Here is a 72089-nt window from a genome sequence, read left to right on the forward strand (position 1 = left end):
GACAAACAGTACTGGACAGAATTTTCTCATGGCAAAGTCTGCTTTAAATTTTCCCATATTCACATCCTCATCTAATTTTCCCACTAAAATGTTTTTTGCAAAGGCTTATGGAGGGTTACCTTGAAATGGAGCTTGATAAGAGGCTCTTTCACTTGCTCTCTGTTTTTTTCTTCATGGTTGTTTGGGGACTGCAATTCCCAGAGCAATGTCCACAGCTTTCTGAATTGATATTTCTTTATCTGATTTGGTTTCTGATCCTTTAGAAACCACAGGGAGCTTAGATTTTGACCGAATCTTTCTCTTGCTTGTTGTTTGCTGAGATGAGCTTTGAGTCGGGCTCTCTCAGATTTTCAGCATACCACTTTTGGGTATTTTATCTTGTCAAACTTTCAGTATGTATTTTGATTTGACACTCAAAGGTGTAGTTTCTTTGGCTGGGGCAAACTTCTCAGAGCTTTCTTCCTGACTGGTACCAGGTTGCTCGACTCTGGCCATTTCGACGTAGGAGGATTTTAGAAGAGAAATTTGGTGATTTTTGAGAGAGGATGGGTTTAGAGTAAATGAATGAACTTAGGAAGTATTTTTAGAAGTGTTCTTGAGAGAAATTTGAAGGAACAGGTAAGTATTTGATCGTTGCTAGAAAATAGGGCAATGGTTGTTTGAGTTAGGGTTCTGAAAGTGACAAGGGAATTTTAAAAATTTACACTTAAAACACTAAGAATTATCGATTAGGTTATCAATAATGTAGGTGATCAATAAGCTTATCGATAATTTTAAAGAACATAAGAACATGAAGAACAATTATGGAACACGTTATCGAACAAGTAGTTTATCGAATATGTTATGGATAAGTTGTAGTCAGAGCCATACCTGCCTATGTTGATCAATGTGCTTATTGATAAATAAGGTTTTCGATCAGATGATCGATAGATATTGCCTTTGAACCTTATTTTCTTCTTCTTCATGAGTTCTTTAGTGGACTAATCGATAAGATGTTTAATAAGATGGATTTTTGAACACGTTATCTATCATTATCTAAGTGCTACCTTTCCAAATGTTGACGTAATTGATAAAGAACTCCATAAATGCCATTTTTGATCAAATGATCGATAAATGTAGTAAATTTTGAATTGCAATTATCAAAGTGTTCTTCAAATATCTACTCCTCTATTTACCTCTGTTTTTTAGTGTCAGAATAGAGTATCCTGCAAAACAAATTTCTATCTACTTCAATAGTTAAGTTATCTCTCTAATCATCAAAACATTAACTTTAAATACTCAACATAAAGAGATAAAATAGAATTTCTTAAAACTTATTGGGATTTACTATTCCCAATTCTCGTTTGAAGAAATTGAGTTTTGTTGGCTGAGGGGTTTCTGAAGATGTATACAACTTGATATTTGGTGGGAATGAATTTTACTTTCACATCTCTCTTTTGAACATGATCGCGAATGAAGTGATGTTGTACATCAATGTACTTAGTTCGGGCATGATTAATTGGCTTCTTTGAAAAACTGATTGTGCTCGTATTATCATAAAGAATTGGGATTTCTTTTAACTTGATTCCCGAGTTTTGTAATTGCTATTTTAACCATAGTATCTAAGCATAGCAGCTTGCAGTGGTAACATACTCTGATTCGTTAGAGGATATGGCCACAGTGTTTTGCTTCTTGCTTGACCATGAGACCAGACATCTTCTAAGGAATTGACATTGACTACTTGTGCTTTTTCTATCAGTCTTATATCTTTCATGATCAGTATCTGAGTATCCCATTAAGTATTTTGCTCCTTTCTTTGGATACTATATCCCCAAATTTGGTGTTCCGGTAAGATATCTAAGGATTCTCTTAACAGCTTTTTCATGTGATTCCTTGGGGGCTAACTGATATCTGGTACACTTCCCTACACTGAATTGAATATTTGGTCTGCTTGCTATGAGATAGAGCAGTGATCCAATCATTCCTCTATATTTAGTTAAATTCACATCCTTACCCTTCTCAAATCCGCATCTAGAGAAATTATTGAGCCCATTAGAGTGTTTGCACTTTTTTCCTGATCCAAACCATATTTCTTTAAAAGCTCTTTCAGGTACTTTGTTTGTGATATGAATATGCCATTCTTCCTTTGTTTGATTTGTAATCCCGGAAAGAAATTCAATTCTCCTATTATCGACATCTTGAATTCTCCTTGTATTAGCTTAGCAAATTCTTGGCAAAGATCTTCATTAGTAGCACCGAGAATGATATCATCTACATAAATTTGAACTATTAAGAGTTCCTTTTTATTTCTCTTTAGTGTTGCAACGACCTTGCCTCTTTCAAAATCTTTTTTCATTAAGAAATTGCTAAGACATTCATACCATGCTCTAGGTGCCTGTTTTAAACCATATAAAGCCTTTTCAATTTATAAACATGGCTAGGAAGATTTGGGTCTTCAAAATCAAGGGGTTGTTTAATGAATACTTCTTCCATTATGTAACCATTTAAAAAGGAACTTTTAACATCCATTTGATATAATTTGAAATCTTTTATACAGGTAAAGGCTAAGAGTACTCGTATGGCTTCCAATCTAGCTGTTAGAGCATATGTTTCCTCATAATCAATACCTTCTTCTTGATTATAGCCTTTTGCAACTAATATGGCTTTGTTCCTGACAATTTGTACATATTCATCAAGCTTATTCTTGAATACTCATTTAGTGCTTATGACTGGGATGGTCATTAGGTCGGGGTACCAAGTCCCAAACTTGATTCCTCTCAAACTGGTTTAGCTCTTCTTGCATGACTGCTATCTAGAATTCATCAGATAGAGTTTCGTCAATATTAGTTGGTTCAATGTTTGAAATAAATGTAGAGAAACACACTTCATTGAACACTTGTCTCTGGGTTTTGATCCCTTCATTAACTTCACCAATGACTTGGTCTATAGGGTAGTCTTTGTTATGTCTCCAAGCCTTAGGTTGTTCTAGATTATCTTAAGAAAACATTTCATTTGAATTATCCTTATTCTCTTTATTTTCTACTAAAGGCACTTTGTTGTAAGACTTGCAAAGACTCAATTTTTCAAGACCCTGAACAACCTCAGTGTCATCATCTACAAGTTTTGAAATTGACTTAGTTTCAGTAAACACAATGTGAATTGATTCTTTAATAGTGAAAGTTTTTTTATTAAAAACTCTATAGGCTTTACTATGGTTAGAATAACTAAGAAATAAACTTTTATCAGCTTTAGGATCGAATTTATCAAAATTTTCTTTGTTGTTGTTGTTGTTGTAGATGTAGCATCTGCTTCCAAAGATCCTCAGATGAGCTAGGTTTGGCTTCCTTCCTTTGTACAACTTGTAAGGAGCCTTCCGAGCAATATTCTGATGTATGCTCTGTTAGAGATGTAACATGCCGTACTCATAGCTTCTGCCCAAAACACTTCAGATATGTCTTTTTCATTTAGTATTGCTCTAGCCATCTCCAGGAGCACTCTGTTCTTTCGTTCCACGATTCCATTTTACTGAGGCATTCTTGGTGCTGAGAAGTTGTGTCCAATCCCGTGTTCATCATAGTAGTCTACAAACTCATTGTTCTTGAATTCTCCTCCATGATCAATCCTGATTGACACAATAGACATACCTTTCTCGTTTTGGACCTTTTTGGCAAAAATAATGAATGCATTAAAAGTTTCGTCTTCAGAGGACTTTGTTTGTTTTTCTTTTTGACAAGCATCACAGATAATATCGTGTTCAAATTGAATTTTAGATAAACCAATAGCTAAATCTTTCTTAGTTAATTTGATTCATATTTATGTGAGCAAGACGTTTATGTCAAAGCCAACTTTCATCACATTTCTTACAAAACAATTTTCAGAAAACTTTGCATCTATTTGAATAGTATAACAGTTACCATCCCTTGGAGCTTTTGGTTTCACCTTTAGTTCTTCCTTCTTAAGTGGTAGGTCAGCTTTGCTGATGATCATATATTCTTCTAAGCTGAAGACTATCTAGTTGTTTTTTGTTGGCACTTTGACTGATACTGAGCAAATTGTGACATAGTCCTTCAACATAGTACACGTTTTCGACTTTCATTCCTTTATCAATTCCTATTTCTCCAATTCCTGCTATTCTTCCAGATTGATTACCTCTGAAGCTTACTTTACCACCTTCTTTGGGTTTAAATGTGAAGAATTTGTTAGTGTCACCCGTCATGTGTCTTGAGCATCCGCTATCGATGTACTATTTGTTTGTTCTGGATGCCTTAAGATAAACCTTATCAGTCTCCAAATCTTTGTCTTCTTGTGCCACAAGACAAATGTTGGCTGTCTCTTCATCGCCACTTTCTTCTTGTTCTGATAAACTATCTCCCCATATTAAAGTAACGAAGGCCTTCTTTCTAAAATTTTCTTTTCTTTTGTCTTTATCCTTTGATCTAGATAGCTGTCGACAATCTGCTTTGATGTGTCCTAGCTTCTTACATTCAAAGCATATGATTAGTTCTTTAGGCTCCATCTGAGACGTAGAGGCTTTTCACTGGCTCTGTTCTTGTAGAATTTTTTGAATCTCTTAATTATGAGACCCATTTCTTCATCCTCCAAATCTTCTTTATCATCATCTTCACTCTCTTGAGCTTTAAGAGCGATAACTTTATGGGTTTTCTCATTCATTTCCTTTTGATACTTTTACTTGCTTTCATATTCTGCCAAGCTTTCAAAGAGTTCAGTAACCGAGCCGATTGATTCTCCTTTTGTTTCTTCAATGGCCGTCACCTTCGGTTCCCACTCTTTGGTGAGTCTGCTCAATATTTTTCTCACTTGATCCTCTTAGCTATATTTCTTGCTGAGAGCAGTCAGGTGATTGATGAGATGTGAGAATCTTACTTCCATATCTCGAATGCTTTCTCCGTCTTTCATTCTAAACAACTCAAATTCTGTGGTAAGGGTGTTGATCTTGCTCTGTTTCACCCTGGTTGTTCCTTCGTGAGCAATCTCTAGATCTTCCCACATTTCTTTGGCAGTTTCCAGGCTTGAAACCTGAAAATACTCCTTCTAACTCAAGGCACAAGTCAGCATATTGATTGCCTTGTCATTTAGCAGAATAAGCCTTTGATCCTCATCGTCAAACTCGCCTAGACTCTTAGGAACTTGTTGATTGTTTACTATCTTTATTGTAACATAATTGTCGTGCTCTGTCATGTCCCATAAACCTTATTCTGTTGCTTTGTGAAAATCTTCATTCTTATTTTCCAGAATGTAAAATTTTCTCTGTTAAAGCCTGGTGGTTTTGTTGTTAAGCATCATTCTAGTAGCACACTATCACCAAAACCTACCATTAGGATCTCTCTTCAGATGGTTAAGTCCTTTTCGAAGAGACTTACTCTGGTACCAAATGTTAGTGGCAATTTCACCTAAGAAGACGGTAAATTGGGTGATAAAAAATTGCTTTTTAAAAATAATAAATAATCGAATAAAAGAAACGGAATAAGTTCAGAAAGATTTCACGGAGGAAGAACAGAAGATGAATACATTGGAATTTATACTAGTTTGGTCTCAACCACTTGACCTACGTCCAGTTCTCAAAACACCTTTGAGTTTTCTTCACTATACTCTAATATTCAATGAGCTCTTGGTGTCACAGTACAGTAATTGCGCTCACTCTCAATCACTCCCCCTTACTTCTCATAAGGTTACAATTCCCTCAAGAGTCCCAGACTCTTGAGTCACTCGTTGAAAGTAACAAATGATCGATTTACAGACTCTCTCTTAAGAGTGTATAGGATAAACACTGAAGTTCAGAACTGAAAACAAAGTATTGAATGCATAAATTAATTTGACAATTAGTAGCTCGTCTCATTCACTACTTCATTTAATACTTTTCGCAGTTTTCATAGTTAGAGACTTCCAACTTTCTGTTAGACACATGAGCTTATGACCGTTGAGATATTGTTTGCGTATGTTGGTAGTTGCAATGGTTGTTAGTAATAAATGCACTTCTGACACAGGTAGCTTGAGTCTATAATATAGCCGTTGAGCTTCGTAACCTGTGAAAACGTCTCGGTAGAAAGATAAACTTTCTTCATAAGGGAATATGAATGAACAATAGAAGAAATGACAATACTTGGATTGAATACAAGAAGTGAAAATCATAAAACAAATATCAAAGAATCAGAGAATCAAATTTATCGAAGACCTCATCGATAAGTAGCTTAATCGATAAAGTTATCGATTAATTGAAAAAGTGAGACTTGAAAGTAAAACTCATTTATGGATGTCATTATTGATCAAGCATTTTATGAAACAGGTTATCGATAAAAAGTGAATTATAATCAAAATGATTTTATCATGAAAATAATTCTGAAGTCGATTAAAAAGTTTGTAACATGAAGTGAATTATAATCAAAGTGATTTTATCATGAAAATAATTCTGAAGTCAATTAAACAGTTTGTAACATGAATCAGGTGCCTTCTCTGCTTTTTATAAGAATATAAGATGATTAATAAAGGCTGAGAAAAGCTTGAAGATAAAATAATGTCATATTTTCTGAAAAATATCATGAAGAACAATTTCAAGACATGTATGTGAACTTTATGGAACAAGTTATTGATAATTCACTTTATCCAAGAGCTTATCGATAATTGAAGTAACTATGGAAAACTATTTTAAGCAGTTTTATCTGAAAGGCTATCAATAATTGGGTTTATAGAAAAACTGCTAGGAAAACTATGGAAAAAGATAACTCATTCAAAGACAACATACAGAAAAAACGTGACTTTGGTCGATAAAGTGATTGATAAGTGTAATTATCAATGAAGTGATTGAAAATTACAGTTATTGATAAGGTTATCAATTAATGTCTGAATGAAACTTGAAAGTTTAGAGAAACCGAGTAAAACTTAACCAAATAGCTTATCAAACATCAGAGAAAGTTTAGTGAAGCATACTTACTCAATTTTAGAACAAGTTATCGATAAGTATGAAAATCGATAAGGTGATTGATAACTCATAAAATGTTCTGAATAGGATATAGTTTGAATGAGACTTACCAATTATCTGAAACGTGATCAATAACCTCATTTATCCCTAAGGTTATTGATAAATACTTATCAACACAAGAGAAACTTATCATTTTACTCGATGGCTTATTAAAAACCTTGTTTATCGATCAAGTGATTGATAATTACTTAATAGTAGTAATATTCAAAGCAGTATACCCAATAATCGATAAGGTGATCAAATATTACGTTTATCCATAAGATTATCGAAGAATTCAATTATGCAACAGCTTATCATTAAAACAAGAATGCAGAGAAACTACTTACTTTGTTAACATCAAAATCTTAAATCTAACAGTAACTATTTTCCAATATACTAAAAATTGAAACTATTTTAAGGGTCTAGTGTAATATATTTATTAATATGTTAATATTATTATTAATTCTTATTATTTGATCAAATTTTGATGTTGCTACTTATAGTTTCAAATTATCGATTTTGATTCTTGTAGTTTTATATGAATTTCATTTGAGCTTAATGAATGGTCCCTACATTTTTAATGTGTTTTGATTTTAGTCCTTGTATTTAACCTTATACCAAGTCCTTATAAATTTATAGGAACCAAAACCAATAATTTAAAACTAAAAAGACTAAAATCAAAATTCAATTAAATTATAAGGACCAACAATATTATTAATCCTTTATTAATTTTCATATTATTTTCTAAAATTTTAAACCATAAACTTTATCAAAACCTAGTTATAATGTAATTATCATCTTTCATTCTCAATAGTAATATAACTAATCCACTTAATTTACCTTATAATATACTCAAATTTAGATAGAATTTTAGTAATTTTAGTTTTTAAAAAATTAGCAATAAATATTTCAAATACCTAGAAATATTTTATAAAAACTATTATAAGTAGACCTATTCACAGAATGGGACGAGACTAAGACGAGATGAGTCGTCCCGTGTCCAGTCCTATCTTGGGGTTGTCTTGGTCTTGTCAAGACTGAGATAGGACGAGATGTCTTGTTTCCATTTATTTTTTTTCAAAACTACTGTAATTCCTATCAAAACCTCTGTCTTATCTAGTCTTGAATTGACTGAGACTAAGACAAAACGACTGTAATGGAACAAGTTCAACACCCCTAATTGTAAGTAATGTGTCGTATTTTAAATATTTAGGTCATAACATATTCTTTTGATACGGTTTAACACTTCAATTAGTTTTATTATTATTATATTGGCATTTTCTTCAATACTTCAAGTATAAAAATAAATTGAGACCATTTATGTTGTCCTATCTTCATCCAAAGTTTTAAAATTTTGGAACTTGCTGGTCCAAAAAAAATTTGGGACTTGGATGAAAATAAATTTATATTCTAAAACAAGCACAAGAAAATTAGTAATTTCATCAATTTGAGATCCCTCCTCTCGTTATTATTATTTTTGGGTGAAACACTCCCCTTGTTATATACCTTTTACAAAATATACTTTCTCTTTTATATGTATATATATATTAATACAAAAAAAATTTTAGGCGAATTGGATTTTGGGAGTTTATTAAGACTAGAACATGCCTCCAAACTTTAAGAGTATTTACAGAGATGCTTACAACCTTGTGGGTTATGAACCGACTTCTTACTAACTAAACCAACTCTTGTTAATTATTTTTGTGTGTGTATAAGAACGCATATGTGTGTGTATATATATCTAAAGATGCATATACATATATTTGGGGGGCCATATTTAAATGGGTTGTCTCGCGCAATTGCCTTTATGGCCATTCTATCAAGTCAACTTCCAATAATTTTATTTTCACCGATTAGTACCGAACATGGTTTGTGATATAAATCCATTTCAGTACAGTTATTAAAGGGGAAAAAACAACAATTATTTTTTTAAAAAAAAAACAATGTATCCGGGCTATTACCCCTCTTTAATTTTTATATCTGTTGAAGAATGAAAGAAGTATTTATAAAAATAAAGAAGTTATTAAAACTTAAAAGAAATGTCCAGTGAATTACATTGGTTTATTTGGCTTGGCTCCTCCACTTCGTGTGTTACGCATCACCCTGAGAGTTTGTGTTTTTAAAGATTTACATCTCCACAATTGAACTGTCTCAATTAGGGATGAAAATAAGCCAGACAACCTATTAGGGACTTGTATCCTAGCCTATTTTAAAAAAAAAAAAAAAAAACAAGCTCAAGGTTTCAATAAGCCCTGTTGTTTCCCCTTCTACGCATAGGTATCCACCTATTGAAGATAATCCTATTATTAGAAGTTTGTTTCTTTTAACAAGTGAGGCTTGCTAAAAAGCCTATTAAGCATGTTAGGCGACTTGAACTTGTTATAATTTTAGTTAATATTTTTTATCAATGATTTTAGTTCATGTTTAATGACTACTCTACCAGTTTTTTTTTTTTAATCATGTCGCTTAAACATTCCTCGTCTTCTGTTGAAACCTAACGGCTCCTTTACTCTCATTTTGACGAATATTATTTTTTAACTTTTTGCCCAGCGCCCCTTTTTGTCTTTCTTTCTCACACCTGCAATGATATAGTACAAAATTGAATTGAAATCGTTTTTATTACATAAATAAAGACAGGAGAAGTGCAAATTTTTATAACTAAATAATTTTGTGAAAGCATAAAGAACTTTGCTGAGAACAAAATCGTATATGAATGGGTTTACAACTGCAACTCATAATTGGAAACCATTGAACTTGAGAACTTTGCTGGCTCCTTCCAGTCCACGTACAGGCAAGCAGTATCGGAGAGAAGTGACAACATATGTGTGTGTATTTAGTATGTGGGTTCCCATTTTTAAATAATGTGGATTTTGTCATTGTAGCCAAAATTGTTATGTTCTTGAATCTAGTGTGGCATTGTTGATTGATTAGATTATACTCCCTCCGTTCCTTATTATAAGAGACAAATAGCCGAAGTATGTTGATCAAAAAAACAGTTCAAATTAGTTAAGAACAATTAATGTGTAAAAAGTATAATTTTTTTCTAAAACTGCCCTCATTAATAAGGAGAGAGAGCATGAGAGAGAACAATTAAATTATTAAAAGAAAGAGAAGTGGGAGGGAGAGAGAGTGTGAATTGGAGATAATAAATATGGATAAAATAGGAAATCAACACAAAAAAGTAGAGACAACTTGTAAGTGTCTCTTATATATAGGAATATGCCATAAGCATCAAACGTCTCTTATAATAAAGAACGGAGGGAGTATCATATTTTATTTTATATTTTAAATAATTTAGATTGAATTATTATAATTTTAAATTGATTTATGTAGTTATGAGCTTTTTTTTTTTAAGTTTATGATAAATGCAGACTTTTTAAACAAGTTACAAGTTAGGCTTCAGCCGCAAAAAGGGCCTCTGAAAAGCTATAGGTGAGGTTCATGCCTGCTTACTATAAGATAGGCTTAGCCTGTTAAGGCTAAAACTCGGCCTTTTCTATTTCCATCTTTGAGTCTCAATGAAAACATATTAACTCTCGTATTAATTGAGATTTATTGTGATTGAGAAAAAATGTTAAAAAAATTGGCAACTTTTCTTTTAAATTCTAATACTATTGATAAAAGTATATATTTAATCTTATAATTTATACACAATTTTAGTTTAGTATCTTAACTTTATAAAATATCTTTCTACTCCTCTAAAACTAATATTATTAGTCTCAAATGATAATTTTTTGTACCAATCAACATTTTTTAGAAAAATCTAATTTAATTTGTTAGTATTTGTGAATAATTGTCAATATTTTAGGTTTTAACCGCGGCATTATTTGTTAGAGAAATTAATAGCGTTAGCTAGGGTATGTTTGACTATGAGGAAAATGTAGGGAAAGTGAAAAGAGTGACAAACTTAATGAGCTAGGATTTAGGGAGAATTACAATCAAGTCTCATAGAAGGGAAAAAAAATTACAAAACAAGTCTTAGAGGTTGTCATTCTCCAATGTAGGACTCGTCATTACAGGTTGCTCAAGTTGTTATTAGGACCTTTTAGTAATTATTTCTTTTCTGTGGGATTTGATTGTAATTCTCCCTTAGATTTAAAAAAATAAAGTGAGAAGTAGGATTATAAAATTTTAATAAGAAAATATGTAAAATAAAAAAATTAATTAAAATTTTTTAACACTACTCCAACTTTACTAAATTGAACTCATTAAAAAAAATTTCTTTCCTTTCCTCCCCTCCCTTCTCCACCATTTCCTTTATATCAAATACTTTAGAGAATTAAAAGAAGGCTTTTGGGTTAAGGTGCATCCAACATCCCGAAATATTTTCTCAGATGCATGCAGCACCTTAAAGTGTTTTATGGTACATCTTATATTCTAAAGTATTGTTTTAGATGTGTCTAACACCATAAAATATTTTTTGGTGCATCCAGTATCTTAAAGTATTTTTTTAGATGCGTCCAATATCCAAAAATATTTTTTGGTACATCCAACACCAAGGCAAAAAAAAATACTTCAGAGTGTTGGGGGGCCCTAAAAAATATTTCGAGATGCTGGATATACCACAAAATTCCTTAAAGTGTTGGATACACCTTAACCTTTTTATAAAATTATAAGACCAAAATAAAATTTTTGCATACAATTAGAAGATCAATGATATACTTTTATCGTATAATTTTAAATCACAACCTAATACATTTGATATGTCTCAATTGGATTCATATCCAAATTTTCTAATAATGCCCTGCCCAATAAATACAAGATAGTGATATTGCAGGGCTTTGTGGCTTGAGTTTGGTGCCTATCACTTGCAACATAAATTCATTACGTTACAAAAATTTAATGAATTAAAATGAAATTTCAAGCAAAATTAAAGAATTAAAAATATTTCTTTATCAAATTAAAATAAATTCTTGCCACATCTGGCTAGAATTGAACCCAATCTTGGGCAGCTTTTGGGACTCATGATACATATAATATATGCTCTTGATATTTGTCTATTTCATCTTGGAAGAATTACAATTAGATTTTAAAGAAGGGATTTAATTTCTTTAAAGTCTATTGACAAGTGAAGAGTAAGCAATAATAAGTTCTAAAGTAAAGAATGACAACAAATTCAGGCTAGCCATATGTTTTTTTTTTGGTTGCCCATTCAGTTCACAGGACCCGCATCGCGCACCTGGCTGTGGTAGGTGAGTCTCCTAACAGGGATTTCTGCATATGTTGAGGCTCGAACTCGAGATCTCGCTTAAGCGGTACCAAGCCGCTTACTACTTAGATCAACCCCTATTGGTAGGCTAGTCATTTGTTATTGGAACTTTTAGATCTCCCCTGTATCTTGGATACCAAACCAAATCTTTCAACAAATCAGACCAGTGAAAAAAAAATACTATCTCCGATTCTAATTATAAATTCTAGTTTATAATATAAATTAATCTACAAATTAGATCTTATTTTTTGGACTAAATGTAGCATATGATTAAAAAAGAGTAATAAATCATTTCATATATAGAGTTTGTGAAGGGAAAATACTAATTAAATCTAGTGAAAATTACTGTAGAGTCCCAAGCAAGAGATTTTATCACTCTAAAGTCCTTGGAAATGCTAAAATAAATCTGAAGTCCCAAGGGACTTAATTGTGAAAGATTTCAATTGTGCAATTACAAAATTACCCTTATTCATTTGAAAGAAAACATTGAAGGAAAATATGAGGGTTCTTTCATTTGCACAACTCCATCGCATCTCGCCTCTCTCCCTACTGCCTCTCGTCTCTTTGACTGCAATATTTTGCTCTGCTCCTCGCCTCTATGACTCCATCTCTGCCTCACGCCTATTGCTTCTCATTGTCACTACTAACTTCCTTGTTTTTTGCTTCTTATTCTGTGGGGTATAAAATGATACTCTGTTTTTCGCTAGTTCGTGCTCCGTTTCTACTGAAAATAAATGAATATGACAGTTTTTTTATTGTTATAATCCCTACAATGCGATGGTTAAATGTGTTGTTAATGGATACATCGAAGGTTGTCAATCTAACTGTATGACTTGTCAATGACAACAGATTGTGACGAGTTGATATGAAGAATGAGAAGTTCAAGTGGGAAGCATTTGTTCTGCTATATCCATACAGGGAGACAATTTATTAATGGTGTAGAAGATAAAATGCAATATGTTGGAGATGGTAGCATATATAGCGTTTTGTTTTTTCATTTGACAATATAATGACATCTAAATGTAAAGTTAAGTTAATGTGTATTGATATTATTTAATGGTTACAATTTTTTTTAATGCCATTTATGTGTAGTGATTAGCATGAAATTCTTCATTAATATCCTTATCACGTCTAGAAATGATAAGGGTATTAATACTGAAAAAATGAATGCTAACTATGATGACATGATAGGTACATATCACAGTCTTCTCTGCCAGATCTATTGACAACCTCAATAGGGAGTGTTGACAACCTGAGGAGAAGTCGTTGACAACTTCAACAGTGTCGATAACAACTGACTCTGTGGGATAGCACAGCCTCTAATCAAATAGAATTATTATCATATATAATGACTTTAACAATAAAATGAGAAGCTTTTTCAAGTCATCAATAGCTTTAAGTGAGTCCAATTTGATTATAGCAAAATTTTATTGCAGAAATTCATTAACAACCTCAATAACGAGTGTTCACAACCCAAGAACAATCTGTTGACAACCTCTGCAGTGTCACTAACAACTGACTCTGTGGGATAGCATAGCCTCTGATCAGATAGTATTATTATCATATATAACCACTCTAACAATAAAATGGGAAGTTCTTGAAGTTATTAACAACTTTAAGTGAATCCAATTAGATTATAACAGAATTTTGTTGTAGAAATTCATTGACAACCCTAACAACGAGTGTTGACAACCCGAGGAGAAATCGTTGACAACCTTAGCAGTGTCGCTAACAACTGACTCTGTGGGATAGCACAGCCTCTAACCAAATAGTATTATTATCATATATAACGACTTTAACAATAAAATAGGAAGCTCTTTCAAGTCATTAACAACTTTAAGTGAACCCATTTGGATTACAGCAGAATTTTATTACAGAAATTCATTGACAATCTCAACAGCGAGTGTTAACAACCCAAGAGAAATCTGTAGACAACCTCGGCAGTGTCGCTAACAACTGACTTTGGGGGATAGCACAACCTCTAACCAAATAGTATTATTATCATATATAACGACTTTAGCAATAAAATGAAAAGCTCTTTCAAGTCATTAACAGCTTTAAGTGATCCCAATTGATTATAGCAAAATTTTATTATAGAGATTCATTAACAACCTCAACAGTAAGTGTTAACAACCCAAGGGGAATCTATTGACAACCTCGGCAGTGTTGCTAATAACTGACTCTATGGGATAGTACAACCTTCAAATAACATCAAATTATAACTAAATAATATCATATCACAGCTTTAACACTAAAATCATATGTTAAGAAATCATGAAACATTGCAAGTACATGAAATTGTCATATTATACTAGTAACTTAATTCAGACTGTCAATGACAACCTCAACAGCATGTGATAACAAGTCTATGGCAACCTTTTGACAAGTACAGCAAAATAGAAGTATGATATTATATCAGATTACTTCCAGATGTCATTTATCACTTTATATATATGTGTACAATGTAACTACACCAAATTCACAACCCATTCAAAAAAGCATATGGGTTGCATGTGTACATAATGACCAAGAACTTGAGGGGTGTGTAATGACATTTACAACATAATATTGTCACATGCATTCACAAAATCCTTCCACTTTTTTTAATTCATTTTCAAAATTGGGGTTGGTATCATTTGTGAACCACATGACAACGATAGTGAGTCTTCACTAAACACATTGGATGGAGACATGGACAATACAATCTAAATCTCTAAGCAAATCTTTCATCCTGCATAAGAGGACAAGTCATGGGGTTGTTAATGACAACCTTTGATCATTGCAATAACAATTTAAGCAAAACAATTGATAATTGATACTACCATTGTTTTAAATTCTTCATATGATGTGCCTTTCTTTATCATTCTTGTTCTCACACCACCTTCAACTATTGCATTTCACCTTCTACACCATTAATAAATTGTCTCCCTGTATGGATATAGCAGAACAAATGCTTCCCACTTGAACTTCCCATTCTTCATATCAACCCGTCACAATCTGTTGTCATTGACAAGTCATAAAGTTAGATTGACAACTTTCGATGTATCCATTAACAACACATTTAACCATCACATTGTAGGGATTATAACAATAAAAAAACTGTCATATTCATTTATTTTCAGTAAAAACAGAGCACGAACTAGCGAAAAACAGAGCATCATTTTATACCCCACAGAATAAGAAGCAAAAAACAAGGAAGTTAGTAGTGACAATGAGAAGCAATAGACGTGAGGCAGAGACAGAGTCATAGAGGCGAGGAGCAGAGCAAAATATTGCAATCAAAGAGACAAGAGGCGGTAGGGAGAGAGGCAAGATGCGACGGAGTTGTGCGAATGAAAGAATCCTCATATTTTCCTTCAATGTTTTTTTTCAAATGAATGAGGGTAATTTTGTAATTGCACAATTGAAATCTTTCACAATTAAGTCCCTTGGGACTTCATATTTATTTTAGCATTTCCAGGGACTTTAGAGTGATAAAATCTCTTGCCTAGGACTCTACAGTAATTTTCCCTTAAATCTAACCAAAACATCAAAATTCATACACGGACCCGCACTTCTAACATTTTCATTCAATGCCAAGAAAACTAATTAGAAATTCAAAACATCAAAATTAAATGACTATATTGCCCCTCATTTGTTTTTTCAAGGCTTTCTCCTTTTTCCTCAAAGCCACCACTCCTGGCAATGGGCGGCATGCTGGGGGTGGTGGCTGATTAACGGCAACAGTGGCTTTTGAGGAAAAAGAGGTGGCTTTGAAAAATAAATGACAGGCAATGTGATTATTTGATAAGATAATGAAATTTCTAGTTAGTTCTCCTGAATTTGATAGAAATTTATTAGAAGTGTGTATTTGAATTTGAAGTTTAGTATCTTTGATTCTAATTATAAAATCTAGTTTAAGACCAACTTTCATGCCATTAGAGTTCAAGACCATTAACAAACGAATTATAATTACTCTTCTGGTTTGAAATATAACACCTATTTGCAGTATAATTTATATTTCAAAATAGGTCTTACCTTTAAAACAAAAGAAGTATCATTTAACAAGTGTGTTTATTTCTAAAATTTAATAATACTAAAATTTAGACTTTTTTTATATGCACATATAATAAGAATTATTCTTCAAATGAAAGTCGAATGAATTTATAATTTCTTATAAAGAATTTGAGTTAGGTTTCAAAAAGGCTCCAAAAACACTACTAAAAATACTAGTAGAGTATAGATTACTGAACAACGAGAATTTGAGCTCATGAGCTCGGATCAACTTTGGTTTGCTATAAATTTATAATTTTGATTCATCAGCCTCCTTAATTTTTGTGATCCCGCACCGCCCCAAAACTTTTATTTACCACTATTATGAACAAAATAATTTTTGAAGCACGATTATGAACAGAAATGGCCGCACCCTTGCGTAGAGACGTGATGTACTTTAATTGAATCTATAATTACTTGTTTCTACAACTTATAACTACTTAGACTTTCTGATTATGAAAAATAAAATTGTCAAAACAATGCTTTAGACAAAACTAGGAAAATCTCCTCTCACCAGACAAGCTGTATAAGATAAATTGCCTTGTTCATACTTCACCTTTTAGCATCCGCTTAGGCATTGAAATCTCGAGTTTCATTTTCTACCCGCAAAGTTCGAAATACAGACCTAACAGCCGCTTTATGACCATCTCTTGACAGGTCACATGATTAGATCCTAAAAATTAAAATTACAGGGGGAAGAAAAAAGGCTTATCTCAATCTCTTGAAAATAATGCAGACCAATCTATGATACAGAGAAAAGAAAAAGTACGAACTAGAGTCAAGTAACACTGATGAGAGGCTAAGAGGGTTTGGCTTTTCTAGGAGGGGACATGTTGGACATGAGGGGAATGATCGTTTTGGTGATAAGGAACTGAAGCACCACCAATGCACTTACATCTACAACCAAGCCTGCAACAGTTAAAACATGATGAATCCAATAATTACTCAATCATAAGACCAATTACAACACAAAGTAAACAAAGTTTAGATTAGAATTAAACACATACAAGCTTGAAGAACAGGAAAGCCGTTAAGATCAAACTTCTTTGTTTGCCAAAACCTGGAATCCTGTAGAACCTGGAGAGAAGTTCCATAGAACAATGAACATTGCAGTCAGGTTGCAACTATGCACTTACATGCTAAATTAGAAAACAAATGTATAAACCTTTGATTAAACAATAGGGGAAGCTCCCTTTTAACTACCTTAAAATAATTTAAGAGATGAAGTTAACTAGTTGAAATTATAAATGAGCCACAGAAATTCCAGAAGAGTATGTACATGGTAACTTCAAGAAATTTTTATAGGTTTTAAAGTGCTTCGACACAATACAGAACCTACCAATTCTTCATTATTGCCAAATTCAGAAGCTGATCATGCGCTTTATTTATTTACTCATTTATTTTCACCTTAATATATTAAACACATAGAACAACGAACATGACACTTGATAATCAAGGAAAGAAATAGTAGAAACACTCAACTCAGGAAATGTTTCTTCTTGCTGAACCAACTTGGTGCTCTAAAGCTCCATCAAAGTGTTACAGGTTCATTACAGCCTATAAGGTTCCTTCTTCCTAACAGAAGTGTCATTGGTGGAGTTAGCTATGTCAGAATACCCGGTAACACTTCCTCTGAACTTGGTTCAAATGGTTCGGTAATCAGTATAACAAAAATGTGTTCATGTGTGCTTTATGGGATTTTACAGTTTGGTTGAATCAGGGAAAATCATCTTTTATTGTTAAATGGGATATTTCTGTACATGGCTTCTCTTTGGTCCTTAAAATATGGTCCTACTTCGAAGGAGAATACCCTATCTGATAAGCAAAGTGACTGGAAAGCTGTTTCAAAATATTAGACTCCTCGCCCCCATAGTGCTATACTCGGTTAAGGGCAGATTTGATGTAGCTGTTTGTGTCTTTTAAGATGTAATCTCGCCACTTCATATATATATATATATATATATATATATTAGCCTCTTGTTACTATCTTCTGTGATCACCTTCCCCCCCCCCCTCTGTAGGTCTGAGGATTTCCTTTCCTCTAGCAAGCTTTAGGTTCTTCTCATACTGATAATTTTTCCTTTCGGAGGGTTATCAAAACCGTGAGCTGGACAGAGTAAAGAAGAATCAAACCATAAGAGATTATAGTTTCTAGATTGGCCAATGAGCTTGGCCATGCCCATTCTCATAATACGGAGCATCTATCGTAAATTTGTCAACTTGTTCATTTAGAATTTAACTCCTTATCATATCTTTGTCACACCCCCCCCCCCCCAAAACCAAAAAAAAAAAAAAAAAAAAAAGTATATGAAGTTTCATACTTATGCTTTTAGTCTTCTTCTTTCATTGATTCTCTGTGGAAATTTAGTGCAAACGCATTATGCATTACCTTCATTAGAGAATGGCGCCTAGCAAGAATCACAGCCAGAAGCATTATTATAGATGACGTAACAGGATAAATTCCCAAGAAGCTGGCCCTGCTTCGCCTTCGACCTTTATAAATAAAAAGACAAAGAAGTTTATTTTCAAATTAAAATACCAGTAAAACAAAATGTAATGTTGTAGACAGTGGGTTTAACAACCGAATTCGGCAATGATCAGAGTAATGAGACCGCAAACAGCTGAACCAACAGCAACTTCATTCAGAGCATCCTCTTTTGTTCCCGGTAAGACTGCAAATATCGCTGCCATTAATAGAAACAAAGCCTGCAGAGCAACATTCAAAAAATCAAATCATATAAGAAGAACTGGTGACAGCCATGACAAGTAAAATAAATATTGGTTACCATTAAGCTTCATAAAGGATCTAGGCTCACTAATAATTATGAGTTTAATTGTCTATGAACAACAAAAATAAAAAGGAATTAAAATTTGGCGGCCACATCAACAAATTATATGTCATCTTGGTTAGAAATTCCCCGCTCACACATTAGAATTCCACTATACACATGTCTGATAATTTTTTACAAGTCACCAGTAATAGCATGCTTTAATTTGAAGTTCAGCACAATGTATCATGCTATCACCCTCCCTACATGTATTGTACAGCCTTGCAAATTTTGTGTATTATAGTTATAGCCACAAACTCCCCCTATTTAGTATAGTCAGTCCCAAGCCCGGGTAAAAGAGGAGAGTTGTGTTAGGCCATCGATAGCCAATGTAAAAGTCCGTCAAATCTCATGAACATGGATCAACAAAGTAATTATGCTACTGTTAGGTTGTTGCCCAGAAGTAACGTGCTGTACAGCTTGAGTATAATGAGAAGTGAGCTAGAGCCACTGCATCATCCGGATGTAGTGTTAAATGAGCAAGGGCTACCATAGTCTTTTGGACGGAGTGGCTAAAGAAATTAGTTCATGAGAGCAAGATTAGATTCAACACTTGGAATATTGGAACTTTGAATGAGAATCTATGGAAATAATAGGAGTTATAAGGGACAGAAGAATTAACATCTTGTGCCTCCAAGAAACCAAATGGGCTAGAGAAGTTTACATAGAATTTGGAGAATATAAATTTTGGTACACAGGGAAGGTGAGTGCAAGGAATAGTGTTGATATCATCGTTTATGGAACACGGAAAAAGAATGTGGTGGAAGTTAAAAGGTTTGAGGACAAAATAATATCTTTAAAAGTAACTGTTGAAAATAATACTATCAATATCATTAGCGCCTATGCACCTCAGGTTGGGAGAGAGGCACACCTTAAAGATAAGTTTTGGAAAGATATGAAGGGATTGGTTCAAAGCATACCACTTAAAGAAAAAAATTTTATTGGTGGAGATCTTAATGGACACGTCGGCAAGGAAGCAGGACAATTTGTTGAGACTCATGGTGGTTTTGGTTTTGGGGAGCTTAACAAAAAACAATCTATTCTTGACTTTTCTTTTGTATACAATCTTACGATTGTCAACACTTGTTTTAAGAAGCGAGAAGAACATTTAATCACGTACAAGAGTGGAGCCTCAAAATCACAAATTAATTTCTTTTTGGTTAAGAACCTAGACAGAAAACTGTGTACTAATTGCAAAATGATTTCTGGGGATGGGATGACTGCCCACCATAAAGTACTTATCCTTGATGTGCATTTTAAGAGTATCAAACAAAAGTCTCACCAAGTAGTAAACCCCAGGGTCAAGTAGTGGCAGTCAAAGGGTGAGAAGCGAGACTTTTTCAAAAAGACCTTTTTGGAGGAAGAGATCTGGGAGTTGCAAGGAAATGCAAACATCATGTAAGAAGAGATGACAATGAGACATTGTATGCTTGCTAAAACAATTTTGGGAGAATCCAGAGGTCATGGTCAGAGACATACGGAGACTTGATGGTGGGACAAGAGTATGCAAGAGAAAGTCAAACAGAAAAGAGATTATTTTAAGACCATACCTTTTGTACAATAGTGCAAAAAACTGGAAAAAAATATCGTTTGGTTAAAAAAGAGATGAAGAGAGCAGTAAGCAGAGCACGTACTAAAGCTTATGAGGAGTTTTATAAGGAGTTAGGAACAAAGGCGGGGAAAAAAAATATTTACAAGATTACGAAGCAAAAAGAGAGGAAAAAGAGAGATCTGGACTAGGTGAAGTGTATAAAGAATGAAGATGATAAAGTTCTAGTTACTGATGGTGATATGAAAGACAAATGGGATGCTTACTTTTACAAGTTGTTTAATGAGGGAAGCGAATGTGTGACTAAGAACTTACAAGACTTGCTAATTAACAAAGATTATTGGAATTTGGCTTTTTATAGTAGGACCCGCATAGGAGAGGATAAGGCAGCTCTTGAGAAAATGGATAATGATAAAGCTGTTGAGCCTGATGGTTTTCCTATTGAAATTTGAAAATATTCAAGGCAAGAAAGATGAATTATGGCTAACCAAGTTTTTTAATAAAATTTCACACTCCAAGAATATGCCAGATGAATGGAGAAAAAGCATTTTAGTTCCTATTTATAAGAATAAAGAAGTTATTCAAAATTGTGCAAGCTACAAAAGGATAAAACTTATGAGTCATACAATGAAATTGTGAGAAAAGGTGATTGAACATAGATTCAGGTTAGAGACTACTATTTTGGAGAACCAATTTAGATTTATACCAAGAAGATCTACAACTAAAGCAATTTATTTACTAAAAGAGTTAATGGAAAGATATAGAAGAAAAAGAAAGGGTTTACATATGGTCTTTATTGATTTGGAGAAAACTTGTGATCATGTGTCAAGAGAAGTACTTTGAAAGGTTTTAGAAAAGAAAGGTGTGCGGTTGCTTATATCAAAGCTATACAAGATATGTATGAAGGAGTAACTACTAGTGCAAGAACGCCTAGAGGTAAAACAAAAGACTTCCCCATTCCCCATTAAGATTGGCCCACATCAAGGATTCTCTATAAGTCCTTGCTTGTTTAATATTATTTTGGATGTTCTAATTGAGCTTATTCAAGAAAAAATCTCTAAGTACATGTTTTTTACGGATGACATAGTCTCATGACGAAATAAAAAGAAGAGATTAACTCTAAATCGAAGTTATGAAAAAGACTTTGGAGTCGAAAAGTTCTCACTTGACCAGAAACAAAATAAAATATATGCTTTGCAATTTTGGGAGGAGGCAAGGCAATGGTGATTTGGAGGTGAAGATGAAGATCAAATCATTCTTCAAGTATCAAAGTTTAAATACCTAGGATTCGGTATACATGAGGATGGTGAAATTAATGAAGACGTTTCTCATAGAATCTAAGCTGATTAGTTAAAATGAAGAAATGCTACTGAAGTTATTTGCAATAAGGTATCTGAGAAGCTTAAGGAAAATTTTTATCAAACTACTATAAAACAAGCTATATTGTACAGTAGTGAATGTTGGGCAATAAAAAGAAAATAAGAGCACAAAGTTAGGGTAGCAGAAATGAGGATGTTGAGATGGATGAATGATCATATAAGAAAAGATAAGATTCGAAATCAAAATATCAGAGCAAGAATTGATGTGGTGCCTATCCAAGAGAAAATGGTCGAACATCACTTAAGATGGTTTGAACATATACGGAGAAGGCCTTTGGAGGCCCTGATAAGGAGGACAGATCAAACAGTATAGAGTCCCATAAAAAAAGACAAAGGAAAACCAAGAAGAACACTCAATAAGATAACTAAACAAGACCTTCTGGTCAATAACATATCTAAGGATTGGGTTGTTAACAAAACAATAATAGCGTTGTGTAATTCATATAGCCGACCCTACCTAGTGGGATAAGGCTTTATTGTTGTTGTTGTATAGTTATGGCCACAGTACAACTACTACATTTATTTAGCTGCAGTGTGCACTATGCATACAACTAAATAGGGATGCAACCCCGATCAAATGATTCCAAAAGCTTTTTGGTTGCAATTGCCAACACAGGAGCCAACAAAATCAGGGAAGACATGTTTTTTCCTCTATTCTTCTCCCTCACCCTTCTCCTCCCCACTGCCACACAACCATAATTAACCAAAGCCACGGGCGATATGTGCTTCAAGAACACCAGCTCATGCCCCACTCTCTACCCTTACTACCTCGACTAAAATCTTCCAGCAGTACCACCGCGACCTTCGAAATGATACAGAGGAAATTGAGGGATTCCCTAGTGATGATCACTGTGATATCTTAAAGTAAAGCTACGACTCAACCTTTTGATTTTTACGATTTGTGATTATGTATTTTATGGAAGATTACAGTGGTCTTCATGAATTCTGTTTTTAATGAAAGTTTGGTTATGCGCACAGAGAGAGCACGTGTAACAATCATTATGATTACTAATGAACTTTTATGGGTTGTGCACATTTCATGAAACATCATCCACATACCCCTATGATATGCAGCATTTTAGAGCCCTCGGTGCTACACTTGGCAATTAAGCAACTAACAATAATTTAGTGACTGCTTAGTTTCATGTACATATCTTATCGAAGTTTGAAGCATACAGATAGAAATTAGCAGCTAAATTAAACAGCAGGAATTCCTGCCAATGAGATAAGCACATTCTAGAGATGTTAATACTCATCAAATACTCTCCTTTTGATAAAATACAGATTTGACAAAATTAAGACCACAAACAGATCAAATATAATTACACAATATTTTATGCACAAGATACAGATCCAGACCAACCTCACTTCTCACAAAAGAAAAGAAATTAAAAAACTACAGAAACCTTCGGATCAAAAACCCGTAGAACAATGCAACCCTTATATTTATAATCTGCCATATTTTGCCTTCCGATGTTGAAAGTAAAACATGGCTGAACTTAGAAACTTGCCTTTTAATCATGAAAATTGGAAAAAGATGTAAAGAGACTGCTCTCCCCACAATAAAAAGCTGTCAAGAAATGTCAATCTTAAGGTTTGAGCTAATCTGCCTCCAAAAGGTTGGACAAGAGAACGAACTGCAAGGTTGAACATAATTACATAATTTGAAGTTTATAGCATCCCACGGCCTGAATATATTATGATGGAACCAGGATAAAATGGCTCAAAGAAATGTGCTGATTCCATTAAACTGATAGTAATAAAATGACAAGATCCTACCACGTTCACAGGTTTGATGGATTAGCATATAGCAACGCAAGACACAGAACCTAGGAACCACAAAATAAAGGGATGCAAAAGTATAGAAGCTGCAAGAACACATAACATGGCTTCAACATCTCGCCGCAACTAGACAGAGGACAGAATTAGGGAAGAACCGAATCCCCAAGAGCCCATTTGGTGCTTATAATGGTAATAAATGGTAGAGAATGGAATAAAATATTATGCTGATCACTGTATATCTGTTTGGCATGAATACTTAGAATGATGGAAATTTATTTCTTATATTTAGTTTTAAAAAAATAAAAATACCAAAATACCCTCATTCAACTATTTCCCATGCACTCCACTGCGCCTTCACTCTTTTCCTCCCTCATCAAATGGCAAAATCAAAATCAAAATCCAATCCACATTTCCATAACTAAATGCCAGAGTTTCATCATCAAAATCAAATGCTAGATTTCCACATCAAAATAAAAATCCAAATCTGAATTTGGGGGAAAAAAACAACACAGTTGCAGTAACAGATTTGAAAATGAAAGCTCAAGCAAAGCCAGATCTGAAAACAACAAGGCGTCAACAACTGCAAGTGCTGGTTCAGAGACGACAATGACAGCAGATGCTCAAGCAAAACAAACATCAATGACATCATTCTTTCCCTCCATTGTAACAGATCTGGATGTTTTGGATGATGAAGATGAATTTTTTGTTTGGGGGGGGGGGGGTTGAAGAAAAAAAGAATACGCAGATCTAGCATGAAGAACCGGTCCTTGAATGAGCAGGAGGAAAAGGATGGAGTCAACTGGACTTTTCTGAGGGACCAGACAACCACTTTGGCACTTGGGAATCCTGATTCACCTCATGAGTTGTAATCTTGGTTTCTTGGGAGAGCTAATTTTATATATATGGAGCCAACCAAACATCCTTAATAAAGGAATGGAAGCCCTATGTCCATTTCATAGTCTCAAAGGAATAGAGCAATAGGGGCTATCAGTTCACATGATTAATCAAACCAGTATGAGGACTCATGACACTGTGGCAATAATCAAAGAAGACTATTTCAATGTTGACAAAAAAATATACACTCATTGTAGTTAAATAATTGCAACAATCAAATTGAAAACTGTCTATACAAGAAGCAACGGGAACCATAATTATTATGTTGCTGCTGATGAGTCTGTGGGGGGAATTTAGTAAAGTTTTTGTGCTGATAATAATGAAGAGAATAAAAGTAAAACTCACTGGAGATTTAAGTGCATGCTATATTAAAAGAAAAATCACTGAAGCGACTAATTTAATGAGTCAAATTGAATCAGAACAACAAATTTGCTTGTCAAAGATATGACACTAAAAGACCAAGTCACAATGCAAGCGGTTTGTCATGATCTTTTCAGGTCCATGCCCAATGCAAAGACTCAATTCCCTCAGATGAATACAGATTATGTTATGGTATTGGAATAAGAAAGAGAGGGAGAAAGAGGAAGGGAAAGAGAAATAAGGCAGAAAGAATAACAGAGAGAAACAGAGAAATATAGAAGAGGAGAGAGAAGAGAAGCGGAGCATCACACTAATCATATCATTCATAATATATCTTACAAATGGGGTACTTAACATCTATTTATAGGCAATAAGACTTTTAACTACCTACCCATTCTGTTATTTCTGTTATTCCTTTATTACAATTTCCATAGCAGATTATTACTAACCTAAAAGAACCCTTACTTCCATAGAAGTACTACCAGATGCATCAACTATTTCCCAACCCAAGAGTAAAGTCTCTTTTGAAGAAATGAAGTTGTATGGGACTATGGGCAAAGAACCAAGCTTCAAAAATTCTAATGTGCCATTGCCAAATTTGTCATACCAATGTGACATTTATCACATCATCCTATTACAATTTGGAAGTAGATATGTTAATTAAGAATTATCATGCTGTGACAAATATCCATAGGCACAATGAGTAAGAATGTAAGGTAGAAAATTCCGAACCTTGTGTGCAAAGTGTAACACCAGGGAGAGCTAAACTACAAGACTGTCTGATCAAGTTGAACATTTTAAGTTATACTTTTTACTACATTATAATTGGAATCAGATTAATGCCAATATCATACAGCAATTGATAAGCAGACAGAGTGGAACCTTTTTTTCACAGTTTTCAAAGAGTTAGACTATTTCCCTGCAACAGGATCATACAATAGTGGCACATCACCTTTTTTCACTAAAACTTATAATATCCGATCAAGAATCCTCAACAGATGCAACGGAAAAACAAAGAACATCAATTGCCTATTGGCATAGAAATCCAAGAATAATGTTCAAAAAAACATGAGGAGCAAGAATTTAGAGAAACCTAACAAATCCTAGAATAACATGAAAAAGCATGAAGAGCAGAAATTATGAGAAATCTGAGGTACCTGAAGAGGTAGAAGTACAGAAAGGCGTTTCTTCCCCCTTGCTACCAGCTGATACCCTAAATGTAAGATGATCAACACCAAAAAGATTAGTAAGACACAAAATATTTAGCTCAGCAATCTACGCTCCAGGAAAATCAAGAAAATATAATTAATCAAAATAACAAGGAAAAATTTGATAAGCCAGGAACAACTCAAAATTGAAGCTTACGTGAATCAACAACCATGCGGTATGAGTAATCTGAGCCATCTGTCCCAGAAGGCCTTCCGATTGTCGAATTTCTCTGCTGCATCTTCCCCTATCTCTCCTCCTCTGCTGTTTGTTTTATTATTTTTCTAAAAGCTCAGTCAATAGCCTAGAATATAAAGAACTTGCATTAGATTAAGGTGAAGAAAGGGAATGGGGACATTTTACGAACGAGGCATCCCCGCCAATGCACAAGAGGATATCAAAACGCTGATTTGAAAAGTAGAACACGGAGAAAAATTTTCTTAACAGATTGATGACATTATAAACAACCGATCAATACGAAAGGAGTGACAACCACAAAAATCCTCAACTTTGAGGGCAACAAAGCCTACGCAGTAGACAAGACACGAAGAGATCAAGCTAATAAAAAGTACAAGCAAATAGAGACGACAAGGACGATCAAACAAACAAACACGAAGAGAAGCAAGAAAGAGTGACAGACAAACCTGTTCTTCTTTACCGGAACCCAAATCGATGTGCTAAACTGGGGGATGCGCCGTTCGCCAGTGACCGGAGATCTGGCAGCCGGCGGTTGTTCCCAGTTGCCGCGGTAGCAATCACGACAATGAAACGAGGATTTGAGAATCTGTAAGGAGGCAGAACAAATTTGAGCATAAGTCAGAATTGTGATTTATGGCCAAGGTAATTGAGCAACATCCTCGATTATGATTGCACCACTGCAGGACCTAGGAAGATTCCTCAACATACGGTTTTGCAACTTCGATTGTACCCAAAAAAAACAAAAAAAAAACACCTTCGAAGGAGGCTATAATTTGTAAATTGTAAAATATTCAAGAGAAGCCGCAAATTTTTACAAGAGAAATTCCTCTTGAAATTTCAGTCCAAACAAAGAATTCCGCCTGAAATTACACACACAAAAATTATTGATACACACGTATCTATCATAACTTGACCTGGTTTTTATAATTTACTTCTAACATGTTTTATTGATTTAAAAACAAAACTTTAAAACCTCGTTAGCTGTGTTTTTAAAAAAAAATTTTGTGAGACCCTCATGAATTTGTTTTACTTGGTAGACTTTTTTTTTTTTTTTTTTTGGACTCATATTTGGTAGACTTGTAATCTCAATGACATGAAACACCTCTTTTAAAATTTTCTCAAGCATGAAATGCTAATTATGAGTTGAACCAGTATTATGGTGTGTGACGAGTCACGGGGAAAAAAATTAATTTATGTTTACTACACACCTAACCATTTTAGATTGAAATACATAGATAATTTTAAAGGTTAAGATGCAAATATATTCATAAACTTTTTTCAAATGTGCATCTGAAATCATAAATAAATTTTGGGGTAAAAAATCTATAGCAGTTATTTTTCGAAGGTATTAATTAGGGGAAATTGCAAATAAAGACCCTCCAATATATAAAATAGCTATCAGGGACCCTGAATTTGGAAAATAGCTTCAAAGGACCCGGTCCCAAATTGCAAATATGAAATGATGGTAGAATGTCCAAAATGCCCTCTGCTTTTCTCTCTTTCTTCCTCTCCAGATCATCTTCTTCCCGACCTTGCCTCCTCATTTTCCTCTCACTCTTCGTTCTCTCTTTCCTCTCCAAGTTTCCTTCCCTCTCCTCACTCTTTTCCCAAAGTATATGGAACTCCCAATGTCTTTCGGTGGTCCTCTCCTCATTGTCATCCCCGTCACTTTCTTCTTATCTTGCTTACCTGCTCTTTCGTCAACAATGAAGCCTCTTCCATCATTCTCTCTGTTGCTGTGGAAGGAGAGGAGAGTCGGGAGTTTGAGGGAGAGTGACAGTCATTTGTAATGCTTGTAATGTTTGCTTGCAATGTGTGCGGTGATTGCTTGGTGCTGAGACAACGCCCAATAAATCTGGATTTTTATTCTTCATTTCTATTTTGATTTTCAGCTTGTGTTCGTAATTGAAAATAACGAGTTTGATAAGTTGTTGAAAATAACAAGTTGACAAGTTCTGATACCCAGTTCACGACAAGTTCAGTAATGCGAATAACAAGTTTAGCAAGGCGAATAACAACTTCTGATAAGCAATTCATAGAAATTCGAGTTTCTCTGTTAAAATGACAGCATTTTCAGATTTCTTTAGCAGATGACAAGTTCTGATACACAATTCATGACAAGTTCAGTAAGGCGAATGACAAGTTTAGTAAGGCGAATGACAACTTCTGATAAGCAATTCATAGAAATTTGAGTTTCTGTGTTAAAATGACAGGTTCCCAGTAGGTTTTCATACTTTTTCCTGTTAAAATGACTGGATTTCCACATTGATTTATCAAATGACAGGTTTATAATAGAAAATGACAAGTTTTCATAAGATTTTTATGCTTTTTTTTTGCTGGAATTACAATTTGCACATTTCTGACAGCAACAACTTCTGATAAATACGAAATGACAAGTTCAGAATGAAAAATGACAAGTTAAGTATAGCAAATGACAAGTTCCACAATGTTTTCATACATTTTCATACTTTTTCTGCTAAAATTACAATTTGCACATGTCTGACAGCACCCACTTCTGATAATTGCAAACAAGCTCTAAATTGTGAAAATCAAGTATGATGATTGTATTTCGGTGGAAAAATCGATCAAGGTGTGGCATGTGAGGAACAAACGAGCCCTAAATACAGTGCTAAACGAATAAAGTTCTCGCTTTATATGTAGAATTTGATGGTTTCTTGTTCATATGATATGGCAATTTATATTTGGGATTTCATGGTTGAGGATGCACTTGTGAGTGGATATGATCATCGTAGTGCATTTGCCACTGGTGTTGATATGAGCATGCTTCTTGAGGGGCTTATGAGAGTTCTGGTGCTATAGTTTTATACATTAGGAGGAAATGAGAGGTGAAGTTGATGATGAAAGATGTTAATCAGAAGTGGTTGCTGTCAGAAATCTGAACATTGTTATTTCAGTAGAGAAATTTACATTTGTATGAAAACGTGATGGGAACTTGTCATTTTACATACTTAATTTGTCATTCGCTATTGTGGACTTGTCATTTATTGTTTATCAAAAGTGATTGCTATCAGCAATGTGCAAATTGTAATCCCACCAGAAAAAGTATGAAAATGTATGAAAACATTATGGGAATTTGTCACTTGCCATACTTAACTTGTCATTTTCCATTATGAACTTGTCATTTCGTGTTTATCAGAAGTGGGTGCTGTCAGACATGTGCAAATTGTAATTTTAGCAGAAAAAGTATGAAAATGTATGAAAACATTGTGGGAACTTGTCATTTGCTATACTTAACTTGTCATTTTTCATTCTGAACTTGTCATTTCGTATTTATCAGAAGTTGTTGCTGTCAGAAATGTGCAAATTGTAATTCCAGCAAAAAAAAAAGCATAAAAATCTTATGAAAACTTGTCATTTTCTATTATAAACCTGTCATTTGATAAATCAATGTGGAAATCCAGTCATTTTAACAAGAAAAAGTATGAAAACCTACTGGGAACCTGTCATTTTAACACAGAAACTCAAATTTCTATGAATTGCTTATCAGAAGTTGTCATTCGCCTTACTAAACTTGTCATTCGCCTTACTGAACTTGTCATGAATTGTGTATCAGAACTTGTCATCTGCTAAAGAAATCTGAAAATGCTGTCATTTTAACAGAGAAACTCGAATTTCTATGAATTGCTTATCGGAAGTTGTTATTCGCCTTGCTAAACTTGTTATTCGCATTACTGAACTTGTCGTGAACTGGGTATCAGAACTTGTCAACTTGTTATTTTCAACAACTTATCAAACTCGTTATTTTCAATTACGAACACAAGCTGAAAATCAAAATAGAAATGAAGAATAAAAATCCAGATTTATTGGGCGTTGTCTCAGCACCAAGCAATCACCGCACACATTGCAAGCAAACATTACAAGCATTACAAATGACTGTCACTCTCCCTCAAATCCCGACTCTCCTCTCCTTCCACAGCAACAGAGAGAATGATGGAAGAGGCTTCATTGTTGACGAAAGAGCAGGTAAGCAAGATAAGAAGAAAGTGACGGGGATGACAATGAGGAGAGGACCACCGAAAGACATTGGGAGTTCCATATACTTTGGGAAAAGAGTGAGGAGAGGGAAGGAAACTTGGAGAGGAAAGAGAGAACGAAGAGTGAGAGGAAAATGAGGAGGCAAGGTCGGGAAGAAGATGATCTGGAGAGGAAGAAAGAGAGAAAAGCAGAGGGCATTCTGGACATTTTACCATCATTTCATATTTGCAATTTGGGACCGGGTCCTTTGAAGCTATTTTCCAAATTCAGGGTCCCTGATAGCTATTTTATATATTGGAGGGTCTTTATTTGCAATTTTCCCTATTAATTAACTTTCCCATAATGAAATTATGTAAAAATAAATTTCTTGTAAACTCTTTTATTGCATGAGCCTCCAGGACCCCCCCCAAAAAAAAAGAGCTCTATTTCAGTCATTTTATAATTCAAATTAATTCGGATTCTCATTTTGTACTCATCACCATGATTAAATTTGGATTATCCAGAAAATTTGAGTTGGACATTTTGAATTTAAAATTTTTAATTTACGATTTTTTAGTGGTAATTTTCTTTTGCAAAATGTCAGTTATAAATAAAATTATTTTTATTTTAAATTCTATACCTTTTAAAATAAAAATTGTTTAAACATAAAAAAATTTAAATTGAATCTAGAACATTCAAAATCAATCTGAATGATTTAGGTTAAGACAAGCACTTCATATTCATTTTTGCTATAAGCATGGAATGTACTCCCCATTAATTCCTAACAAAGGCCTGGATTCCTCGATGGCTGTCCAAAAAACTGAAATACTCTAGAGGTAAAATGTTTGAATGCAAAATAAATTTTTTTAATGAATTAATGTCCATAATTTATGCAATGCATTAATTAACTTTCTCATCAAAGGAAAATCATGGAGGACTAAAAATCCAGAGTAATTATGGCTCAAACACCAATGGAATGTAGTGTTATGTATGTAAAGGTAAAATTTATTATTTTAATATAATCAGACCAAATTTTCCTTATCAGCAGCATTAAATTTGCAGAACGAAAGCTGAAAAAACGGAGCTATTTAATACACTGATGATGAGCCAGTAGGAGCTAGTATTTAGTTTCATCAGGAAAAAAACTTGGTGCTGCTTCTCCTCAATCAAAACCAGTATTTTCTGCAGAAGACTTCAAAGCTTTCAAGTATGGCTTTATGGAAGTTATTATTATCAATACTACTGGTGATGAGGACGAAGTTGATGGTGATGGTAAGAGCAGATTCAGGGAATTATGGAGATGCATTAACGAAGAGTATTTTGTTCTTTGAAGGCCAAAGGTCAGGAAAATTGCCACCTTCTCAACGTTTGACATGGCGAAAAGATTCTGCTCTTAACGATGGCTCGGATGCTCATGTAAATCTCTCCCCCCCCCCCCCCAATCCCTCTCCCTCTCCCTCTCCCTCTCTGGCAAACCATTATTTTTAGATTTACAAAACCCCGTTTCGTGGTAAGAACTAATTGAGAGGTTTGTTTTGACACTAGATGAATTGTTTTCAAATTTTATAATTTTTTCTCAAAATATCTTTATTGATTGTAGGTTTGAATTTTTATATGGGAGTAGTTTTTGTTGCATATGATTAAAAGGATATCGTAACCGAAAACTAATCTTAATTTCCATAAATAAGTTATTAATCTCTTATATCTAGAATTAAATAGAGTGTATATGGAATTTCAATCATATTCTGGCAAGATCTTTGTTGCCTTCTTTTGTTTGTTGTTACCACGCATGTTAGTTTTTTTTTTTTTTTTATACTAGGCACATATATCTTCCAACTGGAAGCAATTCTTTATGAGACACTATACTGTTAGGTATTAAATATGGGATATTATATATTATATTAAGTGCATGTTGATCTTTGGGTAAAAATCATTAAAACTATTTTTTAATTAGACAAAAGTTATTAACGACCTCAAGTGATAAGTAGGATTAAACTCGTGATCTCCAATTTACGTTCAATTTTTATATTACTAGGTTACAATGTCATTGATGTAATTTTACTGATTTTGAATATCAAACCATGTTGTTTGAAGCTAAATCGAAGATAGTCGTGAGATGAAGCAATGACCAAACATATGATAACAAAAGATCATTTCCACAATTGGCTCCTCCTCTAAATTGAAATATATTTTGTACATACTATGTTTTTTTTTTTTTGCCTGATTGTATATATTATGTTATTTATTGGGAGATGAAGAGGTTCTTATGATTTCCGTAAATTTCTATTGATTTATATCTTATGTTTAATTTAATATATTTATATGTTATTCTATTTTTATAATCAACTGTTAATTCTGTTCATATATTATTAATTTTTTTAATAGTTATAATTATTTTCATTATTATAAAAATATATTATTAAAATATTATTTTTATTGCTTATAGAAGCATGATATTAACATTAACAGAAAAATATGCACAATATTTCTTTGATAACAATAAATCAAAATTTCTTGTCATTATTGAAATTAAGCATTTATTTTGTACGTTTACAAAGTAGATGTTCAACAAAATCAATTACTACATATGAAAGTTATATTTATCTTGTATGATGCTATTGGGAAAAAAAAATCAAATATAAACGTCCAAATTTTATTTATAGAGGTGTCCATTGGAACCAAGCACATAGTATAAATCAAAATAGACCTACTCTACCAATGATGAAAGTTATGGTATTATAAAGAGAAAAAAAATAGACTTATTCTACCCAAATCGCCCTTAGGGGAAGTACCTCGAACACCTCCGCCATAAATAGGAGGTCACATTCGATCTTGTATATATAATCTTGAGCCGTTAGTGTTTGATTCAAATAAGTTTTTGTAGATTATTAATCAGTGACTGAAATTAAGTCACTTACAACATGCTTCAAAATTGATCAGGTTGACATGGTTGGAGGATACTATGATGCTGGTGACAACATAAAATTTCATTTTCCAATGGCATTCTCAACGACGATGTTGGCTTGGGGTGTGTTAGAATTTGGGAACTCAATGGGTTCAGATCTTGAACATGCTTTGGAAGCGATCAGATGGGGAAGTGACTACTTCTTGAAAGCCACAAGAAACCCTAATAATCTTATTGTTGCTCAAGTTGGAGAACCTTATGGCGATCATGATTGTTGGGAGAGACCAGAAGACATGGACACTCCCAGAAACACTTATGTTCTTACTCCAAACAAGCCTGGTTCTGAGCTTTCTGCAGAAATTGCTGCTGCTCTTGCTGCTTCTTCCATGGCATTTTCTGCATCAGATAATCAATATTCTAAATGGCTTCTTAGCCATGCCATACGGGTATGTTTGTTTTTGGATTCAGATATATGTCCTGAATTAATGATTATGAGGCACTGAATTATGGTTGGAAGGATCAAGATGTTGTGATAGATATAAATGAATTCATTATGTTTGGACATGGTTCCACTCATGAAGTGTGTGGATCCAAAGCTTCTTACCCTATGTTTGGTATGAGAGAAATGGAGGGGAGGGGAGGGGAAATTTTAAAGAGTCCAAATTATTTGATGATTCAATGACAAGTGGGGCCCATAATTATTTATACCTTTCTTCTCCATGATATTAAAACCCAACCTCAGTCGGTTGGTCAGACCAGCAAATTGGTGTGCTAGTATCTTGTTAAGAGTTATGGATAAGTCTATGGAATTAGATTTTATATTTTAGTAACTCTGTTTTATATTTTAGTAACTCTGTTTTGCTTTGCTGAATTATATGTGGTTTAATTTATACATGAGTGACCCGATTATTTGTGAAGTAACGTCTTTTTTTATTTACTACTATTATTTTCTGAATATTATATGAATATTTTATATATTTTAATTATGATCCATCTGACTCAGATTCATCATTTTGGGATCCAAATTAGTGATATGTCTGTTTTTGAGTTTTGCTATCAATTGAATATCTCAACTTCAATTTAGGTATTTGACTTTGCAAATAACAATCGTGGATCTTACAACGCAAGTGTTGGAGCAGCATGCCCCTTCTACTGTGATTACAATGGCTACATGGTATGTCATTCAAGAAAAACTCCAGACTTCATGTCCTCACTAAAAAAAACTATAATTAAATTTATTTTAATTGTGTGTATATAAATAAATTAATAACAATAAAAAATTCAATTTATTAATAATAATAAATATATATTATTCAGGATGAGTTGATATGGGGAGCGGCATGGTTGTACAAGGCAACAAAAATGAGGAAATATTGGGAGTTTGTGAGATCAAACATAGGAAGCATAGAAAGCCAGCCAGTGATTCGGAACATCAAAGGAGTTGCAGTTCTATTGAATGGTGGAAGCTTTGCTGAATTTGGATGGGACTGCAAGATTGCTGGAATTAATGTTCTTGTTTCTCAGGTTCATTATCCACAAACTTTTCTTCTACTACCCGCGGTTTTTAATATAAAAACTAATTTGACATTCAATTTGATTCTAAATATAAGACCCTAATCTACTTTATCTCATGTATTTATCTATTTTTTGCAAGGTCGTCTTTGTAACAATTTCACACATTAGGAGTTTTATGAAATGGTAGTTCTAGCTAATATACATGATTATTTTATGGAAGACAACACCTATTTATCACAACTAATTAACTTAACAATGTTCTTAATCTACTCAATTTAATTAATTAACTAGTTCTTATATTAAAGACTAGAGGTAGCATATATAAATGTACATTTTCATTATTTATGGTCTATTTAATAGTTAATTTGACTTTTAATTTAATCTTAGATATAAGACTCCAATCTATTTTGTCTCTCATATTTATCTATTTTTTTCAAAATAGTTTTTGTAGTAGTTACGCATGTTAAAGGTTTCATTAAATGATAGTTTTAACTAATACACATACAAAGAGTATTCTAGAAAAGATAATATCTATTTATTACAAATAACCAACTTAACAAACCTTTTAATTTACTTAAATTAGTCAACTAACTTTTATATTAAGTACCGGAAGAAGTATATATTAACTTCCCAATTATTTAATTACGATATAAATAATTCATGATGTTGCAAGAAGAGAGAATTTTTTTTATAGCATTGCACTACTATATATGCCATTTTGAAGTCTAGGTAATAAGATAAGGGAGAAAATCGTCCATAAATCTCAAATAAGAAAATTAAATATAAATATAGGTCTCTTCAATGACATTTAATATTAATGATTCTCAAGATATTTAATATTTACAAGTCAAGTTGCGTTACTTAAAGTCTTACGAGTCGAACTTGTAAATATTAAATCTACCTATTGACCTATTAATGATATTAAATGAATTAAATTCTCAAGAGTCCTATCTGTGTATAATATATTTTTTTCCCCGTCTAAGAGATTTATGGATGATTTCTTTCTTCTAAATCAACTAATGCAAAGGATAGATGAAAATAGAGATGATCAAAATATATTCAATAGGATTGGATTGGATTGAAAATCAAAGAGAACTAATTGTACTACATAAATTATATTCTAGTAATTTTATCCTTCTTTATGTCATTCATCCAAAATTCAAAGTCCAAAATTGATGACAATTTATTGATTGAGATTATACCTGTCTAATTATTACTGCATAGATAGAATCGACCAATATATTGTATGATGGTAGACTAAAATACTAATTATTTTATTATTTATTGATGTTGATTATCTGTGGCCATTAATTCCTTCAAATAATTAGTAAACTTGCTTATGATTAAAATTTTAAAACGGTATTGTTTTTAATTTCGCAGTGGGTAATGGGTGATCCTTCCAGTGCCAGCCCCTTCATTCCAAACGCAGACGCTTTTGTGTGCTCTGTATTGCCCAATTCTCCAACCAAATCAGTATCCTACTCCAAAGGTAATGCGCACACACTTGTTAATTAAATAGTAGGATGATCTTTTATTGATTTTATATATAATTAATATTGATATTGATGATATTAAAATTAAAATTTCACCTACACACAAAATATATATATATATATTGCTTTTAGATTATTTGAAATTCTTAAATTTTTCTTCATCATTTCATTTCTCCTTTAAAATTCTTGGCTCTTTGCTCTTTCTTCATTATTGCTTGATCGTTTTTGAGAAACTTTAATTAGGACATTCAATTCTAGCCATAATAAAAGCCATAACGTACGTTGTGTCAATTTATTGTAAAATTAATCAACATTTATATTTCTTAGCAATTAATAATTGAGACTGCTATCAAATTTAACTTAAGGTTATGGGAGAAAACAACATTTTAACATTTTATTATAATAATTTTATGAATCATATCATCATATTGAACTTACAAATGGCTAAATGTTAAATGGACAATTAATTAAGGTGGGCTTATGTTCAAACCTGGATCAAGCAACCTTCAACATGTGACTTCAACATCTTTCCTCCTAATTGTTTATGCACGTTACATGCAAGCTGCTAAAAAAGTAGTCAACTGTGGAAGTGTTACGGCTGATCCAAATACACTCATCAACCTCGCCAAATCTCAAGTATGTACAGGAGTTTTTTTTCGTTTTAGATATAAAATCTCAATCAATTTTTTTGAGGGATTTTTAAAAAAAGTCACACGCAATTTTACACCCAAATACACTGATCTTTGTGATTTCAGGTTGATTATATTCTTGGAAACAACCCATTAGGGATGTCATATATGGTGGGATACAGCAACAAGTTTCCACAAAAGATTCATCACCGTGCTTCAACCATGCCTTCGCTTGACCAGCATCCACAGCACATCACCTGTCGCGATGGAGATCAATACTTCAAATCCAACGCACCAAACCCTAACATCCTCATCGGCGCCCTTGTCGGAGGTCCAGCCGAAGATGACACTTTTGAAGACTCGAGATACAATGTTGGTCAGTCCGAGCCTGCTACTTACCTTAATGCTCCCTTTGTGGGTCTTGTGGCTTACTTCAAATCGCCTCAAGCTTCTAGCTTTGTTGACTTTGGCTTTAGGGATTTCACTAATTAATGTAGGTTGATTCAAGAATATAGGTCTCAATGAAAGCAGATGTAATGTATCACAGATCTTTTAGTTTCTTGTTACTAGGATGAAATATGAAATCTTGAAATTAAATCAGTTGGTTCAGATTTAATTTAAGTTCCCCCTTAAATTTTTATATTTTAATAAATATAAAAACTAAAATAAAGATAAACTTCTAAAACGGTCATCTTTTCCCGGGGGGAATTAGAAATTTTTTAAATTTGGGTCTTCTAAATCTCATTTCAAAAATGAGTATTGAATTTGAACAACGGTATATAGGGTGAGCTGATTTAACATAGAATATTTAATATTCAAATATAAAAAATATGGGGAGTCACACGGTTTATAAGTCCCATGAACAGTATGATTCATTTCATACAATTGATACCTGCTTCTCTAATCCCCTCCCCCCCCCCCCTCCCCAAAAAAAGAAAGAGGCTTGGATCAATGGATTGTTGCTCGAAGAATTTTGAATCTCTTACCACTCAACCCAATTGTTGTTGGTCTAGTTTATCGTAAGTATAAGGAGAATTTGGGCCTAAGGCCCGATGTCCAAGGTAAGCCCAAACCTAATTTTTAAGCCCACTTAATGCTATGACCCAGGTGGGCGGCAAAAAGGTACAGAAAGCTATATTGAAGAACATTGAAAGCATTTGAGCTGCAGAATGATATGGATTTTGTGGGCCCAATTGTTAAAGCAAGTAATAAAATGGCTTCTCAGAAGGAGCTATAGTCCCTCATAACTTGGCAAACTAATGTTCAAATCCCTATTATGAGGGATATTCACATTTAGCGCCCTATAGTACCTGGAACATTGCCATATCCTGTTAATTATAACATAAAAAATGAGAAATTTAGGATTGACTGAGGACCAAACAGTGTAGTAAAAACATAAGTAGAATCACTTTTGAAGTGAAACTTGGAGAAGGACTGAATTGTCATTTTGAAAAGTTCTGGTCAAGGAATGGCAAAACTGGAAATTATGCCTGAAATTTCTGAAAATTCACAAAAATTCATAAAAAAATAGAATAAAGGGTCTAAAATAGTGTTTGAGGCCTGAAAGATGAAAACAACATGAAAATAATTTATTTTAAAACTTTTTGTAATTATTTGTATTTTTTGCTAATTAAGGAAATTTTGGCCAAAGTGAATTATTTTAGATACCTAGAAGTCTCAATAATTCACAAAAAAATTAGAAGGATTATTTGATAGGTTATTATAAATTTTAAAATTATTCTTGACTTCTATAAGTGCAGAAGTTAGCTTTAAAATATTTAGAATTAAATTATATCGATAAAAGAAAAATATGGGAATCTCTCCTCAATAAAAGAAAGTTATAGGCGTAGAGAAATGAATGTTTAAAAGTACTGGATTAGATAGGATCTTTAAAAAATTCAACTTATATTATGAAATTATTTAGTGAAATAACCTAAAGGTTGGTGGGACAAAAATTTTTTTCCCATTTTTCTATATAAAATGGCGCCAAAAATGGAGGAGAGGATATGGATAGAATAATACATTTTGTTAAGGGTTAAGCTTGGAAGAATAAAATTATTTAATAAAAAATTACTATTTTCACACATGTAGGATTATGTGTTTCGTGATGTGCCATTGACATTGAAAGAAGAGGATAGCTAACAGGTTTATGTGGCAAGATCATAAAGGGATTAAGTTAAGATGAAGACAAGTGTGTATGGTTACAAGTAAATGGTCACTTAAGGAATTACCATAAGGTAAATTTGAACTACTCTATAAATATCCTACTCCCTCCCACATAGCAAAAATATTTAGCCAACATTCAAGAGAAAGGGAGAGTAGAGAATTTCGGTTAAGTGAGGAAGAAGAAGGATGAGGAGAAGATCAAGTCAAACCTTGGTGAAATTAAGTCCTAAATCAAGGCAAGAACATGACTTTCCTTCTAGTTCATGATGCTTTATGAATTGTTAGCTTTAAACATTTTTTTTAATGGAAGTTAAAGGTTAGAAGCCTTAGGGTTTGGTGCTGTCCAATTGATGCAAAATGAGATACGAATGATTTAAAGGCTACATATAAATTAGAGGATTGAAAATGGTTGGATGATGGAGTGTTTAAACTTTATTTTTTAAAAGATTCCAACTTGTGAAACCTAAGGGTGCAATTTGGCCAAACCTGGTTCTTTAAGCTAGGGTTTTATTTTTGTTAACTTGATGCTTCTAATGAGTTTAGGAGGTGAAATTGTGCAAGGATATACAGAGAACATACGTTTGAAAGCATCAAAATTAAAAATAAAATTTGTGAGCCCTGATGCATACCTCTCGGCCAAAGCTCGAAATGGGGAATGGAGCTGGATTTTGATAAATCTGAGTTCATATACGGATTCTACATGAAAAATTATGTAAAAATAGTACGTGGGAGTTAAGTTAAAGAAGATGATGCTAAAATCCTAAAATAAAAGCTAAAGGGTTAGGGTTTTATGTTAAGTGTTTAATGGAATTGTTTTAGTTGATTGGAATGCCATTATTGTTTGTTTGATAAGCATTGGCATTGAGTAAGAGAAGGCCCAAGAACAAAGACAAGGAATCAAGGAATCAAGCTTATTAAGAGGTAACAAGAACTTACAACTTTAGTGTTGAATTGCATGGGTTGTTTTGCTATGTGTGTTATGCCATAATATGGTTGAGTTATGGATAATGAAATGTGTTTAACTCCTTACATTGATACCTTGGCAAATATGTGTTGTTGGGTTGTTGAATTGTATGTTATGTGCTCCCTTTCCATAGCATAGTAATGGCATGATAATGTATGTAAATGCATGAGTTTAATGCTTGCATATAGCATGAACTAACCTTGCATTTTAATACTATGATTGTTGTTTTTGCTATTGAGATTTCTTTGAAATTTCACTTCCTTCTTATGAAATTGACTAATAGGGGTTGGTTCATCAAGGGACAAGGGAAAGAATATGGATGCTTGAGGAGATTGTTATGAAATATTATGCATTTCACATGTTATGTACTTATAAGAGTTATGGATTTGTGTAATGTTATGATAAATGCTTGTATGGATTATGCTCCCAATTCTTAGGAGGTGTTATAGTGGCTAATGCTTGCTGGTTTGAATGGTTATGGGTGAATATGGAAGTTAAATATTTAATTTCTTAAGATACGGCAATTAAAAAAGATTTATATGCCTTAAAAATCCTAGTTAGCTCGTGACTTTTCCAGGAAAATGACCATAAAATTTGGTGAACATAAAGTTCACATCTTAAGCTTTAAATGGAGTGGTAGATCAGTTAATTTGGAGTTGTATATGAAAAGTTATGAATTTTTGAATCTATGGTAAAAAGCTAAAAAATTAAAATTTGACCAAATAAATAGTGATTTTTGTAAGGAAAATGGAGACTGAATGGAATGAGTAATGAAATAGTGACTACTTTTCCTATGTAGAAAAATGTAAGAGCTTCAAATAAAACTTGGAATTACCTCATTTTGATTTTTCTAGAATTAGTTATAAATTTTTAAAGTTAGCAAAAATTTTAGGGTTACCAAATGAATAATAACCTGAGAATGAATTCTTCAAAGCAAGGTTTTTCTAAGCCTAATGCCATGTAATGTGATTCTATTGACTTGTTTTGGCTCTATATATAATGTAAAATCAAGGTGTTATAAAGATGATTGCCTCTAATAGGATAATACTTGCGCTTCGTAAAAAGAGAAAAGCAATGTGGATGAGAACAGATGTAATGTTATTGTCCACTTTTTTGAAAATCAAAAGATTTTTCTTTATGAACTGGCAGGTACAAACTCCACTCCTAAAGAATACAACTTAGTTGTGGATGGTTTAGGAAAAGAGAGCCTGAGAACTTCTTTTTTTTTTCTTTTTTCTTTTTTCACTACTACAAATAAGGTCATTTTTGTCTGTTTTGAAAAACAAAAGAATATAGGCCTTTAAACTCGTCTGTTAAAAGGAAATAGACGAGTATGGAATCTCATACTTGTTTGTTATGATGAAGAGACGAGTATGAGCTCCCATACTCATTTGTTTCTCTTAAAAATAGACAAAAAGCGTCTTTTTTTATTCAAATTTTATCTTTGCCTTGAACATGCTCTAGAAATACACCTTCTCCTTTCTCCTTCTTTCTTCTTGAAAATATTACGTGAGAGAAAGAGATTGATAGTCAGTCTCTATTTATAATCTCAATAACCTAAACAAAAATGTAGAAGTGAGCGTACCCCAAAGCTCTCTGGCGAGCTCTTTCTCTCCCTTCTTTGGATTTCTACTTCTCCTTTCCAATGTCGATGCCAATGATTAACTTTGTCTTTTCCCTCTCTAGCTAGCAGCTCATCGTCTTCTTCTTCTTCTCTCTCTCTCTCTTCCCCATTCTCCCTTTTTTTTTTTCCCTTTCTTCCCCATTCTTCATCCATGTCATCCCACGACTAGGAGCAACGTTTTCTTCCACAAAAGTCGCCATTCAATCGCGTCCACCTTAAGCTTGTTCACAACACGATGTAAGTGGCATGGGCATGTATGTCTTTTATATTATGTGAGTTTTTAGGTGTTGAAAGGAATTATCCAATTGTTTGTATGTGTGTATGTTTTCTATTTAAATTGATTGTTGGGAAGAATTGCACTTAGGAATTATTCAAAATTGATTGGGTTACATTTTGATGATTAAAAAGCTTGCTAAACTTGTTTAAACCTTAATGCACATAAGGTATTGTGAAAATGTCTAAGAGAGCAATTTGATTGGAATGTAATAGCTAATTAAGTATTTTCAATGTTTAATCTTTACATTGAATTTTAGAAAGCTTTAGATACTATTTAAACATATATGTATATAACTTTATTTTTATTACTTTGTACATAGGTGGATACTGTTGGAGAAGTGTGCTTCAAATTATATTGAAAAGCTTGAGTTGAATATTGCAATCACCTAATTAATATTGCAAGTAAGCTTGAAATTTTTTTTTTGTTTGGATGCTTTGTTCTTTTTGCTTAACTAAGTTAATTAATTAGGATGTTATTTGTTTTAAATGTTTTAACCCTTAAAATTATGGATTGACAGGATTCTATTTTTGTGGAAAACATGTACTTTGGTTGTGCTGAATTGTTGTTATTATTTGCTATAATATGTTTCAGTTCTGCTATGTATGCTTTTATAATTGCATGTTGAATAAAAAATGGCAATATAAAAATTTTTACCTTTTTTTTCCAAACAAAATACATATTCGTCAGTTTTGACCAGAACAAACAAATATGCATGCTCATATTCATTTGTTTTGGCCAAAATAGATGAATATGCAGACCACATATTTGTTTGTTCTAGCCAGAACAGACAAATATGCATGCCCATATTCATCTATTTCATAACAGACTAATATATGAATGCCAATATTTGTCTGTTTTAAAACAGATGAATATATAATTACTATCTATGTCTCTTCTATCAATGTCTCCTCCAAAACAAACCAAAAAAGGCCTTCAAAACAGACAAAAATAACATATTTTATAGTAGTATTTGCTACAAAAAAGTTTCGATGAGTTAGATCCCGAGAATTCATCAGAACCAGAGTATGCCTCTATACCCAGAAAACATTTACAAAAGTACTTATAGATCACCCAATGACAAGGTTCTCATATCAACAGCGGTATTTAAACTCACGACCTTATAGGTTATAAGTCGACTTCTTATCAACTAGACCAACACTTGTTGATTGAGAACTACTTTTTTATTTGACACAGCTTCTCAACACATAAGGGCTTTGGCTCATAAGGAGGCTATAGGATTGCAATCCTCTGTGTTTAAATTTTCTCTTTTAATCTTCAGCCTTCTTTTGTACCCAAAGAAATTTTACTTTTTGTGTTCCCATGGAAGCCATGACTTGGGATTCTAGAGGGTCAACTAATGATAATTAAGAGTGGCATGAACGTAACGAAGGATTAGTGACATGAATCATACAAATCTCATTAAGAGAAAGGGCAAAGATGATACTTTCTTTGATAATTTGTACCTTAACTCTTATTTAAAATTCAGGAATATTAAACTTTTATTGCTTTCGAGTTAGTTTATTTCATAATTAATAGTTTTATAAACTATTAATTTTGAAGTATTCAAATTTAATCTAATGATTGAAGTAAGTGGAAAGGGAGAGGAAAGTAGAGAGAATCTTCTCCAACATATATGGATATTTTGGTAAATGTGGCATTGAGTAAACATAACAATCAGATTCCATTTAACTTTTTTTTTGGTAGTAAACTCCCATTTAAATTTTTTTTGGGTAGTAAAATTACTGCTAAAAGTCTCTTTCAGTGGTAATTTTTAAAGTTGTCATTGACAGAAAGACTTTCAGGTGAGTGCATAGAGTTACTATTAAAAGTTTCATTTTTAATGGTGATTTTGTAAAGTCGTTACTGAAAATCTGTGGCAACTTTAAGAGTTGTCGCTTACAGTGTGTTTTTTCATAATCACCACCATAAAAATCGTTACTAAAAGTAATTTTCTTTAATTGATTCTTTGTCCTAGCTATGTACAATTATGTCGACAAAAGAGTTTATTACAATCACACTGAGTAGTTGTATTATATTTCCTTTACACAACATTATATACAGAAGGGTCATGTACAAATGGATGAGATCATATATATGGGTGATGCTTCAATAGCTTCATCAAACCCCCCTCTATATATACATATTCCTTATACGACTAAAAGGAGTAATGAGGATTAGAAAGTAATGTAGCTAGGATAACGAATGTGATTTGAAGTAAGCCAAAGCTCCCACAAGAGGAGCATTCACGTAAGTGGTAGGTTCAGAGTGAATAAAATGAAGCCGAGAATCAGAGTAAGAATCTGTGAAATCAGGTCCTCCAACCACCGCACCCACAAGCAAATTAGGGTTAGGGTTTTGGGTTTCAAAATAAGAGGAGCCTCCTTTGCAAGTTATGTGATTTGGTTGGGTATCTAAAGAAGGCAAGGACGAAGCTCGATGATGTATTCTTTGAGGGTATTTTGATCCATATCCCACCATGTATGACATTTTCAATGGGTTGTTTCCAAGTATGTAATCCACCTGTCAATAGCCATAGCCAAACAATTACAAGAAACAAATTGATATCGATGTTATGATAAACTAAAATCACGTATTGTTATTTATCTACTAGTATAAATAAACAAAAATATAAACCTGGCTTTTTGCAAATTGGATAAGCCTTTCTGGAGTAACAAGGACATGGCCACAATTAATATTTGAGTTTGATTCTTTCAAGTAGGAAGCATAAGCCAGAAACAGAAAAGAGTATGAAGTTGCATGCTGCATGTTACTTCCTCTAGCCTTGAATAAAAGCCCACCTGCTTTTGCCAAAAACCAATTTATACTGATGAATACTACAGCATTACAACTTGTTTACCGTGAAGAATAGATAAATATAATTAAATAATCCCCGCCGGCAGCCGCAGCTGCTGGGTCTCCGATGAAGGGTTGGAAACTTTTTGTTTTTAAAATAAGGGGCACTTTTGTTATTTCTCCTAAATTTTAAAATGCCAATTTAGGTTTACTCCCTTCCTAGCGATTTTGAAATCTAAGGTGTATGAATTAAAATATTAAAATTTCCAACTTCTTTATATGCCATTTTTCATATTTTGTTTATATGGAATAGAAAGAAATCCCTTTGGCATTATATATTGATTACCTGGAGAGTATGAGACGGACGCAGCAGGTGAGTCAGGAAGCACAGCACATACAAACTTATTTGCATCGGTGATGAAAGGCTTACTAGCAGCCGATGAACTATTTATTAGAAACTGTTAATTTAAAGAAAAGCAAAAGATTAGGGAGAAATATTGAAATCTAATTGTGCTTACTGAAAAATACGGTTTTCACTATATAGAAATTAAAGACAAATAATGTTAAAGGGAGAAGTTTGAATGTGAATGTTTTAAAGTTACCTAAGCCAAATAAAGAGATAAACATATGATAGCCGGTAATACTTCTAAGATTTGAGTCTTATAAAAATGGTTTTTACCCTGATATGTCTCTTTTTCCTTTCATTTTGACCTTATTTATTAGTTACGTTGTTGAAAAGGACATCATATTCTATTACATGAAATTCGACATTAAAAGAATTTATTTTTGGCAATAGCTGTTTGATATCGACACTAAAAGTCATTTTTTGCGACCACTTTTTATTGCACTAAAAGTCTACTTTTAATGATGACTTTTGTTGGTGATATTGTTTGCCGCTGAAAGTAAACTTTAAGAGTTGAAATTTTTTGTCCTCATAAGAAGTTTTTTGATTTTTTTTTTGTAGTATGGTGAACAAATTCTCTAATATAAAGTGAAGCTCTATAAGCATTCTTTTTCTTTTCTCAAAATTCCCTTCACCACTGCATTCTACAAGTAGCCTTATCAATATTTTAATATTGTGATCAATGTGGATAAAATAAAGGCTAGCTTTGGAACGTTATGGGTGGTGGCCCGGGGTGGGGGGGGGGATAAACTGTTACCTAATTTTAATTATCTTTTTTAATCTATGATTCATTTAAAAAGGTCATATAATTAAAGAATAATGGAGAATCTACTTTTTAACTACTTTTTAATACTATTGGGACATAAAAAATTTTCAAAAAATCTTTTTTTTTCCCATTTCATTTCATTTTCTATTTCAGTCCACTCTCGCAATCCAATGAGACATTTAGTTAAAGTCACCTTATTAGGACATTAGAATCAGAAAAGATAGATGGACATGTATCCCTTTAATCAGCCAAAAAGGTTTTTTTAAAAAAACATAATATACCTTAGAAATAAGAACATTGATGCCAGCATCCTTTGTGTCCCAACCAAATTCACCAAAGTTGTTCAGATTGTGAATTTCTCTGTTGACATAGTCCCAATATTTAGGGAGATTAGTAGCCTTGAACAACCATGCCGCTCCCCACACCAATTCATCCTATTATTATTATTAAGAAATTGCATTAAAAAGAATCATATACTCAAATAAATTACACACAGAGATTTCTTTCCATATTTTCAAAAGTAGTAATATATATGCAATCTTTTCAATTTTATTAAAATTGCATATTTTCAAACAATGAAATACATACTATTAGGTCTCGAAATTCAAAAAGCATAATCAGCGCAGTTTCTACTTAGGAAAAATTGCTTAAAAAAAATCCCTTGTTGAGGTATTTATTGCCTAAAAGTACGTGAAATTTTGTTTAGAAACTCGTGCAGTTCATCTTTAGTGGCTGTAATTTTTTTTTTTTTTTACAATGTTTAAGCATAAAATATCTTCAAATGCAAAGCTATGGATTATATTGTTATTAAGCCAGAGGCCTACCTGGTAGCCTCCGAAATTACAATAAAAAGGGCAAACCCAAGGTCCAAGGCTGTCATTATATGATCCTCTGTGCTTATCGGCAAACTCAAAAACCTGATCATTTCACACATTTAAATGCAGAGAAAGAAACATGTTAGCTATTTCCTTTTTTGTTAGAATAAAACAGGAAATCTATTCTCATTGGGAAATTTTCTCTTTTCTCATCCATTTGATCTGTGAGAAAACCACAGTTTTTGGTGAGTAATGATCGAATTGTGTGAAATAATAATCAAAGGAAGCGTATTTACATACCATTCTAGCCCTATTGAGGAGCCTTGAAGAATACCCAAGGTGATGCTTTTCGAACACAATGGAAGAAGCAGCAAGTGCAGCAGCAATCTCCCCAGAAACTTCACTTCCAGGGAACTTCTTACTCACAGCAAAGGCTCTTCTTGAAGTGTCCATATCTTCAGGTCTCTCCCAGCAATTATGGTCAGCATTAGGGTCACCCACCACTGCGAAGACAATCCCAGGAACACTTGTGGCTTTCATCAGATAGTCTGTGCCCCAACGAATAGCGTCCAATGCGTATTTCAAGTCTGATACACCCATGAATTCTCCAAACTCTATCACACTCCAAGCCAACATTGTTGTTGAAAATGCCATTGGGAAGTTGAATTTAACATTGTCTCCTGCATCATAGTATCCTCCCACTAGGTCCACCTGTTTAAGGTTTGAAAGGATCATACGAATGATCAAATGCAATAAAATTATGATGATGAAGAGAAGTATGAGAGAGAAGAATTACTTTTGTATTAAGGAAATGATGAAGAGAGAGAGTATGAGGAATCTGAAAGCCATCTTTGAGAGCTGAATGTTTCCTCCAAGTCATCCTTTGGTTTGCTGGTAACTTCCCTGATCTTTGCCCTTCGAAGAACAAAATGCTTTTTGATAATGCTTCTCCATAGTTCTGTGCAGCCATGCTTGTTTGAGTCATCACCATTATTAACAGAATACCAGCCATTATCATCACCAAACCCATTGCTCTCTCTCCCCCTTCTTCTCTTTCTCTCTTTGGCTTTTGAGAATGAAAACCAAGTTTATCTCTTTGTTTGCTTAATTGGAGAATGATGAGGTTTATATAATAACACGAGGAGATTATTCAAATTAACAAATCAAAAGTATGCTTTTGGTCAAAAGGACTGGGAAGTGAATCTTTATACGTACGGAAGATCTATCCATTTGTCACTTAGATAGCAAGCATTTCTTTGTGTTTTTAAAGCAAAGGAAAAGGACTTTGAACAAAAGGAATGTTTGTGCAATTGTAGCTAAAGTTGAGGAACGTATATGTACTTTTATTTTTTATTTTAAAGCAAAGGAAAGGTTGCGTAAGTTTTGAAAATATATATGTACAAGAGAGACTTGTGTAATTTTAAAAATTCATAGAAAGTTCGTGCAATTCACTTTTTATTTTTTTAAAAGCAAGCCCATATGGACTTTGAACAATATGCATGTATAAGAGATATTCATATAATTTAAATGGAATTTATAACTGAATTGATGTCTGAATATATAACTTCTTTATTAAGAGTAGTTCGCATGTACTTGGGTGGCATGTGGTTTTGTGACTTAGACAATGTGCTTAATTATCTTCTATTGCACTCCATTATTAATCGTCTCTAGTTAATTTTGACCACCTTAATTAATTAAAATTCAAACAAAAGTTCCACGTCTGTTCTACGATCTGCTGGTTGAGTGAAAAACATTAGTTCTAATTATAACTTCTTCTTTAAAATAGGGAAGAAAAGTAAATACATGGAACATACATGAAAGATGAAGTACTAATAAGTAAGCAAAACAAAGAAACTAACAAGAAGAAGAAAGAAAATGGGTTCTTCTCTCTTAAATTTTTTCTTAAATTTCACTACTTTGTGCTAATCTAATTACTAAGGAGCTCTATGGGATTTCCACGCAAATATTAAATATGAAAGCCGCCTTTGCCACAAAATTAAAGAAATAAAACTACCCCTTCACTTTTCCTAATTTTCATTATCAAAATTATATAGATATTCCACATTTCAAAGGAATGTGGTTATGTAGAATGACCAATCTTAGTTTTTTATGTCAAAGAACTGCAAATTTCTAGAAGGGTTAAGGTGTCACTTTTCCTTGAAAGTTTTCACTCATGAGCACCAGGTATTTGGAAGTTCTTGTAGGAGCAAATTTTTCCAGAAAGTTTAAAATTGTAGCTGTATTGTCCCATGTCGTTAAAAGACTTATAGTTTAAAATTATAGTAATATTGCCCCCAATCATTAAAAGACTTATATTTATCGTTAACATAATTATGTTGACTGTTAATATTTCTTATGGTAGGAGGCAATATTGTTACAATTTTAAACTTTTGGGTATTAGCTTCCTAAAAAACTTTTGAATACCTAATGCTCCTAAGTGAAAACTATCAGGGCAAATTTTCATCTTAACCCATTTCTAGAAATTACTTTGAAAGACCAGGGATGATTTCCTCTGCAAAAGGAAAAAAATTTATGATGATCGAATTGCCCTTACTGTTAAATTTGGGATTTTTGAGTGTTGACCTGAAACTTGTAAATTTATGTTTTTCAAGTGTTAATTAAATACTTACAGAGATCACGAATTTACAAGTCTATGTCCGAGTTGAGTTTGATTTCCAATACTTTGACAATATTTTGTAAAAATATTATTACAATTTGGAATTCTAAAACATGCATACATAAATTTAGATAGTTAAAATGTGATCTAAACAATTTCTCAATAAGAGAAAGCCAAAAAATATTCCATTTTATATAATATTGAAATAAAAATGAAGTGAATGGTTGGAGTAGAAATAAAAAGACACTGCATGCAAATGTTTCAATAATCTTTGATCCTCCTTGGCTGTGCTTTAATTGTTAATTATATCAAAAAATTTTGGCAAGTCACTTTCAGTTTGTACTTTTAGTTATAACAAAGCCTATCTATGTTTATTTTCTTTAAAAAAATGTCTTAATGTTCAATTGATCAACATAAAGGCATTTTATATTGAATGATTCGATGGATAAACACTTTGTCTTATCCCAGAAGTACGCCTTCCCTCACGTGGAAAGGGCACATCAATGAGTAATTAAGCATCGTAAAAGACCAAACTTAGAACCTTCAAGGAACCTGATGAGCCGTTGACCTTTCCTCAAGAAGTTTGTAAGGACCAGTTTGTAATTTCCTATGAACGTATAAAGCATCTTTCATTCAAAATAAATTAATAAATAGTAGTATAGGGGAAAAATAACAAGCCGGACTAATTCAGGTAAAGTCAGCTGCCAAAAGGTAGAAAATTTCACAGTGGCAAACTCTAATATCAAGTATTTAACGCCATTGTATTTTCAAAACTTGAAGGTGAAATTAAACCTCTAGTTAACTACTATAACTGTTTTATTAGTTCAACTAATTGCTTGATGGTGATAGATTATTTAATTTTAAACTATATCGTTCTCATACTCTCACCATCACTTGCTTTTCTTTATCATGTCTTATTCCAGCGCACATTATTTTCAACTGTCCTCTTTCTCCAACTCTTCTTTATTCACATGTTTACGTTATATAATTTATTTTTAAAATATTTTTTAAAAATGATTGTTGCATATAAAAAAAAGGGTTAAAAGCAATGGGTGGTGGAAATTTTTTTGTATAAACTTGTCTCAAAAGTTTAAAATTAAAGCAATATTGCCCTTTACTATTAAGAAACTAATGTTGACCATTAAAATAATGACGTTGACCTTTAATATTTTTAGCGATAGGGAGTAATATTGCTAGAATTTCAAACATTCAAAGCAAATTCGCACTTAAGAAAATTTCCAAATGCCCGGCCTCCTGAGTGAAAAATTCCTGGCCAAATTTGTACCTTCACCTAGTATTTGTCAAATAATTGTGATTATAAAATGCTTTTTATAAAATATTTTCAATTAATAACATAAGAAGACTAACTAAACTTTTTTTTTTAATGGAAGAGTAATTGATGAAATTCCAGATGAGATGGGTATTGCAATTTCTTTTTTCTTGGGAGAAGCTACAAAATATGCAGAGGGTGACTGATTTCTTCATATATTTTATTTGTTATGAATATATATAATATCTTTGTAGATGTCCATATATCTCTCATTATCTCTACATCCCATAATTATCTATTATTATTATGTAATCTATAGATTCTGACAAAGATGTAAAGCTCTATCTATAAATAGAGACTATGTATCATGTGTTCAGAACATTGAATGCAATGAGAAATACTCCTATCTTCTCTTCTTCTCTACTCTACCTTTAGTTCTATAATACGTTGTCAGCATGGAGCTCTAAACAAGGTATGTATGATATACCTTTAGATCCTTTGCATAACTTTAGAGCATCATCTTTATGATTTTTCTAGAGTATTCTTTGCTTTATTCAAATGAAAATATCTTGAATATCGTATATATGATGTTTCGGAGTATTCCATATTTCTATTCAATTTATCTGGGATAATTTAAGTTATTATATGGAATTAAAATGATCACTTACTGTTGTTTTAAACATTGGGTTCTATGGCTAAGATTGGATATTATTATTACTTTACATTTTTGTGCTATAATTTAATTTTGATATGAATATTATCCTTTTGAATTAAATGTAAGGGAAAATTGCAAAAAAAGACCTTGGAATTGCAAAAACGCAGATAGGGACCCTTGACAACTTCACTTTGGGTTTTGACAACTTCAGGGCATATTATTCTTGTCAAAACCCAAAGTGAAGTTGTCAAGGGTCCCTATCTGCGTTTTTACAATTCCAAGGTCTTTTTTTGCAATTTCCCCTAAATGTGATATGATGAATTTGTTTTTATCTATTCCTCAGTAACCTGACGTCACTATTTTCGATGGAACCTGAAGTTCCAATTGATATTTTTATACATCCCTTGATGACTTGGTGCATTAATTTAGATGGAACCTAGAGTTCCAATCGATACTTATGATTACATATGGCCAATGCCTAAATTGAGAATTTGAGGGAGTAATGGTTACAATATGGCTAAAAGTCATATTCAAGCAAATGGCAAAATTTGTTGTAGAGCCAAAGAGCCACAAGATATGGGAGTAAACGCTTAAAATGCTCAAATGCTAACAATAAATGGCAAAATTTATTGTGGAGCCAAAAGGCCACAAAATATGAGGGCAAAACCTTAGAAAGCTCAATGCTAGCAATACATGTAAATCCAATTGATACTTGTGGACTCCTTAAAGGATTTGTCTTCAGATTCATTATTGAGATTGAAGATAGATTTATCCATATAAATTTGATTCTCTATCTCTTTGAAATTAAATGACCATTAGCCGTGACACTCATGTTATGGCCAGAAGTCATACAATTTTGATTTTCTATGTTATGGCTAGAAGTTATATGGTTTTGAGTTTCTATCTTATTAAATCGCTAGATGCCATATATATAACTTCAATTTTTTATCTTATATCGCCAAAAAGCCATATATTTATTTATTTTATCTTAAGATTAAATGGTTAGAAGCTATATATATACATATCTCTGACTTTCTATGTTAAAATTAAATGGCCAAGAGTTATATGGATAAATATTTAATTTTATATCTTGAAATTAAATGTCAAAAGCTATATATATATATATTAATTTTTATCTTATTAAATGGCTAGAAGCCAAATAATTTTGATTTTGAAAAGGATCACTACATGATTTGTTTATAAAGAAAAATACAACAACAACAACAAAACCTTATCTTATTAGGTGGGGTCGGCTACATGGATTGTACGATGCCATTGAGCCCTATCTAAAGCCAAATCTTTGGATATTTTGTTAATTGAAAGACCTCGCTCAATGACTTCATTAAATATTGTCTTCAGCCTTCCTCTACTCCTTTTTAAAGGACTCTATACTATTTGATCAACTCTTCTCACAGGTGCGTCCCAAGGCCTTCTTTGCACATGACCAAATCATCTCAATTGGTTTTCTACCATTTTCTCATCAATAGCAGCCACTCCAACTTTTTCTTGTATATGTTCATTATGGATCTTGTCTTTTCTTGTATGACCATCCATCTATCTCAACATTCTCATCTCGGCAACTGCCACTTTATGCTCCTGTTGTCCTTTTAAAGCCCAACACTCACTGCCATATAACATTGCTAGTCTTATAACAGTATGGTAAAACTTTCCTTTGACCTTATTAGGTACTTTCTGATCACAAATAACTCCTGTCGCTTTTCTTTATTTAAACCACCCAGCTTGAATTCTATGACTAACATTGCCATCAATTTCACTATCTTTTGTTATAATTGATCCCAAATATTTAAAAATTTCCATTTGTGGAATGACTTGATCTCCCAATTTGACCTCTAAATCTGTTCTAACTTCTCTCTTATAAAAAACACAATGCATATATTCTGTCTTGCTTCTACACAAACAGAAACCCTTCGATTCTAAGGTTCTTCTCCATATCTTAAGTTTAGAGCAATTTCTTCTTTTGACTCATCCAATAGAACACTACCATTAGCAAAAATCATGCATTTAGGGATTTCTTGTTTAATATGCTCAATTAGAACATCGAGAACTAAGTTAAACAGATAAGGGCTTAAAGATGATCCCTGATGTAGGCCAATCCTTATAGGAAAGTCTTTTGTCTCACTGCTCGGTGTTCTAACCCTAGTTTTGCCCCCTTGTACATGTCTTGTATGATTTTGATATAAGCGACACACACACCTTTCTTCTCCAAGGCTTTCCAAAGCACTTCTCTAGGCACACGATTGTAAGCTTTTTTCAAATCAATAAAAATCATGTTCAAGTCTCTTTTATGGCTTTGATACTTTTCCATTAAACCCATCAGTAAATGAATTGCTTCTGTTGTCAATCTTCCTCGCATGAACCTGAATTGGTTTTTAGAAATACAAGTCTCCAATCTCAACCTATGTTCTATCACCTTCTCCCACAATTTCATAGTATGGCTCATGAGCTTAATCCTTCTGTAGCTAGCATAGTTCTGGATATTCCCTTTATTCTTATAAATAGGTACTAAAGTACTTTTTCTCCAATCATCAGGCATTTTCTTGGAGTGCAATATCTCATTGAATAACTTAGTAAGCCACGACACTCCACCTTTACTCAAAAATTTCCAAACTTCAATAAGAATACCATCAGGTCCAATTACTTTATTGTTTTCCATTTTCTTAAGAGCTTCCATAACTTCACCAACTCGAATTCTTTGATAAAAAGTTAAATTATGTTCCTCTTCTCCAATTGTCAAATCTTCAAGCTCATAAGTCAATCCTTTGCCCCCATCATTAAATAGCTTATAAAAGTAGGCTTCCTATCGATCCTTAATATCACCATCCATAAGCAAATCTCTACCTTCTTCATCCTTTATACATCTCACTTGGTCAAAATCCCTTGTTTTTCTTTCTTTATTCTTTGCGATCTTGTAAATCTTGCATTCCCTAACCTTAGTCCCTAAATCCTTATAGAACTCCTCAAAACCTTTAGAACAAACTTCACCCACTGCTCTCCTAGCCTCTTTTTTAGCTACACGATATCTTTTCCAATTTTCAGCATTATTAAACACATATGTCGCTTTAAAACAATCTCGCTTATGTCTGATTTTCTCTTGCACATTCTCGTTCTACCACCAGGTCTCCTTATCTCACCAACTATGACCTTTTGATTCATCCAAAATTGTTTTAGCCCCTTTTTGGACTTTCATAGTCATTTCTATCCACATAAGATTAGCATTTTCTTGTAGTTCCCAAGGAATCCCTTAAATATGATTCAAAATGGATCTTGTTCTATCGTTGATTAGAGATTTCTCTATGAAAAATATGAATCAGAGTTTGAAGAAGGGGAAGAAGCCCTCGACCCGCAACAGATAGAAGAGTTCTTTTAAAAGTTTCTCGCTTCTCTCCCTTTAACTGCCACCATTTGACCCTTGGGATTGAAAAGAAAAATAAATAAAATTATAGTAATTAGACTTTTTGAAAACTATAAATAATATAGTCTAGAAGGCTAATGGTTCAAATATCTTGTATTACCCTTGACTATAGTGAATGATGATGTGGTATATTTATTTAAGAAATTCTTGTTCATCATATAAAAGTACATGTATATGTATTATATTCCTTACTTTTATTAGACTTGTGTTTATTTAAAGTCTTAGCTTTATTCTTATGATTATAATTATCTCAATTTGATATCAATTTACTTAACATGTTGGAAAGCACAATAATAAAGTAGCTATTAGTTATATTAATTTCATGTAGCTCCAATTTGTTGAGACGAAATGGGGACCCTACAATTGAGATTCTTATTCCTAATATATAAGGTCTGAGAATTTACCTTATCTTATTATTTTATATACATATTTTACATTTTATTAATTTAAATTTTAAATTTTTATTCTTATATATTTGTAATATTCAATTTGATATATGTCAATATTATAATTTTATGTTATTAAATTTGTCTATATTTCTTTCCAAAATTCTGAAAAATAAATTGTATTTAGAGACTCCATTTCTTTTCAAAGAAAATTGTGTTCTTTACCCCTTTTTTTGGTCGGATCTCTTCTCTTATTCTTGGGGGGATTATAATTAAATACCCATCATTCAAATTCATTTATTTTATTCAATAGAAAAGATATGAAAAGATTTTATAAAAAGATATCTTTTATCTTTATAATTAGATTCTGGGAGAAAATATAAAAAAATAAATTGATTATCTTTTACTCATTATGATCGATTTCTCTTCACAATCCACTCAAAACTTCTTTAGTTCATAAAGAATTTATTTATTTATATAGGTAAGAATATAATAATAAAAATCACATATTGATTAAGACTTTAGAAGAGTTAAAAGTATTAAATTTAACTAACCCTAAACATTTGCTTAAATCTTGACTTAAGCAAGAGGTTGTGAATTTGACCCTTGGAGAGTGTGTGAATTTCTTCTATTGGGTAAAAAATAAAAATATAAGGCTAAAAAAAAGTTATATCATGGTCTATTATCCCCATTAATGCTTGAGAATAATATTATAATGCGTGAGTTTCTCCTATTAGGTGAAAAATGAAAATATAAGGCTCTAGAAGAGCCATATCATGTTTTATTATCCCCACTGATGGTTGAGAATAATATTACAATGTGTGAACTTTTCCCATCGGGTAAAAGATGAAAATATGTGGCTCTAAAAGAGGTATATCATGGTTTATCATTTCCATTGATAAGTAGAAGTTTATTAATTTTTTAGAATAATATTACAATGAACCTGAAGTTCATATTTTTATTGTTTGGCATAGCCAATTAGATCATTCTGGATCATAATGATACAAAATGTTATGAAGAATGTGAATTGAAATTTATGTGCTACTTGTTCTCAAAAGAATTAAATAAGAGAACATCATGCTTGAAATCGGATCTGTGCGTGTGTATATATATATATATATATATATATATAATGAATCAAGTTTATATATGGGCCCATTGAGACACCATGTGGACCAAATCAATACATTATGAATGAAAGATGCACCATAAAATAGTCATGTGGGTGATTATGATCAACTTGCAACTTGAAGTTTTCAAATATGTTCAAATAATTACATTGGGTGCATAAGTGCATAAGTCCTAGATTATGCAACCAAGATGATTCTCATTAAAGTAGCTAGTGGTTGTTCCTCAACTTATTAGTGATTACATGCTTAGTAAAAGCCTTCATAAGTAGATAGATCAAAGCTTATGAGGAAAAAAAATTCCTATTTTAGGGTTAGGATGATTGACTTTATATATTTTGGACATAAATGCATTGAGCCAATAATGTATTGTGAATTCTCCCATTATAATTGGCTTTTAGTCAGGAGCAAAACATTTTCTATCTTAGAATGTGCAATATCTATTATTATTTCACCATAATAATGCACATAAATAGATATTAAAAGTAATTTGGGATTAATGTTGGATAAGAACCTCCTTATTCTTGTTTGTCTTTAAACGAAACAAAATAATGTTTCTAAAGGAAATTTATAGATTTAGGAGACTTACACTGCATGTTCTCAACATGAGAGAGGAAAAATGAAAAGCTGAAAAAGAGAACGCATAAAATACATTTTTACTATCAAATGTAGATCCTCAAATATAGTAGTATAAACTAGAAGTTCGTAAGGTATCGTATTCATAAACTATTGCTAATATCTGCCATATGTAATTTCTGACCTAAATGAGAATTCTTAATTCTCATATTCCAACTAAAAGTACTCATATTTTTAATAAGGTATGCTAAAAGCATGAGAGAATGATCAGTTCTAAAAGGAAGAAAAACAAAGAGCAAATGATCAAGATGATCGTACTACGGAGACATGAATTACAAAAGAGGCTAAGACATAACTATTTAACCCTTGAAGAGATTTAATGTTTGAAAGCAACAAAGAGATCTCAATATGTTATGTTATAAAAGAAAAGAGGACTGATAAATAAATAAAATTGTCAAGAATAATTTTAGTGATGATATCACATGATCAAATGAGGATATTACATATAAATCTGTTATGAGATATAGATAAAAAGATGGTTGGTCAACATAAAAGAAAGACGCAGCATTATCACGAGAATTTGTGTATCTCTAGCCTAAGCACTTGAAGTGTAATGTTAGGATTATATAAGTGGGTGTTCGTACATGAAATGAGAAAAGCAGTCTTATGGTGGATCAAAGTTTTATGTATCTTATCAATTTTGCCAATTTGATAATATACGAAAATATTTCATATGTGTCTAGGAAATATAGTGACTCGATGAAATTTTATGTGAATCTCAGAAGGATTCAAATCTTTATGTGAGTTCAAAATGATCCAATGTACAGATAGATTTGAATCACAATACATGAAAATTTCTGAAGGATTCAAGTTTTCAAAAGCATACAATTATGTTATCAAGAACACCATTAAATTAAATTAAATAAATCTCTATATGGAGGCATATGTAGTATAATCGATTTAGTAAATATCGGTTAAGGCGATAATATAAAAATATACCAAATTGCTGATTATAGAAAGATCTAAAAATGGGTTTGTTATCATTGCCATTTATGTTGATGATATAAATAGCGTCAAAACTTATGAAAAGCTTAGAAAAGCGATGAATTGCTTAAAGAAAGAATTTGAAATGAAAGATTTGAAAGGAATAAATATAGATAAATCTCATCCATTATATACTTTGATAGTTGCAAGATCTTTAGACGTAGACTAAAGATCCATTTAGACCTCTAAAAGTTGGGGAATAAATATTTGGTCCAGAAGTACCATATCTTAGTATTACTGGAGCACTTATGTGTCTATGTAGCCACACAAAAGCCGATATATTATTTAATTAGCATGATATAATTCTTTACAAATATGAAGACATTAGAATGAAGTTAAGCACATTCCTTATTACTTTAAGATACTGTGGAGGTGATATTATCTGAATATATCCAAGACTAATCTTACTAGCTATATAGATAAAGGATTCTTGTTTGATTCTCCTATCGAGAGAACACAATATCTTCCAAATGTTGGAAGACCACAAAGGGATTATTTGCCTTATGATTTTCAAAAGGTTATGAAATTTATATTTGATGTTTTTATCTCACTACAATATTTGAAAGGCTTGTTCGTTATATTAGATTTTGCAGGCGCAAAGATGTCAACTGATGTTACCAAGAGGGAGAGTTGATACATGATGTACTCTTTTTTCCTTGTTTATGGTTTTGTCCTACTAGGTTTTCCTAACAAAGATTTTAATGAAACAACATTGCATAGTGTATCAATAAATAATGTACTTTTTTTCTTCCAGTAGATCTTTATCCCATAGGGTTTTTTCTAGTTGAAATTTTTTTTAATGAGACATGTTCATAGATAATGGACATCTAAGGAGAAGTATTATGAATATAATAATAATGTCTTTGTGTCCATATGTAACATCCTAAATACTATTGTAATATAAAAAAATTATTATGATTTCAAAAAAATTAAATAATATAAAATAATAATATTTTATTATTATAAAATAATAATACTTCATTAGAAAAAACCTGTTAATGACAGCTTCACCTAGAAGGAGGGTAAATTAGGTGAGTTATAAAAATTTTAACATAATGAAGTAGTGCTATAAATAAAACAGAGAAGGTTGAGTTAGAAGGATCCCACCGTAGAGCAAAGACACAAGATTTATACTAGTTCGGTCTTAACCACTTCACCTACATCCAGTTCTCAGAACACCTCTGAGATTTCCACTATGATCCCAAGATTAAATAGGCTCTTGACGCCTCAGTAGAGTAATTGATTTTCTCAATTACTCCCCCTCGCTACCCGTAAAGTTACAATCCCTCTCAAGAGTCCATACTCTTGAGTTACTCTTAGAAAATGAGTAAAGAGATATATCAAACTTTCTCACAGAGTAAATGAATAATGAACACTAACGCTCAGTGAAAGAAAACAGAGTATTGAATGCAACAGTAAGTATTTCAGCAGACGGTAGCTCGCGTATTCAATACTTCATTCAATGCTCTTTGTGCCTTTTATAGTTAGAGACGTTTAATTAACCGTTAGGCAGGAGAGCTTCTAGCCGTTGAAAAAATCAGTTGTGTGTGTTTGGCAGTTATAGCGATATTTTGCCATTAATGTTTCTGACACAGTAGGCTACAGGCTACTAAATAGCCATTGAGCTTGCTTCGTGATCTGTAACAATACTTGAAACGAGTCAGTTCTCTTTCAGAAGGAAACTTGTAAGGATAACTGAACAAATAATGATCATTGATATTCATATTCCAATTAGAAAAGCAGTGAATCAAACATCAGGCACTTTAAATATGAACTGAATATACTTGATCGATGTCTTAATTAATAAGTAGTTGATCGATCAAGTTTTCGATTAATTGTAGAGAAAACTTTAGTCACATATATGTACATTTATCGATGAGCTTATGGATCAACAGATGATTGAATAAGTGATCGATAAAAGATGAGAAATGAATACAGTGACTTCTGAGGAAATTTTTGCAAGAATAGAAATTTTAAATTCATCTATGCCTTTGAATCCTTTCAAAAGAGAATTATGTGTAAAAGGAAGGCTGAGAAAAGCTTAAAGATAAAAATAATAAAGGATTTTGAAATCATCGGGAAAAGCTTGTTATGAGATGAACTTGTACAATGATTGAACAAGTGATCAAAAATTGTTTGATCGATCATATTATTGATAAAACTAAGTATGAGAAGAATAGTGTTTGAAGACCATTGATCGAATACTTTATCGATAAATGAATAATAGATAAACTGATCGATAGAAGGTTTAAAGCAGATTTTCTCAGATAAGTTACAGAATATTCGATGATCAAGTAAATATTCGATTAAGGATTAATCGATTAAGTGATCGATAAAATATCGTTGAAGAACTTAGTTCAAACATGTCAAGAAAAGCTCGATCGATCACGTTATACAAAAAACAAAAGTTTTAGAAGTTTGGATGATCGATCATTTTATCGATAACTCAATGATTGATCAGTTGATCCAAAAGTAACTTAAAACAGTTTAGTGTAGTGAGATGGTGATGATCGATCATTTGATCAATAAAGCACTGATCGATCAATTGATTGATTAAAGAACCTGACAACATACTTAGACATAACAAAAATATTGATAAACTAGTAAGTTATCAAGCAATGTCAGAACAGGCTATCGATTAATTATTGATCGATAAAGTGATCGATAAATGATGAGTCAAACAAAATATAAAGTAAGAGGATTTTACCATTTATCTATGTTTTCATCAGTAACTCTTTGATCGATTAGGTGATCGATAAAAGCTTACCAGAATTGTATGAATTTTTTTGTTAGTTGATCAATCATTAAATTATCAATCATTTGATCAATAATTTCTTGTAAGATTGTAGACTAAACAGTGTTAACCTTTATCGATAAATTGATTGATCAACTTATAAATTTTGATTTATCTAGCAAGTTATCGATCAATTTCACTGCTAAGTTACTTTTATACAAAAAGACATTTTATCTGTAAGCAGATCGATTGACCTTTGATCAACTAGGTGATTGATCAATTTACTAAACCAGATCTTACTTAAATTGTTATTATCAAAACCTTAAATCTAACACTCTCCCCCTTTTTGATGATGACAAAACATAGGTGTAAGATTACTCAAATTTTATTAGATAAAGACTTAAATTAGATCCAGAATTGAGCAAAAACACACGATAGATAGTAATATTTATCAGTAACCATCAAACTGTCAAAGTTTAGCAGAAATGCATAACTGATAACATTTAAGTACTATCATAATACAAACATAACAGAAATCACAAGTAAATTAAAATTGTCAGTATTCAAATTACAGGAAAACATAATACATAAGAACATAATAGAAGTCATAAAATGCAAAAAAACTAACCAGACTTCTTCTCTCCCTTTTTGTTAGCATCAGAAGATGGGGAAGGAGAAAAGATAGGAGGCAAGGTAATGGGAATAGGGAGAGGGGGAAGTTGAAAAATTGGAGACAGGGCCTGAGAAATAGGTGGAAGAGGAAGAGAGGGAGTAGGTTGAGGAACTTTGATAATTGCTAAGGTAGTAGGTGGAGGAGTAGAAGAGAATGTGGAAGGGACAGAAGGTGAAGTAGAAGTGGGAGAGGTAGGGACAGGTGAAGCAGGGGGTATAAGATCAGGGTGAGGAGGAGAGGGTGGATGAGATAGGAGGTCTTCAACGCTGAAGAAAGTGCTAGGGACCAAGAAGTTTGTGCAGAGGGAGGCAACCATTCCCTTGAGCTCTTCGAGCTCTTTCTCCACAAGATCAAATCTCAAGGACACCTCCTTTTCCAACATTGCCATGGCTCTTTCCTAGAGGTCCAAGATAGTGTGTAATCCTTTAAATTTTCTATTTGAGATTTTCCTATAATCCTTTACAGTAGCATATACCTTTTTCTCAAACTCTTATAGTTCAGTTTGGAACATATTCCAGATGGTGCTGCCATAAAATGAGGGACCAGAGGTTTGAGAGGGTTCTGCAGAAGACTCAACCTCATCCTGACCCTTTGAAGTACTAGTCACTGGCTATTTTTCTTTCTCTTTCCTTGCCATTTTTTGTGAAGATTGAAAGGGTACTAGAATCCTCATTTTATTGAGCTGATTAATTCCAAATGTAGGAACCTTCACTTTGACTTCTCCAGACTCAAATGGTGTAATGTTGTTTACTTGGAGAAAATATGTGATCAACTGAGGATAGGAAATGGGTGTGGATTTGGATTTGTTGAGAGTAAAATCCTTCATCTCACTATAGATCAAGGCTCTAATATTAATTTTCTCTCCACTGATTATTCTGGCCAACAGGAGTTAGTCATCCTAGTTTAAGTGTGAGAAGCTGCTAGACTTGTTCTCTATGCTCCTTAAATAAATGTAGTGGATTATTTGGTAATAATCACACATTTGCTTTGGTGGAAAGTTTAGCACTCCTGGGTAGTTATCACTCTGCATCAGAATCTTGTATGCTTCCATGTCATTCATGTCCCCTCCTCTGACATATTCTAGATTCCCCAGAAGTTCATTTATCTTAGCAGAAGTGAGAGTAATGGTTCTGCCTCTGAGTTTTGTTGTGGGATAATTACTCACCAAATTATCTTATTCAGCATACTCTTTAACAGATTCCATATTGCAGTAAAATCTTTTGACTACTTCAGGGCAGTATTCACCACCAATACTCAACCAGTTAGAGTAGTGTTTAAGAGGGTTACTCAAATCCAATTTAATTTTCTAATTCCTTTTCAAACTATCTAGATTCACAGAGACCACAGGACAAATCTGCTTTAAACTTTATCATGTTTACATCTTTATCTAGATCTCCAACCAATAATTTAGAAGATGATTTGGATAGAATACCTTGGGCAGGAGATTGTTGAGACATACCTTCACTTGTTCTCTGTTTCTTCTAGGTATGGGAATGTTCAATACCGTGTCTACAACTTTCTGAACTGAGAATTCTTCATCAGATTCAGTCTTAGATTCTTCAATAACTATCAGCAACTTGGATTTTGAACATGGGGACCACCTTTGTGGTACAGGTTGTTCAGTGGCCTCGGCTTGGCTCTCTCTGATTTTAAGTACCCCCTTTTTCTTCGAAGGCTCTTGCCTCATTTTGGGTCTATATCTCTTTTTTGTTGTTGAAGGAGTAATCTCTTTGGACTGAGTTTGCTTTTTGGTGTTCTCTTCTTGGTTGTTTGACCCTTACCATTTCTTGCTACACAGACAGATTTTTGAGAGATTGATGGTGGATTAAGTGTTTGAAGAGCGTAGTGATCGAGAGGACTTAGGATGAGATTTCGAGTGAAGTGGAGTGGGTAATTTAATAAAACAGTATATTTTTTTACCGTTGCAAGAAAACATGGAAAACGTTTATCGAGCTTGGGTTTTGAAAACTGATGTGGTTTTTCAAATTCTGAACGTTATAAGTACAAAATTGATCGATCAACTTATTGATCAATGCATGATCGATCACATGTTCAATAATTAAGAAGAACAATCAAGAATACTAAAGGCAATTATCGATCAAATTATTGAAAAACAAATAATTAATCACATTATCGATAAATATTAAGTAACAGTGTGTACCTGGTCTGATTTATCGATCATTTGATCGATTTGCAGTTTATCGATTAGCTTATCGATAATTCTTACCTATTTTAACTAGCTTGTTTGAGATTCCTTATTACTGTTGATTGATGAGTTGTTTGATAATTAGTGATCGATCAACTTATCAATAATACCCCCTCCATCTTCTCTGCTCCACACCATATACCTCATTTACCGATTAGGTGATTGATAATTCAGGTCATCTTTTTAGCATAATTATCGATGTCTTTATCGATCATTCCATACTCTGTTTATCTCATTTTTTTGACGTCTAAACAAAGTTTCCTGCAAAACAACTTTCTACCTACTTCGATGCTTAAGTTAGTCTTTAAATCATCAAAACATTAAATCTAAATGGTTAAATTAAAGGAGTAATGTGAGATTTCTTACAACTCATTGGGATTTACCATACCCAATTCTCTTCTGAAGTAATTAAATTTTTGTTGATCGAGCGGCTTTGTGAATATGTCTGCTATTTGGTACTCAGTAAGAATGAATTCTACTTTCACATCTTTCTTTTGAATATGGTCCTAATGAAGTGATGTCGAACATCAATGTGCTTGGTTCGAGCATGATGAACTAGATTTTTGGACAAGCTTATGGTACTTGTATTGTCACACAGCATTGGTATCTCCTTTAAGTTGATTCCTAAATCTTGTAGTTGTTGCTTTAACCATAGAATTTGGGCACAACAACTGGCAGTAGCAACATATTTTGATTCTGTAGATGATATTGCCACATTATTCTTCTTTTTACGTGACCACAAAACAAGGCATCCTCTAGAAATTGACATTGTCCACTAGTTCTCTTTCTATCTGTCTTATAGCCTCCATGATCAGCATCTGAGTATCCCATTAGATATTCTGCTCTTTTCTTTGGATATCAGATTCCAAATTTGGCATTCCGACAAGATATCTGAGGATTCTCTTGATAGCTTCTTCATGTGATTCTTTAGGAGTTGATTGATATCTTGCACACATTTCCACACTGAATTGAATGTCTGGTCTACTTGTTGTGAGATAGAGTAGTGATCCAATCATTTCCTTGTACTTGATCAGATTCACATTTTTCCCTTTCTCGTCTGCGTCTAGTGAGATGGTTGAGCTCATAGGCCTCTTTATGCTTTTTGTATTCTCCAAGCCATATTTCTTTAGTAACTCCTTGAGATACTTTATCTGGGATATAAATATACTGTTTTTCTTTTGTTTGATTTGCGATCCCAGGAAGAAGTTTAATTCTCCCATCATTGACATTTCAAATTCACCCTGCATTAACTTGGCAAACTCTTGGTAAAGATCCTCATTAGCAGCTCCAAATATGATATCATCCACATAAATTTGAACAATTAACAGTTTCTTTTTATTTCTTTTGATGAAAGGTGTTGCATCCATTTTGCCTCTTTCAAAACCTTTTTTCTATCAAAAAATTACTAAGTCATTCGTACCAAACTCTATGAGCTTGTTTTAAACCATACAAGGCTTTTTTCAGTTTGTAAACATGATTAGGTAAATTGGGATCTTCAAAACCAGGAGGTTGTTTGATAAAAACTTCTTCCAAAATATAACCATTCAAAAATACACTTTTAACATCTACTTGATATAATTTAAAATTTTTTATGCAAGCAAAGGCTAAGAGTACTCGTATGGCTTTCAATCTGGCTACTGGAGCATATGTTTGCTCATAATCAATACCTTCTTCTTGATTATAGCCCTTAGCTACAAATCTAGTTTTATTCTTGATGATTTGTGCAAATTCACCGAGCTTATTTTTGAATACCCATTTGGTGCCTATGATTGGATGATCATTAGGTCTGGGTACCAATTCCCAAACTTGATTCCTCTCAAATTGGTTCAACTCTTCCTGCATTGCTATTATCCAAAATTCATCAGACAAAGCTTTGTCAATATTGGTTGGTTTAATGTGTGAAATAAATGCAGCAAAACGTACTTCAATGAACACTTGTATCCGGGTTTTGACCCCTTCATTAACTTTACTAATGACTTGTTCCAGAGGATGGTTTCTATTATGCCTCCAAGCTTTAGGCTATTCTAAATTTTCTTCAGAAAGAGATTTATTTGAATCATCCTTGTTTTCTAAATTTTCTTCTGGAGATACTTTGTTAGAAAGTTTGTTCAAATTCAATTTCTCAAAACTTTGAACGATCTCAGCATCATCATCTAGAGGTTTTGAAATTGACTCAATTTCAACAAATACGACATGTACGGACTCTTTAATAGTAAAAGTATGTTTGTTGAAGACTATATAGGCTTTACTACGGTTAGGGTAACTAAGAAATAAACCTTCATCAGCTTTAGGATCAAATTTATTGAGATTCTCTTTGTTTTTGTTGCGAATGCAACACTTGCTTCCAAAGATCTTTAGATGAGCTAGGTTAGGCTTCCTTCCTTTGTATAGCTCATATGGAGTTTTCCTGAGCAATGTTTTGATGTAAGCTCTGTTGGAAATATAGTAGGCCGTGCTCATTGCTTCAGCCCAGAACACTTGAGAAATCCCTTTTTTCATTCAACAGTGCTCTTGCCATTTCTGTTAGCACTCTGCTCTTTCTTTCCACAACTCCATTTTGTTGAGGAGTTCTAGGTGCTGAGAAATTATGGTCAATCCCATGCTTGTCACAGTAGTCTACGAATTTGTTGTTCTCGAATTCTCCTCCATGATCAGTCCTGATTGACACAATAGAAATACCTTTCTCATTTTGAACCTTTTTGGCAAAAATGATAAACGCACTAAATGTGTCATCTTTAGAGGAAAGAAACAGAGTCCTGGTAAATCTCGAATAGTCATCAACTATCACAAGAGTATATAAGTTTCCATCGAAACTTTTGACTCTTGACGGACCAACCAAATCCATGTGAAGCATTTGGAGTGGTCTTTCAGTTAAGACTGTCTTCTTTGATTTAAATGAGGATATTGTTTGTTTACCTTTCTAACAAGCATCACAAACACTATCATGTTCAAATTGAATTTTAGGCAAACCAATCACTAAGTCCTTTTTTGTTAATTTTGAAAGTTGATTTATATTAACATGAGCAAGACGTTTATGCCAAAGTCAACTTTCTTCATTTTTGCTAACAAAACAATTTTTAGAAAGTTTTGAATCAATTTGGATAGTATAGCAGTTACTGTCCCTTGGAGCTCTCAGTTTTATGTTCAACTCTTCCTTCTTTAGTGGCAAGTCATCTTTGCTTATGACTAAGCATTGACTACTACAAAAAAAAAAATTAACGGCGGTTAAAATGAGCTTTTTACGGCAGTTTTAAGACCGACGTCTATGCTATCGACGTAAAATGTAGAGGATTTCACGGCAGTTTAAAAACCATCGTGGTATGTGACTTTTCATGGCGGTTATATAAATAACTGTGGTGAAAAAAAAATTTAGTCTACGTTTCACCCTACTGATCAGGATGGAACAGGAGAACAGAGCCTCAAAGAAAGTCTCTCACCAGTTAAAAGCATTCTGATGGAGCAAACATAGATTCTTTCCTACTGTAATAGCATCATTTAGCTTCACATTCAGCCACCAGATCGAAGCCACTAAGATTTAATAAAGATAAAATCAAAGACTCAGATCTGATAAAATCAAAAACTCAGATCTGTTAAAAATCAGATCCCTTTAAACTTAGATTAAACATCATATTTTTAACTAAAGAAAATAATCATATCAAACCACAAAAACTATGAAATCCACGGAAAGAATGGAGGTGAAAAACTCACAAATAAGAATGAAGACGATGAGGCGATGGCGACGGCGACAGCGACAGCGAGGGTGATGGAAGAACATGGCGGAAATGATAGAAGCAATAGATAAATGCTGACAAATGTAGGAGGAGGGAGAAAATTAAGTGAGGATGGTATGGCGGACTATGAGCTTTGACTCTGAAAAGTGAAAACTATTGCATGATGGATTTTAAAATTCTGATAGACTTTTTATGGCGATTTTTTAAATAACCGCCTTTAAAAGTATCCCTATAATTACAGAAATACCACCATCATATTTTTTTATCGTGTTTTTTCTAATAATCACTGTAAATTAGTGTCGTGAAAACTCTTTTGTAGTAACGATTCCTCTTAATCGAAGATCACCCAGTTGTTTTTGTCGTTACTTTGACTGACATTGAGCAGGTTGTGGCATAGACCTTCTACGTAGTAGACATCTTCCACCTTCATCTCTTTGTCACTTCCTATTTCTCTAATTCCCACAATTCTTTCAAATTGATTTCTACTGAAGCTCACTTTGCCTCCTTCTCTTGGTTTAAGTGATGAGAATTTCTCGATATTACCCGTCAAGTGTCTGGAACATCCACTATCAATGTACCACTTGTTTGTCCTGGATGCTTTGAGACATACCTGTAACAGAAAAATCATGTTTTAGGTACCCATACCTTCTTGGGTCCTTTTTTGTTAGTATGGTTTGTCCTAGGTACATAAGTACCTTTGGGCACCCATTTTAATGTCTCGTAAGTCCCTTTCTTCTTCTAATGACAAGAAGAGGTTGTATGACTTTTATGGTTGCAATAAAAATATAATGCAAGAGGATTAGAGGAATGAACAGCATTTCTAAAAAAATGTAAGATACGAGCGACCACCACTTTTCTTTTTTCCTTTCCTCTTATCTTGAGTAGAATCATATCCTATTCTTGTTTTATCCATCGAGTACCGTTGAGTTCCCAGAATTACTTTGAGCATTTCACTACCCCTAGTGAATTTTTCTAAGGTTTTTGTGAACTCCTCAGCTTTCTTTTTGTTCTGCTCATATTCTGTGCACACTGGAGGTGAGGTATCTGTTTGCTTCACTTGTTGTTCCTCTAGAGGTTTTATTTTTTTCTTGGAGCTTACCAACTCCTTTGTAATTCTTACTAATTCTGAATGTAATGCATTGTATTTAGATTATAATTCATCATAAGAAGGTTTAGAAGTGATTATCTCATCTGTCTTTGAATCTTCGTCTTCTTGGGCCACGAGACAGATGTTAGCTGTTTCTTCATCATTGCTCTCTTCTTCTTCTGAAGAACTGTCTCCCTAGATTGACGTCACAAAGGCCTTCTTCTTTCTGAACTTTTCTTTCTTCTTCTCTTTATTCTTCATCTTGGACAGCTGAGGACACTCTACTTTGATGTGTCCCCGTTTTTTGCACTCAAAGTAGATGATTAGATACTTGGGCTCATTTTGAGAAGTGGAGGCTTTGCATTTTGATTGAAACCTCCTTCCAGCTTTGTTTCTATAGAACTTTTTGAATCTTTTGACTATAATACCCATTTCATCGTCCTCCACATCTTCTTCGTTGTCATCTTTACTTTCTTGAGTTTTGAGAGTGATGCCCTCACGTTTTTTCTCGTTTATCTCCTTCTTGTATTTCTGTTTACTCTCATACTCTGCTAGGCTTCTAAATAGTGCTGCAACAGAGTCAATTGATTCTCCCTTCGTTTCCTCAATGGCTGCTACTTTCAACTCCCATTCCTTCATGAGGTTGCTTAAGATTTTTCTCACTTGATCTTCTTGACTGTACTTCTTACCAAGTGCAATGAGGCAATCAATGAGGTGTGAGAATCTAACTTTCATATCTCGAATGCTTTCTCTATCCTTCATTTTGAACAATTTGAACTCTATGGTGCGAGTGTTGATTCTGCTCTATTTGACATTGGTTGTTCCCTTGTGGGCGATCTCTAGTGCCTCCCACATTTCCTTTGCAGTTTCCAAACTGGAAACTCAGAAATATTCTTTTTGACTCAAGGCACAGATTAGTATATTGATAGCTTTATCGTTTAACGTCACCGGCCTCTTATCTTTTTTTATCAAACTCCCTAGGACTCTTACAAACTTGTTGACCGTCTATCATTTTCATTAGAATATAGTTGCCATGCTTGATCACATCCCATAATCCATACTCAATAGCTTTGATGAAGATCTCCATCCTCATCTTCCAGAAGGTGTAGTTCTCTCTCTTAAAACCAGGTGGCTTTGATGTTGAACATCCTTCAGGTGGCACACTGTCTCCGAAACCTACCATAGGATCTCTCTTCGGACAATTAAGTCTTTACTGAAGAGACCTGTTCTGATACCAAATGTTAGTGGTAGTTTCATCCAAGAGGGGAGTGAATTAGGTGAGTTATAAAAATTTTAATGTAATAAAACAGTGCTGTAAATAAAACAGAGAAGGTTGAGTTAGAAGGATTTCACCACAGAGCGAAGACACAAGATTTATACTGGTTTGGTCTAAACCATTTGACCTACATCCAGTCCTCAGAACACCTTTGAGATTTCCACTATGATCCCAAAATTAAGCGAGCTCTTAGTACCTCAGTATAGTAATTGATTTACTCGATCACTCCCCCTTACTACCCGTAAGGTTACAATCCCTCTCAAGAGTCCACACTCTTGGGTTACTCTCAAAAAATGAGTAAAGAGATATATCAAACTCTCTCACAAAGTAAATGAATAATGAACACTTACGCTTGGTGAAAGGAAATAGAGTATTGAATGCAACAGTAAGTATTTCAGTAGACAGTAGCTCACGTATTTAATACTTCATTCAATGCTCTTCCTGCCTTTTATAGTTGGAGACGTTTAATTAACCATTAGGCAGGAGAGCTTCTAGCCGTTGAAAAAATTGGTTGTGTGTGTTCAGCAGTTGCAATGATATTTTACCATTAATGTTTCTGACACGGTAGGCTACAGGCTACTAAATAACCATTGAGCTTGCTTCGTGATCTGTAATAATACTTGAAACAAGTAAGTTCTCTTTCAGAAGGAAACTTGCAAGGATAACTAACCAAATAATGATCATTGATATTCATATTCCAATTAGAAAAGCAGTGAATCAAACATCAGGTACTTTAAATATGAACTGAACATACTTGATCGATCAAGTTCTTGATTAATTACAGAGAAAACTTTAGTCACATATATGTACATTTATCGATGAGCTTATGGATCAACAAATGATCGAATAAGTGATCGATAAAAGATGAGAAATGAATACAGTGACTTCTGAGAAATTTTTTGCAAGAATAAAACTTTTAAATTCATTTATGCCTTTGAATCCTTTCAAAAAAGAATTATGTATAAAAGGAAAGGCTGAGAAAAGCTTAAAGATAAAAGATTAAAAGATTTTGAAATCATCGTGAAAAGCTTGTTATGAAATGAACTGGTACAATGATTGAGCAAGTGATCAAAAACTGTTTGATCGATCATATTATCGATAAAGCTAAGTATGAGGAGAATAGTTTATGAAGACCATTGATCGAATACTTTATTGATAAATGAATAATAGATAACCTCATCGATAAAAGGTTTAAAATAGATTTTCTCAGATAAGTTACAGAATATTCGACGATCGAGTAAATGATTGATTAAGGATTAATCGATTAAGTGATCGATAAAATATTGTTAAAGAACTTAGTTCAAACATGTCAAGAAAATCTTGATCGATCATGTTATGCGAAAAACAAAAGCTCCAGAAGTTTGGATGATCGATCATTTTATCGATAACTCAATGATCGATCAGTTGATCTAAAAGTAACTTAAAACAATTTAGTGTAGTGAGTTGGTGATGATCGATCATTTAATCGATAAAGCACAGATTGATTAATTGATCGATTAAGGAACTTGACAACATACTTAGATAGAACAAAAATATCAATAAACCAGTAAGTTATCAAGCAATGTCAGAATGGGTTATCAATTAATTATTGATCGATAAATGATGAGTCAAACAGAATATAAAGTAAGAGGATTTTACCATTTATCTGTGTTTTCATCAATAACTCCTTGATCGATCAGGTGATCGACAAAAACTTACTAGAATTGTATGAATTTTTCTGCCAGTTGATCAATCATTAAATTATCGATCATTTAATCGATAATTTCCTGCAAGACTAAACAGTGTTAACCTTGATTGATAAATTGATCAATCAACTTATAGATTTTGATTTATCTAGCAAGTTATCAATCAATTTCACTGCTAAGTCACTTTTATACAAAGACATTTTATCTGTTAGCAGATCGATTAACCTTTGATTGACCAGGTGATTGATCAACTTACTAAACTAGATCTTACTTAAATTGTTATCATCAAAACCTTAAATCTAACAAAATCCACACCTTTTCTACCAAATTCGGTGGAAAAGGTGAGAACATTTATAAAGAAGAAGAATTTTAGAGGAGGTGATTTATTGAAAGAAGAAATTTGAAGGGTGTGGTTATTAAACGGAGGAAGAAAATGACGAGGACACAGTTGAAAATAGAAGGATAAATAAGGGGAAGGGGTGCTAGGCAGAGAAGAGAAGTGAAGAGAAGAGAAAGAGAGAGCGAGAGGCGGGGAGGAAAATCATGAGAGTGAGTGCGAATTTTTAAAAGTTACATGCAGCCTGAAGGATAAGACAAGATTTCAGAGATCATCTAGGTACATAAAAATACTTCTTTTTATTAAACTTTCTTTATGAATATTTTCTATACATTTTGAGCTTTCCAATGACAGTATTATTGTAATATTTAGAGAAAATTTTATGGTCGGGGAATGGAGTAAGTAGTGATTTTTGACATTATATGACTGTAAAAATTTAAAGATACATTATTAAAGAATTTTAATCGGTCTAGATTTTCCTATTTGTTACTTTTGGTATTTAAAAATTAAATTTATTTTGTTAAAAAATCCGTTA

At 33.0% G+C, this 72089-nt stretch overlaps 3 protein-coding genes across 3 annotated transcripts; 1 reads left to right on the top strand and 2 right to left on the bottom strand.

Annotated features, from left to right (window-relative positions):
• Nucleotides 1-16679: 16679 nt before the first annotated feature.
• On the bottom strand, nt 16680-27099 carry LOC114711741 (uncharacterized). Its single transcript, XM_028896173.1, has 7 exons — nt 26839-27099; nt 26354-26498; nt 26146-26201; nt 18779-18902; nt 18586-18689; nt 17204-17273; nt 16680-17105 (listed from the first exon to the last, which is right to left on the bottom strand). The coding sequence occupies exons 2-7, from the start codon at nt 26433-26435 to the stop codon at nt 16996-16998; spliced, it is 546 nt and encodes a 181-aa protein (XP_028752006.1). The 5' UTR covers nt 26436-26498; nt 26839-27099; the 3' UTR covers nt 16680-16995.
• A 4531-nt stretch (nt 27100-31630) lies between these two features.
• LOC114711744 (endoglucanase 8-like) lies at nt 31631-37401 on the top strand. Its single transcript, XM_028896176.1, has 7 exons — nt 31631-31783; nt 33308-33718; nt 34357-34446; nt 34590-34796; nt 36168-36276; nt 36753-36916; nt 37036-37401. The coding sequence occupies exons 1-7, from the start codon at nt 31631-31633 to the stop codon at nt 37399-37401; spliced, it is 1500 nt and encodes a 499-aa protein (XP_028752009.1).
• A 6729-nt stretch (nt 37402-44130) lies between these two features.
• On the bottom strand, nt 44131-47747 carry LOC114711745 (endoglucanase 4-like). Its single transcript, XM_028896177.1, has 7 exons — nt 47563-47747; nt 47018-47441; nt 46727-46819; nt 46184-46336; nt 45080-45191; nt 44575-44738; nt 44131-44460 (listed from the first exon to the last, which is right to left on the bottom strand). Exons 1-7 carry the CDS (start codon nt 47745-47747, stop codon nt 44131-44133), a joined length of 1461 nt encoding a protein of 486 aa, XP_028752010.1.
• Between the last annotated feature and the right edge of the window lie 24342 nt (nt 47748-72089).

The sequence above is a fragment of the Neltuma alba genome, unplaced genomic scaffold (assembly GCF_004799145.2).
Source record: "Neltuma alba isolate B1F8T4 unplaced genomic scaffold, ASM479914v2 tig00011309_pilon, whole genome shotgun sequence".
Lineage (NCBI taxonomy): Eukaryota > Viridiplantae > Streptophyta > Magnoliopsida > Fabales > Fabaceae > Neltuma > Neltuma alba.

What these genes read in the sequence shown, in the direction of transcription:
- LOC114711741 (XM_028896173.1), bottom strand. Translation starts at nt 26,435, where the DNA reads ATGCAGCAGAGAAATTCGACAATCGGAAGGCCTTCTGGGACAGATGGC. An exon ending in CTGTACTTCTACCTCTTCAG is followed by an intron (nt 18,903 to 26,145) that starts GTACCTCAGATT and finishes GTTGCTCTGCAG; the next exon opens with GCTTTGTTTCTATTAATGGC. An exon ending in CTTTCCTGTTCTTCAAGCTT is followed by an intron (nt 17,106 to 17,203) that starts GTATGTGTTTAA and finishes TAACTGTTGCAG; the next exon opens with GCTTGGTTGTAGATGTAAGT.
- LOC114711744 (XM_028896176.1), top strand. Translation starts at nt 31,631, where the DNA reads ATGGTGATGGTAAGAGCAGATTCAGGGAATTATGGAGATGCATTAACG. An exon ending in GTGATTACAATGGCTACATG is followed by an intron (nt 34,447 to 34,589) that starts GTATGTCATTCA and finishes TATATTATTCAG; the next exon opens with GATGAGTTGATATGGGGAGC. An exon ending in TCAACCTCGCCAAATCTCAA is followed by an intron (nt 36,917 to 37,035) that starts GTATGTACAGGA and finishes TTGTGATTTCAG; the next exon opens with GTTGATTATATTCTTGGAAA.
- LOC114711745 (XM_028896177.1), bottom strand. Translation starts at nt 47,747, where the DNA reads ATGGGTTTGGTGATGATAATGGCTGGTATTCTGTTAATAATGGTGATG. An exon ending in GTAATTTCGGAGGCTACCAG is followed by an intron (nt 46,337 to 46,726) that starts GTAGGCCTCTGG and finishes TAATAATAATAG; the next exon opens with GATGAATTGGTGTGGGGAGC. An exon ending in TCAATGTTCTTATTTCTAAG is followed by an intron (nt 45,192 to 46,183) that starts GTATATTATGTT and finishes TTAAATTAACAG; the next exon opens with TTTCTAATAAATAGTTCATC.